Raw genomic sequence first — 72,089 nt, 5'->3', positions numbered from 1 at the left:
TACATAAAAATCAGACGAGTTTCAAGCTTTCCCTGAACGCGTATATACTGTTCCACATTTGCACTAACTACGTAAAAAGCAAACAAGTTTTAGGCTTTCCCTGAACGAGTACATACTGTTCAACATTTGCACCAACTATGTAAAAAGTGGGCGATGATAAAGCTTTTACCGAACACTTGTAGAACGCGTGTATATGGTAAAACACGTGTATACTGTAGAACGCGTAAAAACTGTAGAACGCGAGTATACTGTAAAACGCGTGAAAACTGTATAACGCGTGTATACTGTAGAATGTGTGTATACGGTAGAACGCGTGTATACTGTATAATGCGTATATACTGTAGAACGGGTATATACTGTAGAACGCATATATTCTGTAGAACGCATATATACTGTAGAACGTGTGTATACTGTATAACGCATATACACTGTATAACGCATATACACTGTAGAACGCGTGTATACTGTAGAACGCATATATACTGTAGAACGCATATATACTGTAGAACGCGTGTATACTGTAGGACGCGTATATACTTTAAAACGCATGCAATCTGTAAAACGCGTGTATACTGTAGAACGCGTATATAATGTAGAACACGTGTATACTCTAGAACGCATGCAAACTGTAGATCGCTTGGATATTGTAGAACGCGTATATACTATATAACGCGTGTATACTGTAGAAAGCATGTAAACTATAGAACGCGTGGATATTGCAGAACGCTTATATATTATATAACGTGTGTATACTGTAGAACGTCTGTATACTGTAGAATGTGTGTATACGGTAGAACACGTGCATACTGTAGAATGGGTATAAACTGTGGACGCATGTATACTGTAGAACGCGTATAAAGGTAGAACGCGTGTACACTGTTGAACGCCTGTATACTGTAGAACGCATATATACTTTAGAAAGCGTTGATACTGTATAACGCGTGTAAAATGTAGAACCCATATATACCACAGAACGCGTATAAATACTGTAGAACGCATGTATACTGTAGAACGCGTGTATACTGTAGAACGCGTAAAAACTGTAGAACGCGAGTATTCTGTAAAACGCGTGTATACTGTAGAACGCATGTATACTGTAGAACTCTTATATACTGTAGAAGGCATGTATACTGTAGAACGCATGTAAACTGTAGAACGCGTGGACATTGTATAACGCGTATATACTTTATAACGCATGTATACTGTAGAACGCGTTTATACTGTAGAACGCGTGTATACTGTAGAATCCATATATACCGTAGAACGCGTGTAAATTCTGTAGAACGCGTGTATACTGTAGAACGCGTGTATACTGTAGAATGCGTGTATACTGAAGAACGCGTGTATACTGTAGAACGCATATATACTGTTCAACGCGTGTTTACTGTAGAACGCGTGTATTCTGAAGAACGCGTGTATTCTGAAGAACGCGTGCATTCTGTAGAACGCGTATATACTGTAGAAGGCGTCTATTCTGTTGAACTCATATGTACTGTAGAACGCGCGTATACTGTAAAATTCGTTTATACTGTAGAACGCGTATATACTGTAGAAGGCGTATTTTCTGTAGAACGCGTATATACTGTAGCACGCGTATATACTGTAGAACGCGTGTATACTGTAGCACGCGTATATACTGTAGAACGCGTGTATGCCATAGAACGCATATATACTGTAGAACGCGTATATACTGTAGCACGCGTATATACTGTAGCACGCGTATATACTGTAGAACGCGTGTATGCCATAGAACGCATATATACTGTAGAACGCGTATATACTGTAAAACGCATGTAAACTGTAGAACGCGTGTCTACTGTAGAACGCGTGTATACTGTAGTACGCGTGTATTCTGTAGAACGCGCATATATTGCAGAACGCGTATATACTGTTGAATGCATGGATATTGTAGAACGCGTATACACTATAAAACGCTTGTATACTGTAGAACCCGCGTGCACTCTAGAACGCGTGTTTACAGTAGAACGCGTATATACTGTAGAATGCGTGTATACTGTAGTACGCGTGTATACTGTAGAATGCAGAAACATTGTAGAACGCCTATATACTGTAGAACGCGTGTATACTGTAGTTCGCGTGTATACTGTAGAACGCGCATATATTTTAGAACGCGTATATACTGTATAATGCATGGATATTGTAGAACGCGTATACACTATAGAACGCTTGTATACTGTAGATCCCGTGTGCACTCTAGAACGCGTGTTTACTGTAGAACGCGTATATACTGTAGAACGCGTATATACTGTAGAACGCGTATATACTGTAGAACGCGTGCATACTGTAGAACGCGTATATACTGTAGAACGCGTATATACTGTAGAACGCGTATATACAGTAGAACGCGTATATACTGTAGAACGCGTATATACAGTAGAACGCGTATATACTGTAGAACGCGTATATACTGTAGAACGCGTATATACTGTAGAACGCGTGCATACTGTAGAACGCGTATATACTGTAGAACGCGTGTAAACTGTAGAACGCGTATATTCTGTTCCACAGTAGAGCGGGTTTATACTGTACGCCCTGTGTACCAAGAACGTGAGAAGCAAATAGTTCTGAAACCTTAACGAACGTTTAATATTCGTGCAATGACACGTTTGCCACATTTTCTGTTATTAATTTCCCCATAATACTAACCTGAAAACTATTTTATAGCTTTTCTATATTGTAACTTAGGTAAATTAGAAACCTCTTACATTCCTTTATCCAAAGAAATAAAACAATAACACATAGTACTTTTTTATGACTTTGGCGTACTAAGCAATAATTTCTTCACGCGGATTGATCTGTTCTCGATGACTAGTACAGAAGTAAATAAAGTTACAACTCATTCAATTTATTCTACACCGTTTGTGACGGAAATTATATCAAATAATGCTTAGTAAATCACGTTGTTACAGTGTTAAGCGAGAATGTGGTCGCGTGTTCCGACAGTAGCCTTCGTATCCAGAGGATTTCAATTTTTCTGTTCTTGGTGTGCACAAACGAAACTCACACATGTCTAAGTTCAGACGTTAGGCTAGCTAATACAGGCCTTTATATTGCTAAAACTGTTCACGTTATATATTTTTCTAATTCAGAGGGGCACTTTTATGTTAAGAGGAGCCCCATTAATGGTATAACATACAAGAGACGTGCAATTCTAAATACACACGTACACATCTATTTATTTCATATAACTAAACCTTTTTATTTAAAGGAATCGCTCAAGTTTTGTTAAAATGCATTTGTTTTTGTATGACGCAATCATGTGTTACAAATAATTAGAATTGTTAAAACTAACAAATCAAAAGTTGGACAAAATATTGATATTTGCTTAACTATCGTACATGAAGACAACAATTTTCATTAGCGTTAATAACAGCTTTGTCGTTGCGTGATTAGTTGAATGACATTAAAACATGATGTTTATTGATAAAAGTCAAAACATCCATCGCTTTCGTTACGTTCTGTTGCCGCTATGGTTTAGGCGTCGTGTTTGTAATTATTTCTTGACTCTATTGGCGTGGCCTTGTACACAACTAAACCGAATATACTCTAAATAGTATACTTTTAAACTGTATTTTTGCTGCAGTTTCGAAATCATATAGGAAAATAATGATACAATACTGTTTTAAGATGCACTATCTGGAGAACTATTGTTAGTCCAAACACATGAGCGAGTACCTTTAAGAAATTGATGCCTATATATAGAAATACACCTTTATATTCATAAATGCAGCTTTATTTCGTATCTATTGTCGCTTTAATTGACTTTTGACGCACTCGGTACACCATATGTTTACAGGAGACGTGCTATTCTTTGACTGCAACTTACTTCACTGTAGCAGTGAAAACCTTAGTGCTGAACGGCGATGGGCGTTCCTGTGTGCGTACAGCAGTGTGACCAATGCACCACTGACCAATCATAAACCGTCATTGTACACCCCATTGGATACGGTATAAACAATGAATCAAATATCTGCACTGGCTAGTGATATATTTATAAATGTTAATTGAAACTATATACTGTTTTGTTTTAAGATAATATTTACAACCTGGAAGAATGCAAAATCAGTCAGCGTTAATGTTTAGATAGAAGGGTGTGTATCAGAAACTTTAAATACAGAAACCAAAATTGTGCGAATAGGGAATTTGTGTTCGTTATGAGTTTTTAAGTAAACAACCATTACAAGGCAATCGATATCAATGATAAAACATGCAAGCAAAATGCCCTACGACAAATCTGCGATTAGCTCAAGCCTTTTCCTCATAGCTCGGCATTGTTACAATATATAAGAATACAAGGAAGAGGTCCGGTATGTTATCCTTTCCGTAGCGTTTGTTATACACATTTGTACCATGTTATGTTTCAATATCATTGTTGGTATATGCGATACATAGACACATACAGGCCCATTTTATGTTTAGGTTCCTGATTCAGCGATTCTGGACTGCAAGCAGTTTCAACCGAACGATGAGGAGAAGCTATTTTACAATCCAGAAACAGATGTGTTAGACGATCTGCCATTCAAACAGAACACAGAAGGGGGGAAAGAATGACAATCTACTTCGATTGAATCTTGCTTGGTTCTATTACTTTTAGCAGTCCACAATCTGTCAATTTAGCATATGTCCCTGTATATTCATCACAGCAATTCGATGAATGTATGCGAGAAGATATGTAACAATAATACTTGGAAAATAAATGAAAACGTTATTTTTCAGCTTGGTATGTTTAGAATAATTCATTGCAAAAATAACACATCAGACCATTTTTAATTAACCGTTTTGCAAATAGCAGATTTAATTGTTATAAAATTCGAAAAAAGCTACATAAATTATTGACATAAATTGTTGTTGTTTTCTTATGTTTAAATGCATTTCTTAGTCTGGGTCTTAAGGATGCCCAAGATGGATTGGAATTTTCCAGACGACCTCACATCTACTCATCGATAATACTTCAATTAGGTAGCAAAAAGATACAACCTTAATTAAAACTATTAACACCATTTTCTATTCTGACCAAGTGTCATCATTTGAAAAACTTAGTATAGAAAAGATTGCTTAATGTGAAAAATGGTATTAAAAACAGTTTAAAGAATTATTGCATAACCAATGTTTTCGGAAAGGATTTACAGGTTGCTTGGTATAATTTCGCGTTAGGCTTGGGGAAACTGTTTAAAAGTTAATAAATTCACGTTATTAATAATAAAGATTATAACATCATTTCCTTAATCATATGTAAAACTACATGCGTTTAGGCTTGCTTTTTAAAAAGAGAATACTCCATCAGATGATATAAAATACCTCGTCAGATTGTTGTTAATGTACTACATTCTTCAAACTAATCACATTTAAGAACCTACTCGTAGTTTAAATAATTAATTTACCAGATCAATGTGTTAATTCATAAGATCATGCATTCTTCAGCCCAACTAACGTCCTATCAGAGTTGGATGATACATGTTGATGGATGTATTGTTTCCAATAATCAAAGTAAACCTTTGTTAAAATGTTGAATACATGTATCAAACAACCGTTCATCCCATAGTCTTATTGATTTTTTATGTTTTAATTAACATCAATTGGTCAAATGTTGTCCTTTATGCCAAGATTAAATATTACAATACTGATTCTGATAACGTAATTCCATATTACACATAGAGGTTCTCGGGTTTTAGCCCCTTAACGTTATTGGATATATCACCGTCATATGAGATAGTGTGCTATGGAATGTAGTACTTCATCATCTTGTAATTCTTAGGAATTATTAAAGCTCTTTTACCTGTTTTGACCTGTGATAATAATAAGTTTGCAATAACTTAATAAAGAAATCAATTGTGTTTGCCTGACATTAGGCAGAAGACTTCTCGAGAACGTTTCTAATTTATAATATGTCTGATAGCGAAAAGTGTCAATATAAACAATTACCATTATCTAAATGTCAAATGCAAAAAATATACCAAATCCATGGAGATTGTCGTGTTTTATGACAAAAAAAAATTACAATAATATACTGGGTAGAACCTGGAGGATAAACCTTTAAACGATAACCAAGCAGTATACAGACTGACCGACATATGTATGTAGTGTTGTAAACATGTAATACCAGTTTTACCAGTTAATTGACTAAAAATGATTTCTATCGGAACAGAAATATTATGATCGATGCTAAATGGCATTTATTAGACACCTATAGACACAAAAACATATACAAAATAAGAAAACTTGTTTTTGTATATAGAGGCTTTTATAATGGAACTCTTCATAAACAACATGATTAGTATGATATTCGACACATCAGAAATACATTTCAGGTTCCAAATACACCTGTAGGTAACATCACTGGCAAACAACGACCATTGGAAAACGCCTGCGTTGGTAAAATCTTCAGAAGTGAACCAACAGTTGCAGGCTCGAACACAAAAGGACGGTATGGCAAAGAACCCGAAGAAGCGGTATTCGAAAGCGCACGTCCGCGACGTACACAACGCTATAACGTTTGCGGGATATCAAGGAGCTCAAACAAAGCCGGTATCCTAAATTTCTTAAATGACAACGGAATTACACCCGATTCAGCAATACTGATTGACCCCCATCGCGGGGACTTAGCTGCAAAACTAACTAAATAGATTACGAAATGATTGAATATAGACGCTTTTTGCCACGTAAAATATATTGCCGGAAATGATATTCGCAGACGGCGTGGCAGATCGTATTCAATGGAGACAATACAATATATATAAAAATAAAGAAAATTGATTATAAAGGCATAGCGTCACTATGCGTTACAAACTTAGTAATGGATACACCGGCATCACCACATAGTAATATTCTCACCTGGAACGTCCGTGGCGCTATGTCTACAGCGAGATCCCTTAGCCATTTACTTGAATCATTCGACATTGACATTGCTTGGAGACGCGAATATAAACTGTAGCCGACCAGTGATGGATTTAGAAACACGTTGCATTCCTAAAAAAATATCATTATTATTAAATACATTGCTTAATATAATATATTTCACCCGCATAACTGGTATAAATTGTCAAATGTAAATAATACACTTGCAAGTACTTTCATATTTAGTGAATACTAACCGTTGGCGAATTATGATTATGACGCTTAAAAAGAGTGTGTCGATGAACTTCAAAGCTTATATGACATATATTGTCTTAAGGGTTCATAATGATTTTTGGTGTTATAAACGTGCAGGGAAATAGTTGTGACAAAATGATGCATTGTTTCCTTGACATTGTTAGTAAAAAACCGCTTAACAAACCGAAAAACCACTGGATAACCGTATACCTTTAAACCCACAAAACACTCTTGACTATGTCATTGTGTAAGCAAATCGCAAACAAATTTAGAACTTTATATATTGTTATATATAGATGATGATGTATCTGATCACTTGCCTATTGTTTCTCATTGTAGTATACCATTGTTTGTAAATGCATTACTCGAAAAGCCATTTATCGCATGGAAGAAATGCTCAGATACCAGTGTGACATATATAGGGGGAAACTAAAAATTCTCCATTTTGCAATAGATCTTAATAGCATATGTCATGATAAACGCATCATAGATAAATTATATGACCATTTAGCGAACAGCATTATAAGCGCTGATGAGATTTTTTTTTGCTAGAGTTAATACAATAAGAATATTAAACCATATTGGAACGAAGAAGTCAAACAAGCGCATAAGGAACAGCATATCTGCATCTTGAAGTGAATATCGCAGGGCAAACCAAGAGGTAATGGTAATGTTTCCTTCAAGCAGTACCAAACAGCAAAACGTTTATCAACGAAAAACATTTTGAAGAATTAAACTCGGCTGCCAACTGTGACATGAAACTGTTCTTGAAACTAACTCGCAAGCATAAAGGCAGTCGCTGATATCCAAGCAATGAAATACAATCGGAAACAAGAACTGAATGCAAACCTTACCATATAGCGCGTGAGTTCGGAAGGAACTTTAGAATTCATTTTTTTCCAAAGAGGAAACCACATTGTTACAATTAATTTTTTGGTTCCTTATGGGGTAGTGTTGGCGAGTTCATAGCATATGGAGATCGGAGCCGTGACCCTGGTCGAATGAAAGCAGAACAATTATCAGATGTAAAATTAGACCGTTCGGGTTCTGAAACTACGAGAAGCACCAGGTTATGAGGGTATCACATAATTATGAACATTTAAAACATGGTGGCAAAGTTTTTTACAGATACATAACTACTGGAATTTGTTTAAGGATTTCCTTCTTTGTGTATTGGAAATATAATTCCATCTTTAAAACTTTCAGACACATAATAACAGTTAATCATCATTGTAAATCGTATAGCTATGTTAAAGGCACATAACATTAATACAAGTTATATACAAACTATTTGAGCACCTGATACACAAACGATTGTCTCACTGGCGTTCTTTTCATACTGTACACTTCCCAAATAAACAACGAAACGCCTAATAGAAACACCTCGGCTCAATCGCTGCTGTCTTCGAATTCAACCTACAAGAATCGATCTACGAGAGATTCGAACTAGGGTCCAACGTCTGTGCTGCCCTACTTGACACAGCCTGAGCTTTTGAAAATGTACAACCCATTGAAATAATTATACAAAAAAAAATGGGATGAATGGAACGTTTTTAATCTTACATTGAAACGTGTTGGTATATGTGATAGTTTCGATCCCCTTAGATGTACAGCAAGGTATCCGGCAAGGGGTGTAATATCCACTTGTAGTTATAACAAACTAGAAACTACCGGCAACGATCTTACCCTTAACAACAGTATTCATTGCGGTTATCCTACATTTGCAGACGACTTAACACTGCTTTGTGGAACTAAAACAGCAGTAGAAAAGCAATTGAATGTTGTGAAAAATATGTTAATACGTTGGGATATGACTTCAATTTAAACAAACGCAATGCATTTTTTTTAGTTCTAACAAACACAATAATGCAAAAAATATTAAGTTCGGCATTGAACATATAAACAGCACAGGAACAGCACAGCACGTGTGTATCAAACTTGAAAGTACACTTAAATGCACCAAAGCAATAGACGAGCGAGTAATAAAAGGACGTGCGTTTATATTTTCAATCCTCGCAATGGAAAAGACCACTGGTGACGTTATCCCGCTAACAATAAGCGAATAAGTCAGAAACGTATGTATACCTACAGTATTGTACGGTGCTAAACTCTGGCATGACATATCAGGGCATGATATTCTGAAGTTTTAAAACACATCAGATTAGCTGCTAAATGTATACAGTATATACCAACGTGAACCTAAACTGATATGGCATTGAGACTGCTAGGATGCTTCCCGTTAGAGCAGGAGGTAGATAAGCACAAACTAACGTTAATACAAACAATGTTATGCACCCTTCCGAACTGAACACTAAATGCGAAAAATATTTAATTACATACTTAATCTGTGTGTATTTAGCATCAACGGGGATTTTACCAAGTATTGTTCGTTTGCTTATTCAGTATGATATATTCAACTACTTACTGGTTTATATCCGAACCTCGACATTCCCTAGTATATGTAGCTGGGAGAAAATCGTTCATTTAAACCTTAAACAGTTTAATACCAATGCATGAAAAGGTAGAACACAAAGTGATGAAGATATTTCGAGATTTCTTGCACCTTCAAACCGTTGGCGGTAGAGATGAAATAACATGCAATCAGTGCTGTGAATGTTTTAATCGCACAGTACTTCAAACTATATACGTGCAAAATATTTAAAGCTCGTGTCTCTGAATTGGCCAGACACCTTTTTGTAAATTGTAATGGCACAGCTTGGCTGAGAGAAAAACAATGTCCTGTGTTAAACTCTAGTTTTGTCAGCTTTCTTAAAAGAGCTGAAAATGAAATGTTTTTTTTCGCATACCATTTGAGCAGAGACTCTCACTGCGTTCCATTTTGACGGGTGAAATTAGGGATTTTGTTACTCGCATAGAAATTGCGGTTATATAAATTTGTTGTATGTTATGTATTGCTATTATGCTACATGTTATATTGCACATCAAACTATTTTTGTTTGTAAACTTATTTATATTTCATTATTATTTGCATTAAACATGTCAATAATTTTATACGTTAAGAGTATATATATATAAGCATTATTTTTTAATGATCTGGAAGATTAGTTTGGTTTCGCGTGAATATTCACATATTTTTTTCTGACACTCGACTGTAAAACACATTGAGTAAAATTCTTCCTATGTATGTCCGTAGCGTGTTCGGCACCCAGTGATATAAATACGTGCCGAGGATGGTCAGTAGATGTATAACTTAAGTTTACGGTGTAGATGTGTGCATGTGCTGCGCACTTCTTTTGTTATATGTGGGCCGATGTAACATTATTCTAACCTTACAACTCGTAACTGCCCTGGAAGAGTAATTGGTACACATATGATCTGCTGTATCTCTGACAAGCTATGACACAACTATTTCAGCTGAACATGTTTATATTTAAATATATCAGCACATCATCGAAAATGTCATGTTTCAAGCTTACAACAATGTCGTTAAAACCGATTATCTTTAACAAAGTTCTGAGCACTCGGCTCAGTGTATGGTATTATAGCATTACATAAATATCGCATATATCGATAGGACATTCACAGAAACGCATTTCTCATTTTAGCAAAATGGCCTCACCTCCTTGTTATCTGTCAAAAGTGCAACGTTCTTTTCCAGTATTATTGCAATGTTCAAGAGGCCATCTGTAAAGAGGAGATAACTCCAAGTGGAATGTTGCCACACATCCTCCTCTTTAGTTCATATGTGGTTGTATTGCAGATACTGCAAATGTGATATGTCTGTGTATGACTTATGTTCCTAGAATAGACACCAATGCATAAAGTCACGCGACTGCTGCATATCCCCATTGTAATAAAACCATAAAACGGTTTTAAGACTTGATGTGAAAACATTCGTGTGACATTAATTTAGATATTAAACTTTACTTGCAATATCACGATTTGTAAACACTCTAGCCATTATGACCATTTGTTAATCAATTTTAAAATCTTGCCACGTTGTGATGTATACAGCCTAGCTGACTAGACAAACATTCAAATATTATAAGGTTTTGAATTTCAACATTACTCTAATATCTCTTATTTCATAATTACTATTCAATGTATCCAACTTGACCGAGGATAGATGTAGCCAATGCAGGTTGAAAGTGTAAAGAAATTAAACAATTTACATTGAAAATATTAGCGAGTACAACTCTAAAATCTGCTTTTTGAAATGCAAAATATCCTTGAATAGCTATCACATATTCGTCACAAAGAGATATATGTTTAGCACTATCAACTTGGATATTTTAACATTCCTGCTTTTAGTGACTTATTTACTTTATATGCATATGTTACTGTTCAATTTTGGCGATTGACAGACATAAAACAGGCGTACCTTGGCTGCGATCGTCAAATTAAACTCTTACGTAAAATGAATGAACAAAAATGCCAACTTTATGCTTTTTACTTTTGACACGAGTTAAACAAGAGTTACTTTTTCGGGTTAGCGTATGAATTTATTAAATACTTAGTACTGCGCAAAGGACAAGTGTAGATATGCGTAGACATTTAAAATGGCATAAACTTACTCACAATTGACCCTTTCTGGTAGCAATATTTGTTAATATGATCATTAATACAGTCAAATTATGGATAGACACATACATACAACAATACTCTTACGATTCATATACTTGTAATTTATTTAGTATTCTAGAGACCGCCCTGTGCAAATAAATTGTCTTAAAAATGTTAAGTCCAGTCAGTTTAAAATAAGTGCCCACAAACTATCATCGATTAATAAACCATTTGCACAATTAGATGTGAAAGACATTAAATGCAGTGATACTGAAAGATCATATTCATGAACACATTTGTAATAAATTTCACAGAGATAACAGAGATAAAACAACACGGGATCCCATGCAATTCATTCATTCTAGCGGGTTGACATCATGGTATTGTTCAGGTCTATCTTGATAACATCTTGATGAAAACAGAAGTATTTGTTTAATATAAACTCAAACTAAGGATACCAATAAATAGTCAATAACTATAAAAACATAATTCATGTCCATGACGATAATATTTATGTGCATTGTTTTTTGTAAACAAAAAGTTATCAAAACATTATAAAAATCAATAGTGTTGTACATACGTATTTGTTTTAATCTACTTAAATGGACACCAATTGTTTATTACAAATTTAGTCAAGCAATGATGCGCGAAAGAGTGTTCAAATATAAAGAATGCAATGTTTATTTAAAAATAATATTGTATTGTATTTGTTCGCTGTAAAGCGCTTTTATTAACAAAGAAAGCATAAACTGTTATTAACTATGCTTTTAAGTTGCACGAACTATAAATCAAAGCAGAGATGGTTAAATGCAAATATCCCTATTGCTTCAAGGAATAAGGAACATGTGTTTTAATCATCACTTATACAGATATTTGTGGCCCTTAAACTTTATCAATGGATTGAGCTTATTGCCAATGGCTTTGAAACCAGTCAATCCACAAATAAATGTACTCAGATCCTTACAAAGTGTGCCGAATTATGGCCATAAGTCTAGTTTCTCAAAGCCTTAAATTTATGTTTACATTGCTTTCATTAGATAAAGAAGTATAACCAAAGGTTCCGATATCCCCCTTTATCTCGAGAGTGCAATACAAACTTGCTCGATCCCCCACAAGCTATATTTAGAGCCTTTGGGATTTCCGTATAGCTGGCTCTATTTCTAATATGTTTGGGATTTGTAATTTGATATCAATAGATCTTAGATCATCTTGTAACACTCGGAAAGTGAAGTTGGATTGTTAAGAAGTTAAGTCTGAAAGAGGAAAAACGTATTTTCCTGAGGTGCGTACTCGCTTTTCTGTTTTCAATAAATATATATCTCTTTTAATAGTTGTTTTAGGATAACATTTTTGTAGTTGAAGAAAATATATTACCAAGAACATTTCAGTTATGATCAAAAGTAACCTAGGTAAGAGAAACTTCCACTATGGAATATTTTGTTAACTTTTATAATGAAAACACAAATGAACAATGCATTTTGCCTCACACAAGTTGTAGTAATTTAAGTTTAACTGATTTGAATACAGGATGAAGCAAATTAAAAAAAAAAAAAATAAAAATAAAAAAAAATACTTTAACATAGTGAAACCAATACGTCTTTAGTATTAAGCTTCATGTTTTTCCGAGTTTACATCTGATGTAGAACGTTTATCTATCTGACAAATTGTAGTCAAAGATGTTGATTATGGAGACTTTTTGCGCATTAATTTTCTGGTGTTAAATAAGAAAAATAATTAACATATATAAATACATGGGTTACCTTCACAACATGGGCAGTTAAATCTCTAAAATTATTATTACAAGTAATCACTACTATTGAACCGGTTTACAAATATGGGCCATTTCCGAATCCTGTTTTCGGCTATAAAAATTCTGGAGCCTTTTGATATGGATTTTAAGATTGGCCAGGCCTATGAACATATGTTTTTTTGCAATGTTTGGCATAAGCCGTTTTCCAATTAGCAATTGGCAAATATCATTAAGACTCACAAAACCACAACAAGACAAAGCGTTTGCGGTCGTGAACTATTATATATTTAGCAAACGTACTACATATGACAGTTCATGCCATTCTTGTGTTGTTGTTATGTTATATTGTGTTGAAAGCTAAGCACATATGACGAAATCATATTTTAACGGAGTTATCTTCAATATAATTTGCAATCTTAAGTAGACGATCATGCTTGCATGTACATATCTGAACATTTATGATCTGGGTTCCCAATATTGCAATATTGATATTAATACTTCAGCTGATAAGATTATGCATGCTATACAACTGAGGTTATGTCATGTTTTATTTTCGTCCATTTGGAAATAATGTCGGCCCACTCAAGTTACAGATTGTGTTTATAATTTAAAGGGACCGTGCGGTTATTGACTTTAAACAAAAAATGACTGACAAAATGTTGGTATAATGATTGGGGAACCGACCATTTCCAAATAAATCAATCCTTAATGAAAGGTTAGGCGCTAACTCTACGATCACAGCTGAGTAACGATTAGAATAAACTAAATATGACCTTTTACGGGATGCCCTCAGATACTTGAACATAGCGTTTATTGAGGATATTATTTGTTTTTTATTGCAAGTTTGTCTTCAACTGTAAAACTGTTTCAAATTAACAGTAACAATCATTAATTGATGGTTGTCTTTTGGGACCACTGTGTTTGTATGTTTTTTTTTTATTAGCAAAATTGATTATTTTATCAACTTACTTCTTTATTACAAAGGATTTTACCAAGAAGACACCATGATATTAGTATCGTCGAAAGGGTTTTCATTTTGATTGCAAACGGATTTTAACCTTCTCTGAACCAATGATTACCTTCCTGAAAGTTTCTCTTGATTCCTTTATAGACCGAAGATGTACACTGATGTGCAGTTGACACTCACAGAACGGCTTTATTTTCAATAAGATTTTGTAGGTAGTTTATAAGAGGGGTAAATATGTTGTGTTTAAACCTGAAATGTTGAGTATCGCTATTGAAAAATTATGAAATAACCAAAAAAAAAAAAATTTGTAGAAAGCATGTTGGAAGCTTTATGGACCCCGATAGTTCTTTATTTACAGGCATACTCAGTATTAGTAGTACTTAAATACGAGTGCCTATGCTCTCCTATTTTTTGGTGTAAAAGACAAATTACTTTTAGTTCATTTAGAACGTTTTGTGTTTGGTTAAGCGAAGACGTTGCATGTTCGACATGCGATTACAAAATATGTAGTAAGCAAATAAGGGGATGAACTATTTAGTATATGTACGTGACAGTAGGTCCTATACAAAGCATGAACATACTAGTAACTGGCAATATACTGAACCCACATTTAAAGTGAACCATATTTTTCAAAGAACAAAGGGACACAAGCGTTAATTTAATTCAAAACTATCTGTAAAAGATGTCAGCTTTAGAGTATATATCGATAAGGCTGCATATATTATATGACGTTAACGTTACTGCCTTTTTATATAGTTTGTTTTTTTATCTACTGATGATGGCCTTAAGCCGAAACATTTAAGATAATAAACTTTACGTGTTTGTATGGTTTATTTTATTCATATTCATATAAAATCATTAACAGTCATTTAGATTTTAATTTATGTCTGTTCTTGCATCAACAAAACATTCTTAAATAAACGATTTAATGAGATATTAACATATAGGATAACTTGCAAAACTACAAGTAATGATTTAATACATATAAAACTAGTCTACGAATATGAAAGACCATTTTTTTATGATAATGATAAACACATTCATGTACTGCTCTACATATAAATATATTAGATATACCGAAGCTCTATGTGGAATATTTTAGCAAAGACTTTGATTCTATAGGAATGGATCGAATATATTGACTAAACCTTTTCTCCATAGTTTATTGTGAAACTCGATTATTGATTCACTAAAACCACAAAATACTTACCACGAATTAATCAATCAATCATAATATAGTTTTATTAATTAGTGTCACGATTTATAGCTTGAAAATATATAGCAAAATAACATTACCTTATAAAGGGTCCCGATGCCCACTTAGATAGTTTAGGTTATGGAATGATTGTGTCATAACGAACTGTTTTCTTTTTTCTTTTCAGTTCAACTACAGAGAATACGATTAGGAAACATTAAAGACAAACTCGGTAAGTATTTTCAAACATGTGAAAATAATCATGATTGTACATTCTTCAAAATATGCCTGATCAAAAAATGCTGATGCATTTTAATGCAAATAATCTATTAGTACTTCCAGATATATGATATTGATTTAGTTTTTTTGGGATTGTGACGGTCATATTCCTTATTTTTAAGTGTTCACGAACTTTATGGACACACCTCTTAAAGATATATTGCCCCGTTAACAACCTTCATTGTAAAAGGAACAGATATTTGTAAAGTGACACTATAATTATAATCAATACATAAACATGTCAAACAAACAAGATTTTTGAGAAATTAAGCCTTAAATACTTACAAAATAATGCAATAATGGTACATCTTGTAACTGTGCAGTCAATAGTTGAAAACGCACACATGTTAATTACTGATAGGTGTTTAAAGAATTACGATTATAAACTTTCGTGTCATAATGTAGACATACCGTATTTCCTGCACCTTTCTATCACATTAAACACAACATTAATTTTGCTACTTCTTATTTGCGAGTAAGAGTGCATCTTTAAGTCATAACGAAACCTCCAGGATATAGGAAATGTTATTATTCTTCTGAAAATGTTGATGTACATAGTAATCAGTGTTAACTTTAATCATGATATACTTGTATTGTAATGGTATGATTCTTTTATAAGTATTCGTAATTGTCATGCCTATAATAGCTTGTTATACTTATTATATTCTTTGCGTAATCCCTTAATGACAATTACAACAGACATAGTCAAAATGGCAGCTTGAAGGAGTGTTTACTATCTGCTTTTCAAGTGATTTGATTGCATATACAAACATAACGTGTTTGCACTATATTGCCTTGATGACATATTTATTCATCAGTCATAGTGATTTGATGAACAAAATGCCGTATACTTAAATACCTTGTTTTGAAAGGTATCTGTAGTAAAAGGGTTCTCACTATCAACATGAGTTTTTCCATCTACTGTGGCACCAAATCCACAAAGGTAATTGATGACTAAAAAACTAATAATATATTTTTACCTTCTTATGGAGTAATTTACCTAATAAAATAAGGCAAGAACAATTTTTATCATCCCCGGGGAAAAACGGGTTCAAACTTCCAAACAATAAAATAGTTCTAGATGCTGTAAAAGCAAACTCGATAAAAACGATTTATTGATGCAAATATTCATGGTATACTAAATGGAAACATTATTGACTAATATATTAGATAAAAAAGTAGGAACATTATAAAAGAATGGATGAAGGGCATATGTTGTCATAACGTATCTTTAATGGCGTCATTAAATCTTTACATACTTAAACAAAACCAAGAAAAAGATGATATAGAACAATTAATCATAAGGAACAACTCAGAAATCAAATGCAAAAATACAACTGTATATTCTAAGTAATGGCATAAATGATATTGTATATAGAACACATATTTGACTTCATAGAAAGGAAATTCGTCTTATTTGATATTAAGCATTTTTTATAAGAAGTTTCTTAAGGTGATTATTTCAATTACAACAACTAACTAACAGCCATACTATGAAATCTTAAGATTATTGTAACGTCATTCCGTATGGTGTCGCTCAGTGTGTACTACACAAATTACAACGTACCCAGAACATGTGTGCTAAACTTGTTCTCAACCGCTTTAGACGTGATAGTTCAAAACAGTCATTATATGATCTGCACTGGTTACCCATAAAGGCACGAATTAATTTTAAGATCCTAACTTATATGTGCAACTGTTTTGATGGAAATGCCCCTCAATACCTTAATGATTATTATCTAGTAAAGATTCTAAACGCACACTACGATCCTCAAAATCTTCAATAGGATGCTACGTTGTGGCTTTGAATAAGAAAAAGATCTTCTGTGACAGACGTTTTAGTACTATTGGCCCTAAGCTTTGGAATGAACTGACTCTGAGCCTTAAACAAAGTGAGTCAGTAAACACCTTAAAAAACATTTGAAAACTCACCTTTTTAAATATTAATTATGCATTGTTCTTAAACATATACCCATGAACTATTTACCAATATATTGATGTGCCGTTGTCTGTTTATACGTTGGTGAACACCCATTATGTTTATAAATGTTGTACAAAAATAACATCATTTACATACTATTCATTGAACTATGTATGTAATGAACTGTGTGCTAGTATTCATGATTTTTTCATTGATTACTGGTTATTGAATGATTAAGTTTGTATTGCTGAATTACTTATATTTTCTTCTAATTCATTACTGTACAACGCCATTGAATATGTATTTGTATGTAGAAATAGGGGTTTAAGCAAATAAACAAGTTTCAAGTTTCAACTTCAAACTGAACGTGACATAGCTATTATTAGAAAAACAACAGTAAACGACCATATACACAAATGGGCTTTAATATTATTATTTTATTTTATTTTTGTCCTTAAAACAACATGTTTTAACAAAAAGGGCATTACAATTTTATGTCGAACTTTATTGATTTTTGCATTAAAACTCCTCGTAATGTTTTGAAAATAGTTTAAAAAAAGTATATTTCTATGAAATATTCTTACCACTGCATGACATATGTTCACAATGTTCTGTCTTGAAATTGTTTGTTGATTATTTGATAAAAAATAATGTTATTTGAATATCTTTATCAATATATAATATATGTTATTATTTTTATGTTTCAGAAATGGCGATTAGTGATGCAGATGGTAAGTAAACAATAGGTTTACAATGGATTTTTAAAGTACACTTTATACGTTGATAACATTTAATTTAATGCAACGAAGTATAAAAACTTAAAATATATATGATAACTATTTATTATAGATAGTTAAGATTTTGTATTCGTCCCTAGTTATACCATAAGCATATGACCTACATAGACTTTTCTTTGAATGATTGGATAATAAATCCTAGTGCGTTTGTTTTAAACAATAGCAAATATGGAAGCGATAAGTTCAAAGAAAAACAATCAGTCCATGTTATCCATATATTTTAGTTCACCTGAGCACGAAGTGCTCAAGGTGAGCTATTGTGATCAACCTGTGTCCGTCGTCTGACGTCCGTCGTCAACAATTTGACTGTTATCACTCTAGAGGTCACAATTTAGGCACAATCCTAATGGAACTTGGTCAGAATGTTACTTTTAATAAAATCTTGGAATAGTTCGATATTGGGACATCTGGGGTTAAAAACTATGTCATCAGGTCAAATTAAATGAAAAGCTTGTTAACACTTAAGAGGTCACATTAATGACTGAAACTTGGTCAGAATGTTAATATTAATAATTCCTAGGTCAAGTTTAAATCTGGGTCATGTGCGGTCAAAAACTATGTCGCCTGGTCAAATTGAAGGAAAAGCTTGTTAATACTCTATGGGTCAAATTTATTACTGTATATTCATGAAAGTTGGTCAGAATGTTTATTTTGTTTATCTCTAGATTATGTTCGAATCTTGGTGCTCTCAAAAACTAGGTCACCAGGTCAAATTAAAGGAAAAGCTTGTTAACAATCTAGAGGTCACATTTATAAATGTTTCTTCATGAAAGTGAAATGTTTATATTTATAATCTCTAAGTCAAGTTTAAATCTGGGTCATGTGCAGTCAAAAACTAGGTCATTAGGTCAAATCATAGGAAAAGCATGTTAGCGCTCTAGAGGTCACATTTATGAATGTTTGTGCATGAAACTTAGTCAGAATATTTATAGTGATTAGTTCAAGGCCGAGTTTGAATCTAAGTCATGTGCGGTTAAAAACTAGATCACCAGGACACATTTAAGGAAAAGCATGTTAACATTCTAGAGGAAACATTTATAACCATATATTCATGGAACTTGATCAGAATGTTATTCTTGATGATCTTTAGGAAGAGTTTGAAACTGGGTAATCAGGTGTCAAAACCAGGCCACTAGGTCAACTCATATGCTGACATATTAAGCAACCAATAACCATCTTAGCAATCAGATGATTCTTCATATATCCTTAGTTTTCAATGTTATTCTTAGAAAACAATACCTTTCTTAGCAACCAAATACTTCCTAAGCAACCAATTACTTTTTAACAATTACCTTTATCCATATCTTTCATTGATCTTAGCAGATAATTGCTTTCTTAACAACCAATGATCAAGTAATGAATACCCTTCACACTATATTCACCTATAGCAACCAATGACTTCCTTTTAAAGCAATGACACCCTTAGCCTTAATTGACTCCATTAGCCACCAATGTTTTCCTTAGCTACATGTGACTTGCTTGGCAACCAATTACATTCTAAGTTACAAAGGACAACCTAGCAACGTCCTATATTCATCGCAACTAATAAGTTTTACGCAATTAATGGGGTTTTATGAGCAGTCAGATATACCCTAGCAATACCTTACTTTCTGAGAAACCATTTACTTACTTAACCATTACTTCAACCGATTTCATAGATTTATTTTCTTTATATATAGATATATGCGAATATACTATTTGAAACATACATGTCATTAAAGTACCCGAAAGGTAGCCTACAACGACATATAACTCAAAGCAGACGACAATTCGACTATTTTGAAACAAAAAATATAAACTTAACTTGATTGTATATCATTTATCTGACATATCCTATCCAGGAATCACTCATGTTATGCACTGGGAACGATAATTAGTTCTATACTGTATTACATTAAACGTAGATTAAAAAACGACAACAATTCAGTAGTTCTTTGCAACAGAGTAGTTACACAGTCATTTGGGTTAAAGGTAGAGACAAACCCGTGCCCTAAAATCGTTATCAAAGTCAACACGTTACTTTGTTTAAACAATATTTAATTCAGTGTAACATTTAAAAGAGACACCTAGTATAAGTAAGGGATTTCCTGTGGTAAAAATACATATGAAATAAACAAGTATGCACAAAACAAGATTATCAGGACATAATTTAGAAGAAAGGATTAGAGCCTATAACATGCCTCGATCCTGTAAATTGAATTTATTATAAAACAAGTATATGATTTTGAACGTTGATCCCTTTTATTGATAAGCAAAGTAATATACTGAGTACAGGATAACGTGGGATATGTTAGGAAAGACAATGACTTTATATGATTGGATAAAACATACTGACTAACCTATTTTATATTTGAAACATATGTAATCTTGTTGATTCCCTCACATCACTAAGAACGTATCTATAATTAATCTAAAATTCGAACAATATGTATGCTTTTAATAATTCTGTTTTAATATTAGTTTATAGATCAACCTTTGTACAGAACATTTCCTTTACAAAATATACGAGTCCTAAAACCTCACTCCGCTTACTTTTCCAATTCAGAAGTGGTTTCTTTATGGATTTATTCAGATGTAAATTACTCTTTTTCTTACTTTTCAGTTGATCTGCTAATGCCGAAAGTATATATAATTGAAAATTGTGAACACAATTTTTATAATAACATCTCAATTTTCCTATAACACACTTCCAATACTATAACTAATTGGAATTAAAGCTCGAACAAAAGTGGACAAAAACATTTTGTCTTTAAAGAAATTGACTCAACAACACTGATACATGTGTATGGGCATTCCACCTTATGCTAATCAACGGAATCACACCTACAGACGAATATTTGCTCAAATGCAAAATGTCCAACATTAGCTAATGCGACAAGTGTTCTTGCAATTTAAAATATATTTTCCACTTTTTCTTCGGGAATCATATAATACAAGACCTTTGACATAACGTAAGCAGTTAATATATCAGTTTTACCTGCAGAATACTACTCATTAGATATTTCATACGTTGTTTGAAATAACATAAATTTCACACTTTCCTAACGCACAAACGCATTCAAACTGTACGTGACATAGTTAGCATGAAAAACGAACCATATTTTTCCATAAAGATTCAAACAGAGAATACCAGTTCTTCTCTCTTTCTTTTTCTTTTTTCTGAATACCAACATTTTTTTAACAAAAACATTACATTTCAATGTCGAACATTCTATGAACGTTCTTATGTTATAAATGTTTACTAAGTTCTGCACTGAAATTGTTTTGTTTATAAATAAATAACAAATAAACCAAAATATCGGAATTCCTATATCAATGTAAAATTATTTCTATGTTTCAGAAATGATAAAGGTTTTACAATAGATTTTCCTCATTATACTTTTAACATTGATAAAATATAATTAAATACAGTGAAGTAAAAAAGGTTAAAAGATATATGATAACTATTTACAATGGATATTTTAGACTTTGCAACAGTTTATATATCATTTACATAAAACTTACAACGACTTTTCTTTGTATGATAGGATAAGAAATCCTGGTACGCTTGTTGTAAATACTAGCAATTATTGAAGCGATAAGTTCACCTAAAAACGATCATTTCATATTAACAACATTGTATTTTATTTTTCAATCGTACGGGACAAAACATGTAACCATCATGTAAGAAGAGAATGCATATTACGAAGAAACATTCAGCCTCATAGTATTAAGCATTGAGTTTGAAATTGGTCTTACATACCTTGAAATCACTTACCGAAAAAAAGTATCCAGATGTATTTTACATATGACATAACGCTATAACATAAACATACACTCAAAATGACCGCTTATGGACATGTCGGCGCCATGTGAGTCACAGATTTGTCTGTAAACACAGTCTTTTACCTTGCATTTTTTTTGTAAATGCGTACATAAAGGGAAATAATTGGCCATTCAGGACAAAATGAAAGAAACACTGTTTTAAGCACACCTGACCAAGAAGAGTTAAAAGTGACCTGATGTATCCGTATTCCGTTTAAACTCTACCTATTTCAATGTAACAGTTAAAAGAGACACCTAGTCTAAGCATGAGCAAAGGATTTTCGGTGGTAAAAAAACATGAAAAATAAACGTTGTGTGCATTGATTTCACAAAACAACAACTGCGGAACCCCCTAAGAAAACAATGCTTATTTTTGGTTGAAACAACTTTGTAAATAAGGTTTCAATCTTGAAAAAAAATACTTAATAACAACTGATACATTTATACGGGAATTTCAACTTAAGCTTATAAACAGAATCATACCTACAGAGGAATATTTACTAAAATGCAAAATGACCAACACCAGCTAATGCAGAGAGTTCTTGCAATTATTAATATATTTTCCACTTTTTCTTGGAGTAACATATAATGCAACACCTTTGTAATAACGCGAGCAGTTCTTATTACTGCAATATAAATGTTAACCAAGTTCTGTATTGAAATTATTATGTTTATAAATAAATTAAAAATAAATCAAAATATCGGAATTCCTCTATCATTATATATTTTTTTCTATGTTTCAGCAGTGAGAATATTTCGTCAAATTGGTAAGTAAACAATGGTTTTACAAGTGATGTTCCCAAGTAATGTATACTTTTAACATTGATAAAATATAATTAAATGCAATGAAGTGAAAAAGGTTAAAAGACATATGATATCTATTTACTATGCAATTTTAAGACTTTGTATAGGTCACTAGTTTATATATAATAACATATAACTCTCAACGACTTTTCTTTGTATTATAGGATAGGAAATCATAGAACGCTTGTTTAAACAATACCAAATATAGTAGCAATACGTTTACTCAAATACGATCAATTCATGCTATCAATATTGTATTTTGTTTCAATCATATGGGGAAAATATGCAACCATATAAGAAAAAAATGCATTTTACGAAAAACTATTCAAACTCAGAGTATTAAGATTGCTTATGATTAAAAGTAACTGTCTATAATTAAAGGCATTTACGCCAAAATGTAAGGAACACTGTTTTAAGCTCACCTGACCACGAAGTGTTAAAGGTAACCATTTTGTGCATGATTAAAATTAACTGTCCATAATGAAGGGCATTGAGGACAAATGAAAGGAACAATGTTTTAAACTCATCTGACAACGAAGTGTTAAAAGCGAGCTAATATGTCCGTCTGCCGTAGTCCATTGACCGTCGTGAACATTCTCTTACATTACAAATCTTCTAGTCTGAAGAGGTAAGGTACATGCCCTTGAGTTTTAGCCTCATGTAGTGGTCCTTTACAAAGTTTGTTCAATAATGTCCGTGTGACCAAAAGTAGCCAACCGCCCTCCCCCCCCCCCCCTTGAGGACTCAGGTTTTCAGGTACTGAAAATCTTCTCTGAAATCGCAAATTAAAGTTCTCTGCTACTCAGCATTTAAATCATGTAGTTGCATTATACCAAGTTTGTATTGTTCGAATTATGTCCCCTCGGGTGAAGCTGGCCCCGTCCCGGTCGTCGAAATGTTCTATAAAAAAACCTTGAAAATCTTCTTTTTATAAAAACCGAGAGGGCATGATTTTTGACACCTTGGATGTAGTCTCATGTTATGGCCGTTTACCCCAGAGGTTCGAAGATTTATATATTCTTTATTGTTGTTGTTTCTAAAAATGTTATTATCTAAAATCCCATGGCCCAGACCTTTGGTTTTTGGTATGACGCCTTATGTCGCGATTCTTCACCAAAATTAGTAAAATGTCTCTTGGACCAACACTGGTAACTTCCCGCGGTGTCATGTTTTCTATATACTTATTCAGTTAAATATTTGAAATGATTTTCCTCTGAAACCGCAAGACGCAGACCCTTGATGTATTTCCCTAGCCTTCTGAAGTGGTCCATTACCGTTTTTGTTCAAAATATGTCACTTGAGTCAAAGCTGGTCCCGCAGTGGGGTCCATTTGTTTCTTTAAACGTATACGTATATATATATATATATATATATATATATATATATATATATATATATATATATATATACATATGGTAAAATCTTTATACATTTTCTTCTCTGAAATCTCAAGGCCAATATTTGTGCTTATTGAAATGTAGCCTAACGTAATGGCCGTTAACCAAGATTGTTAAAATTATGTCAGTCGAGTGAAATTTGGTCAAGGTTTTGTGTATACTTATATAACTTAATTTTAAAATTCACTTAGCCTAGACCATTTATATGTTTGCTTAGCTTCAAAATTGCCATTTACTAAAATTCTTCAAACAATGACAATTTGATCGAAGCTGTCCAAATCCCGTTGGTCTTTTTTATATACGAAAATCTTCTCTAAAACCGCAAGGCCAAGACCAATGATATGTTGTATGTGATATCAGGAAGTGGTTATTACCACCTTCATCAACAACATCAAATGACTTGCAAATCAAACAATGACTTCCTCACATACCAATGACTTCCTCACCAACTACTAACTAAGCGAAGAATGATATCCTTAGCTAAAACTTACCTCCTTTGAAACCATTGACGTATTTAGCGCCCACATATTTCTTGAGCATCAAATGACTTCCTTAGCAACCTATAAATCATTTAGTAACCAATCACTTCCTGAGAATCCACATACCTACATTCATGGTAACCAACAACTTCCTTATTACTGCTGACATTCTTCACAACCAATGACTACCTTAGCAAGCAGATAAATCACCATTCTTTATTAGTTTCCAATGAATTTCTTAGCACCAACATACTTCATTAGTTTTCAATGACTTCCTCAGCAACAAATGACCTAATCAACCATTTATTAAGTGAAGAACAATTTCCTTCGCTACAATTACCTGCCTGGAAACCATTGAATTACTAAGCGAGCACCTATTGTTTAGCAACTTACGACTTCCTTTGCTTCTTTTGAATCTTTAAGCAGCCACTCACTTCTAAATCTACAAATAACAACCGTAGCAACCAATCACTCCCGATTATTCATATACCTACATTGATAGTGACCTATAACAACTGCTGACATATTTAGCAACCAATTACTATCTTAGCAAACTGATAATTCATCATACTTCATTAGTTTCTAATGAGTTCCTTATCAAACAATGATTTTCGTCACAAACAATAACTTCCTAAGCAACCATTTACTTTTTATCAACAACCTTCATCCAAACCAACGAATGATTTTCTTAGGAACTTATGGCTTTCTTAACAACCAGTGATCACGTAATGATAACCCTTCAAACAATTTTCATCCATAGCAACCAATTACTCCTTTTTCAAGCAATTACTTCGTTATCAATAATTGACTATATTAGCCACACTTTATTTACCTAGTTACATATAACTTTCTTGGCAACCAATGACTTCTTAAGTTGCAAATGACAACCTAAGTAACTTCCTATATTCTAACTTATAATTTCTTAAGCAAACAAGTGCTACTTCTGCTGTCAGATATACATTTGCATTTACTTTCTTTCTGAGTAACCATTAACATACTTAGCAGTCACTTCCTTGACGTCAACAGACATTCATAGAAACCAATAATTTCCTTTAAAACATATGACTTTCTTATCAAACAATGATGTCCTTAGCAACCACTGACTTCCTCAGTAATCATTTACCTCTTAGCAGGTAAATATATATAATAATAAAGTTCTTAGCGACCAATGATAACCTAAATCTTTATACAACAAATGCTTTCCGTTTTAAAGACTTCCTTCTTAGCAAACATTTACTACCTTGGCGATTGATTAATTCCTTACCATAATACAAACTCCCTTAGCAAAAATGACTTTCTTAGCAACAAAGAAATCTTAAGCAACGAATGTTGTTTAGGAATTTCCTACATCCATAGTAATTATTGACTTCAATAACAACAGCCGGATGACATCATATTCATAGTATCTGTGGACAACCAGCTGACAACGTCTTAGCTTCCAAAGACATTTTATACAGTGACCAAACTTATCTATCAAACATAAAATTACTCAGCAAACACTTACTACCTTAGCAACCATCTTTGACCACTGATTCGTAGTACGTTTTTGATAGTTACAGTGTGTATACAGATTTACTGGTTCAATACAGTAAATCCAAAATGGAGATATATTATTTCTAATATGTAAGAGTATTTATTCCTACTTAAAACGCTTAATTTATTTAACATAATTGATCAACGCTTAAACTTGTGTACAATAATGCATATTTACGATACACAGATTCAAAGATATATCGTCCGAGCTCCTTTCAAACAATTATGTTAAAAAACCCATGCAGTTAACAAAGTCAGTTAAAATTGTTAGCAATCACTGGGGTTGACAATGCGTCTATTTTCGTATCCTTTTATTAAGGAGTTTCAGTTTGAACATCGAACAATAATATTATCAAAGCATCCGTTAGATTGTAATTTTATAGTGGTTTATCAGTAAGTAAAATAAGATATTTCACTAGTAAAAAGAGTTGAAATAATCAAGTTGAAAGTTTTATTGTTTTGAAATATCAGCCCGCTCTCAGATCCACATTTAACGTTAGCGCGCACAGGGCTGGGACATACATTCAACGAAGTCATTTCTGAAACAAACTTTGCATTAAACTTTTTTTTGTATAACAATGCATTGTCATTTAATATCCTTTCTAGAAAAAATATATAAAATGATATTTTTTTACACAAAAAATGATAGTTCACTGTTTCGTAAACACCAAAATTAAGTATATCACTCGGGCTATCTCCAACTATTACTATTGGTGCTCACTTAGTAATGATATTGCGATCTTACACTGAAACACGACCAAGTAAATGAATGGTTTTCGCCTAAACATTTAGTTCTGATAGATGGATAGTACTGACATTTGGTGTGTAGGCAGCTTGTGAAGAGCTAAATTTGATTTGCTTTTGCCGGAGGATGAATGCAGATCAAGTTCAAGGTTGCTTAAATAGAAACACTGTTTCTGTCCAATATTCCTATATTTTATATATTTACTTATAATTTTATTGTTTTTTTTTATGTTTTTATTTATTTTTTTTTTGGTTTGGGGGAGGGGTCAATAAAACTGATACTGGAAAAAAAACGATTTGTGCAAAATAAATTAAGTTACGATTGATGGAAAATGAATGATTTAACTTGTACGTGTAGGTAGCGTATGTTAAAACATAGGTTCGGTTTGCTTCTGACGTAGGTGGAATCAAGGTTAATGTCACAGTTACGAAGATACAAAATTGTTTTCGCTCAATAATCTTAAATAACAAGATGAACAATTTTCACGTATATTGTTATGCGAGGAATTGCGATCCGAACATATCCGAAGATGTTGCGTTTATCGGATGATAACCGCAATTGCCGAAAGGATCTTCATTTAAGGAATGGAAGTTGAGGTGTAGATGTTTAGGATTGTTGGGATAAGAGGTTTGTGCACGTAAACTGGGTTAAACCCCCAGAAAATTTACATTTTACTGACCTTTCCAAGGCGGTACCTTACAATCCTTGATAAGCATACCTCGTTTCTTAAGTATAATATGTATGCACTGTGATTTTTGCGGATTTTGTGTTGTTTTTCCATGGATCTTGTTTTTGTGTTCTATGTCTATGGCGTTTACTCAGTGCCATTAAACCGGGTTGATGTTTAAACTTTTTGCTACTGAGCTCGTTTCTGAAGTATTTAGTATTTATACGAACTAAATCGTTTCATTTAGGTGTTAAGTAACTTGAGATTTTTACTGGGGCGTAGCTAGTCCTCTATTCAAGAGGCTTAACTCAACCATTAAAAGCTAGCTTATGGGTTTTGCTAGATATGTGCGTATTGTCTCTTGCAGAAGTATAACGTGTTTAACATGACTATCTTGAACAATTTCTGGCCAAGATTATAAATACACACACACACACACACACACACAAGCACACACGCACGCACGTACGCACACACGCACACATAAACACACACACTCACACATACAAACACACACTTGAATACAACGACGCCGCCAACGTGTTTTCTTCGATAAACATAAGAGCTAATTAAGCATTTTAAATAATTCATTGCGATTTAAAACAGTATTGTTAATGTTTGTCGTCAGACAGAAAGAAAACATTCGTTTTACCTTCCTCAACCTTTGGTCAAAACTGATAATGTGTAAGTCATTTCTTGCTTTTTTTTTTTGTTTATTCTCTCAATATTCGTGTATGTGTTTTTGTCAAATCAGCGAATTCATCCAATAGCGCGCACTCGATTTTCCCATGTAATCAATTTCATGAGCTGAACATAATTACATTACACAAACGAAATGAAAAGCTCTATTTTATGAGCAAAATATAAATAAACACATCCCATAGTGAGCCTGCTAAGGGAAAACATCTGTCCACGGAATGTCCGTAGTTTACTTACCTTACCTTTTGATAAACAAGATACGAACAAAAACGTTTCATTTTAGTTGAAGGATTATCCGTAAAACACTCAAATTAAAAAGAAACTAGTCGCCGGCGACGTTACTTTTTTAACAATTGAAGTGAATTGTCATATTAAAAAAAACTAATATATCGTCATGGTAGTGCAACAACTCAATAATTACAAATAACAATAGACGCAGATATTGAGTTCTTGCACTAATTCGACGATATTCAATCGATTGTGGTGTTAATCATTTACTCGAAAACTGAAGTTAGTTCCCAAAGTAGGCAGCTTAATTTATCCTAGACAGTAACAGCACAGACATTTAACATTGTTTGGATAAGTCTCTGTAGTTATTACGTTAGCACTTCAAAAAACTAGTTTTCCCATTCACTATGTTACCAAATTCCCTAGCTTAAATGATAGACGAAATAATAAAATGTTATTATTAACCTTTATATGGGATAGCAGATCTTATGCTATATCATCCTCGGGAAACGATCAATTGAAACTTGCAAATTAAAATAGTTCACATGCTATTTAAGCAAGCTGGATCAAACGATTTATTAAAGAAAACAATCGTGGTAAATATATTTTTTTACCAATATATTAGATAAAAAGGTGGGAACATTATATTACAATGTAGACGAGATGAATGATATAAAGGTTATTTTCGGTCATAACGTATTTATTCATGACATCTTAAACATCTTGGAACATACATTAACAACAAGAATAAGTTGATATCAGAAGATTCATGATATGCAAAAATTAAATGCAATAATAGACCTTTTATATTATAAAGAATGGCATGAAAAGGGATAAATGTACAAATAACTCATATTTGACTTAAGAGAAAAAACTCTACTTTATGGATTAATTTTTTTTTTTTGAAATATAAAGAACAAATCAATAGAATGCCACAATATATAAAATCCAATATTCATATATCACGATTCCAGCTTAATATTCATCGATGCATGACAAATAAAATCAAGGAAGAAAAAATCTAAAATTCTTTATAACACACTTCCAAAAATTGCTCAATAAAATCAAAACACAAAGAGAGGTGGGAAAGCTCGAACCAAAAGGGATATCTATCGAACTAAAACTGATAAGCGTTTTATTTGAAATAAACTAAATTAGTAGGTATAGCACTATTACCTTTATAATATCACTCACAAATTATTTCATATGTTGTTAAAAATACCGTCATGTGATTCCACGTTTTCTTTATTTAGAAAAATACTAGCACGATAGCATTCAAATTGAACGTGAAGTAGCCAATTTGAAAATGAAAACTAACTAAGTGTCCATAAACAGAAATTGGCTTTAATCCCAAAGATAACTAAGAAATAATACCATTCTGTATCTCATAAACACTTTTTTCTGCATGTATACCCACATTTGTTAGCAAAAAGCATTACAATTTATTCTGGAACATAATTGATTTTTACATTTTAAACATTCATAAGTATGAAAATATGATTATTATATGCACGAATCTTATCGATGCACGATATATGTTTACTTTGTTTTGGTATTGAAATTGTTTTTGCTTAAAATTGATTTCTTTCACTGTGTGAAAGGATACGATTATCCTAGTGAGCGTTAATTTGACCTCGAAACGACCAATTCATGTTATCATATTGTATAGTTTTATAAGCAAATGGGTATAAAATAGTTCTATACTATAGGCAAAAAAGTGCATTTTACGAAGATACATTCAAACTCATAATATAAAGCATTGTTTTTGTTTATTTATTTTGAAAGCACTTTCCAAACAATAGTATCAGGATGCATTTTATCTTAGAAATAACGCAATTACATGAAGATACACTCAAAATTACCGCTTATGGCAATGTCGACGCCATATGAGTCGTTTATCTGTATGTTTCATTTTTTGTTTTTGAAAATGTGTACACCCAGGGGTGTCAGGTTCGATGCATGTGAATATTTGTTCTCTCAAACCGCAAATGCAAGACATTTTTGACATCTATGACTTCCTTAACAATTAATGAATACCAATGAGTACATTAACAACAACTGACTTTCTTAGCAACCACTAACTTCTTAGCAGCTTACATCATCGAAATAAATAATTTCTAAAGCAAACCATGACTTACTTACCAACAACCATCATACATGACCAAAAATAATTACCTTAGAATTCGAAAAATTAATTTTCTTTGCCACCAATGACTTTCTTCGCAACCAATGATTTCCTAGCAACTATCTTAAACCATAGCAACGAATAATTTCCATTTCAACCACCGACTTCCTAAGAAACCATTGACTACCTGAGCATTCGATTACTTCCTAAGCAGTTAATAACTACCATGGCCACTTATGTATTTCATCGTCCTTGGCAACCAATGAATTCAATGACAAACAAAGTTTTTCTAAACAACAGTTTGCATTCATAGTAATCATTGAATACCATAGCAACAGTCGGGTTCTATTGCCAGTTTATGCACTGTCCCTTCAAACAACCAGCTGATAATGTCTTAACTTCCCTAGACATATTATTCAATGACAAACGTCCTTATCAACCATCAAATTACTCGGCAAGCACTTACTTTCTTAGCAAGCATCCTTAATATCCGCTGACTCGTTTGTCATTTTAACCAGATGAGCGATTAGTGCCTTTTTGGTCCTTTTGCTGTAATACAACAGTCGCAGTACGTGTCTATTGTTAACAATGCAAATCGATGGCACCATTTAAAAAAAGCCGAACATACATTTTTGCTATTTCGGGGTTTTCATCTTTTTATTAACATATTTTAGTTTGCCTCCTTTTCTGAAAACACCGGACTTAACAGCCAATAGAAATTGAGTCTACTGGTCAGAAGAAGTTGCAGAAAAACCCGAACCTACATGTCATTGTATATGACATTTTATATTGTTTTTTTTTTTTGTATCTGCTGAAAAAGTACAAAAATGTAAGTTCAGCATTTTTAAATGGTGCCATCGATATACAGATTTACTGGTTTAGTAACGTAAACAAATAACAAAGATTATTTATAATAATTAAGAGTTTTTAATCTCATTTAAAACGATTAGTTTACTAAACAAAGTTGATCAAAGCTGAAAGTCGTAAACGTTCATGCATTTTTACGATAGGCGTATTCAAATAGATAACAACCGAGATCCTTTTAATCTATTGAGTAAATAGATGTTGCGTTACCATCGTAACAAAGCCTGTTAAAATGTATAAGAAATTACTGGGGTTGTCAAAGAGTCTAATTATCCAAATATGCTGTCTCTTTATATCAGTCAAAATTTCTTATACTTTTAGTTTGGAATTCTAGTTTTTGGACATCACAAAGTAATATATCATTGTATCCGTAAGATTATAATATGAAGTCAATATCGTTTTAACAAGATGAGTTGCTTTAATAAATATTTAAAGAAATCGCCATTTGGGATCGCGATTGGCAAATATCATAAAGGCATTCACGAATTGCGACCGTCAAAGTTACAAAAACAAAACAATATCAAAAATAGTTGCTAACCGACATATCCTAAGATCAAAGGCAATACATGTTGAAAACAATGAAAACAATATAAGATTTAACCCAACTTAAAGAAAAATATCTCAGAAAAAAAATAATATACAAACCTAAAATAAATAATGATATCGTGTCAGGAACGAAAAAAAAACACACTAAGGGAAGAAGTTAACTTTTATAAAAAGCTTTATAGTAAAGATAACAACTTAAACAAAGAGGTAAGAGAAACATTTCTGGATTCAACTAAAAGAGAACTCTCCAAAAGCGAAAGCGTTGTTTGCGAAGGTAATATGTCTATATGTGAATGCGGAAACGCCCTTAAAGACATGAAGTCCCGGTTTAGATGGGCTTTCGACATAATTTTCTAAAATATTTTAGAACGACTTTAAAATCACTTTAATAAACTCACTGAACTACCTTTTCCAAAATGGATATTTAACACCACTACAAAAACAAGATATAACCACTTTAATACCAAAACCTGAAAAAGATTTAGAAAACCTCTCAAACTGGAGACCTATAAGCTTACTTAATTTTGATTATAATGCAGCAACGAAAGCAATCGGAGAAGGTACTACCACAAGTTATTGATTTCGAACAAAAATGATTTATAGGTAGGCACTTTGGGGAAAATGTTCGATTGTTTATAGAAGTTTTGCAATATCTAGGAAAATAACTGACCAGGTGTTTTATTCTTTGGCGACTTCCAAAAAGCGTTCGATAGCATTGATCACTCATTCACAATAAATAGTTTAAAAACGTTTGACATCAGCTCATATATCATGCAATGGACTACGCTCTTTGATACTGATATACATAGTTCAATAATAAACAATGGACATTTATCAGAGGCATTTGCCATCGAAAACGAAGTACGACAGGGTTGTCCACTATCTTCGAAATGAAATATAATTTGTCTACAAATAATATCAGGCCATGTAAATCAAAACTCATATATAAAAGGGATGATTGTTGGCAACACAGAAAGCAAACAATCACTGTTTGCTGATGACGCGACCTACCTAAATTAGGCTTTAGAAAAAAAATATTTTAATATTTGATTAACACATTAGACTAACTTTCAAAATATTCTGGTCTAAACCTCAACACGAACAAGTCAATGATTATAGAAGAGTGGGTACATTAAAAAAACATAACATTGAAATAGTGCAAAACATATATTTTATTTGGACTTCAGAATGTTCCACACCTTTAGGTATTTTTTTATTATACTAGAAAAAATAACAATAGACGAGAATATTTATTAAAAAGATCGAAGAATTCCATAAAACAATTAGCGACCGTTTGCTTGTTTTGCACCTATCGACTCCCTTACCAGTTTATTACTCTCCTAGCAACCAATCCCTTCCTTAGCTACAAGTGATAATCTTAGCAACCTAATAATTCCTGAGCATCTATCTACCTACTTTCATAGTAATCCATAACTTCCTTTGTAACCACTGTAAATAAATGACTACCTTAGCAAACAGAAAATGTTCAGAGCACTTTCATTCATCATTAGTTTTTAATGACTCCCTTAGCAAAAAATTACTTTCTAAGCAACCAATAATTTCCAAAGCATCCAATGACTTCTTAACAACTACCTGCATTCAAAGCAACCAATGACTTTCTTAGAAACTAAAGGCTTCCTTAGCAACAATTGATTTTCAGATACGTTTAGGTACAGATGACTTTCTTCATAACCACTGCCTTTCTTAAATGCAAATGACAACCTTAGCCACTTCCTGTAATCATAGCATATTTTTTAGCCATCATTGTCAGCACTTTAGCAGTCAGATAATTCCCAAGCATGTTCTTATTTTCTTAGTAGCCACTGAATTCCTTAGCAAACACTTCATTCTAAGTGGCAACCGAAATTCATAGAAACCAATGATTTCCTTAGCAATCTTTGACTTCCTTATCAACAAATGACTTCCGTAGCAACCACTAGCTTTCTCAGCAGCTATTTACATCGTAGCAACTACCTAATTCCAAAGCAAGAACGCCCTAAGGAAAAACTGACCTTTTACCAACAACCTCAATCAATGGCAGCACATGACTTCTTTAGGAAGTAATGTCTTCCTTAACCACCAATGATTTTCTTAAAAAAAACTTTCGCAACTCATACATAGCAACCAGTGATTACCGTTTCAACCACTAACATAAGAAGCAGACATTGACTACCTTAGCAACTGATTTAATCCTAAGCAACCAAATTTCACTCAGCATCTAACTACATACATAGCAACCTGCGACTTCCAAAGCAACATTCTGATTTCATTTTCATCATATACATTTTATCTTGGAACAACAAGCTGACAACTATATAACTTGCCTAGAAATGCTATACAATGACCAGCCTTCTTATCCATCGAATACATACTTTCTTAGCAAACACCCTTTAAATAACCACATTTTAAACAAGTGAGCGATATACGGCCATAGTTGCCATTTTGTTGTAATACACCAGCCGCAGTATTTAGCTTTTTATCCTGTCACATGCATACAAATCGGTTCAATAACAAAGTATGAATTTTAGTTTATTAAGATAGTAGACCACGTGATGTTTATCTACACTCGGTTGAATATGTGACCGCGAAAACCGACATTTGTCTACACTAAAATGTCGGAACAGCACAAATAATGTTTCATTATCGTATCTATAGTCCGCCAACAATCCACCTTAACAATCACACGCCAATAAAGTCCCATCAATCTGCATAATAATGACACTGGCAAAAATATCGGCCAGAAAATCTATATGTTCTTTTACCCGCAAATGCGGAAAACTGTGCAGCATTCAACTATAGCTAATTCCATTTCTGAGGTGAATGACAAAATCGCACTGACGACAGAAAAAAATGAATTATCTCTTTACCGGTACAGTTCTGAACACCCAACACTATCAACATGAATTAAATCTATTTGAATTGTGGCGATTGTTTGTAAACACTCGGGATCTTGAACCATGACCTGTGAACTGTAGTCTGTGACTTTCGGAATAAGTGTTACATCGTCAGATAATGTTTGGTAATTGATCCATGTGTATGCACTTTTAAAAGCTATTTTATGTTTTGAATTGATATTGACGTATTAAAATGTAATTATTTTTTATTATAAGCGTATTGAAAAAAGCTGAACAGTTTTAATAACTATTTTGGGGCGAATGGACATAGATACCGAGTGTGCCGACGTCACCCCCCCCCCCCCCTTAATTTTAAAGATACGTAATGATTTTAAGGTTATTAGTAGTGTTTAAAGTAACAGAATAAATAGCCTTTGGCTCACTCGGATTTTTTTCCGCCTTGCCATATATATATAACCGATACAGTATAATTAAGCACACACTTTCAACGTTCTAGACGTATGGTTCTGATTTGTAATGATAAATTCGTCAAAGGTGAATGAACTTTAGTTACCCTGAGCTCGTCATGCAGAGCGTGTACTTAAAATATGGCATTATTCGGATTGTATTTGAATAACTTCTGCAAGATCAGGAATTAAGAATCATGTGCATACTATTTGACAATATTAATAATTTGTTGTAGCTTACTTGTAATTAGACCAAGAGTCTTCTTTCAGACAATACGTTTTCAAAATACTGCTTATTTATAAAGATATCAAGTAGAACTCACGAAATATTAGTAATTTGATAGTCATGACAAACATAATTGTAATCAAATTGTCGAAACGGTCTCTTCTATAGAAAGAAAATCGATTTTCTAGATACCAATGCAAACATATATACTTCCGTTGAATACGAACTCGACTTCCTAGTACCACAAAGCATGTTGCAGTATGTTAAGTATAGAACTAGTGATTTTTAATAGGCATTCCAATAAGGAACTCTATAAGAGATGTTAAATTTTTTGCATTGTGTAAATATTAAAACCTTGGAATGGTAGGTATTGCTTTGGATAAACATTGGCAAATAGCATATGCCGGCCTTTATTTGATAGTTTATAGGTTATGGGTTTTGTAAGACATGTACGTATTGTGTCTTGCAGCAGTGTAATAATTTTGACAATAATATCTCGAACAATTTCTGAGTTTTAGTCAAGGTGTAAGAAACAAACACACACGCACACACACACACGCCCGCACACACGCATGCACATACGCACACACACACACGCACACGCACACGCACACGCACACACACACACACACACACACACACACACACACACACACACTTGATTACGACGACGACGATACTGTGTAAGGCATTTCTTTTTTGGTTTTTGATTCACGCAATTGTATGTTTCTTTTGTGAAATCTGCATTTTTTTAGTGAACAAAGTTACACTGCAAAAATTAAATGAATTGCAGTAATTTATGAGGAAGCAACAATTAAACACAGTCCAATAGTGCAGTCAGGCAAAACATCTGTCCGCGTGTTTTCCACAGTAAACCTATCAAACCTTTTGATAAACAAGATACGAACAAAAACGTTTAATTTACGTTGTTTCATGTTTTCAGAGAATCTTATCTAAAACAACTCTTTTCAACAACAAAATTATTAATGTATTTATACGGAATAATGATAAAGACATGCCCACTTTAATAATAGTTTTGGAAAGTTGACTGTTAGTAAACTAAGAAAGATTCCCAAAAAATTAGTATGCCGTTATATATTTATTTTTTATTTAGAATCGCTTAATTTACTAGATTTAAATTAATTAATGGTAGACTATATATATATATCAATATGTCATAAATACATATGCTTATTTGGGTTCATGTTTAAATTATTTAAAAAAAAAACATTTCGAAAAAGCGTTTTCACTAAGATAAAAGTATTAAATAACATACTTGTATTCGCCACATGCAAAATGATAAAATAAACAACGATAAACAAGGTATGAATGTTCCCCTTTTTTCAATAGTCAATAATAAGTGTTAAGCAATTGAAAGCATAATTATGCTTTTCTTTTAAAGTTACCTTATAAAATACATTAGCCTATGCTTAGAACATGTCTGTTTTGTTGTTGTTTTCCTTGAAAAACATCCTAAATGTTTAATTACTTATATTGCAATGTTTAAAAGGTTTATGTACTGAGTTGTTCGAACCGCTTCTAAAAATAAGTAAATGACCACATAACAAACATTTATATATCTCAATTTGTATAAAAAGTTAATCGTTACATTTGATTGTATTAAGCTCCTACAATGTATATGAAATCAATTGGAATAAAGTAAACAATAACATTTAGCCAATCGACCAGCCTGATGTTAAACGACGAATCCAAATCAAATGATTAACTCCATGTTGGTGAGGTTAAAATAAATGTGTATCTTGGAGGGATACCATCAAAAACCTAAGCAAATGATATTCACATGTAAATACGACCGTTGTATCAATTCACCCATTTATTCCAAACAGGAAGTTATATATCCGAGTTTAAATGTTTATTAGCTAGAAAGACACCCAATTCTTAACAATGTAATTGCTGGCCGTTTTGTGTAAAAAATAGCACGTATTGGGGCCAGATTTTTTAAATTATATTTCAAGCAAATATGCTACTTTCACATCAGCTGGAAGCTTCATATTTGCTTTTAAATGTTGAATAAGGAAAAATAACCCAATTCTCAACAAAGTTATTGCATGTTCTGTGGGTGTACATGAGTGAAGAGTTTGGCGCCAAAATGTGTTTGCGAGATTTATAAAAAAAACATATAAGCTCAGGACAACAAAATGTATACGTCTGTCACCTTTAAAGACTAATACAGGTTGTGTAATAATACATATAATACATTTCACAAACAGAAAATGGCATTTCAATGAAAGTAATCGCCAAGCAAACTACCTTTTTCTCTGACGTTTTGCAGTCCACACTGAATCCTTTGTTGAAACCCCTTCCGAGTTAATCACATTTAAAATGAATCAAATCGTATAGCTCATGTATGATTTTTGTTTTTAACTGCCTATTTTTTCAATATTCTGATTATTTTCTGTTCCAATATCTCGCACACTTTCCGGCATATTTCAATAAGAGTGACACAACCACGCTTCCCACTACATAATATACCACTGCACGAACACCCCGAACATTCCAGCCAATGTTCTTACGCCAAACGACAAATAACTCAAGCAGGCGGGAATTCGGCTGTTTTGAAACGGTAAAAAATATGCTTAACTTGGCTGCTTGTATAAACATTAACTAACATGTCGTATTCGGGATTTTCTGAATTTATAACACATGGGTTTCCTAAGTATTAATTTGCATTTAATGTAGATACAATTTACCCGTTCAGTAGGTTTAGGCCACTGAGTATTTATATACATAACCATGAACAGTCATTTTAATTTAAAGGAGTGTCTGCCCTTCCATAAAAATAACATGATAAAAGTCAACAAGTTACTTTGTAAACAATACTTATTTCATGTTTTTTAAAGGTACACCAAATCTTAGCATAATCAAAGAATAAACTGTTGTATAAAAATACACTTTAAAAGTATGTTGTCTTTAATATTGAGTTGAATTTACTGTCATAGATGTTCACTTAATGTGTATTCTTCTCTCTATGCATAGCTATTTCCATACCGTTATCACTGAAAAAGATGTCAAAAGTATGTTATCTGTTATACTGTCGGCTTCATAGTTTATATCAGCGTTGTTGTTGGGCACTCTCTGCTTCTCCATGAACTGTAATTTATGCGTTTTAAGGTATTATCTAATACCACCGTCAAATTACATTTGCATAAAACCCTTAAGATAATCGGTTTAGTGCATCACAATAATGCGTTGTAGTAAAATAAAGAAGCAAACCTTCGACTATAAAATCATCACTTTGTGTTGTTATTGTTTGTTTTTGTTTTATTTGTTCTTTGGGGGGGGGGGGAGAGAACTTTCTACAGTTGAATGAAACAATACTTGTTTGAAGTACAACATTGAAACCAAAAATAAACAGTTACTATAACAGAGTGCAACACATATTCCAGAAGTATAAAGGTTATTATAATAATTATTATGACGAATAATTTTGAACCTGGTATTTCATTTAAAAAGGCTTAGTTTATTAGCAGAATCAATAAATTTGTTTCCATATCAATGATGCAGGAAGAGCAATTTTAGCAACATGACACACGTTGTTAATGAATACATGCCATTATTCACCTTCCAACGATTTTAGCTTATTAGTAAGAACTATATCCAAAAATTGGCCTTTACTTTATAAAACTATCAGTGACCTTATTTGAACAATTCCACTCTTAAAGTTGTTTTGCTTGCGTGTTAGATCAATAATCCTTTACATTGATTAATAATGAATTTGTGTCTTCTATTATGCAATCGGATGTAACTCAATTATATAACATAATCCACAGGAAGCCATGCTGATAAAGTGAGTCTCGTATAACTAATGTATATTACTGTCACTTCTCAATTGTTTTAAACGTCGATATTCATGTTGTAGACTAAGTTTAATATTTAATTCACCTCTTTTTTAAACACTTCTTACGCTACTATATTTTGAATAAGTATTCACTTCTGAATCAACAGTAACATTTTATAAAATCATGTCACAATAACGCGGGAAAAGATCAACCACTTGAAATCACTTTAAAACATTATTTTGAAACACTTATGACAACAATACATTAATAAATTAACTCTTTCTAAAATGTTGATTTACTGTTTACGGGACTTGCCGACACAATACGAACTATAACAAGATCAACAATTTTCATGTATGTTTTTATGCGATGACCTGCGATTCGAACATATCCGAAGATGTTAAGGTCATCGGATGATAACCGCAATTGCCGAAAGGCACTTCAGTAAATGAATGGAATGGAAGTTGAGTTGTAAATATACATATAAACAGATGTACGGATGCATGTACTTCGTTTTATGCACTAAGCCATCCAAGTGCACAACCATAATAAAATAGTATTAACGATTACTAAAACGATTTTAAAAGATACACAATGAAGCATCTTATATATTCGTTCTCTTAACAAAAACGATGACTATAGAGGTTAAAGTTAGGAATCTGATAGATTATTAATAAGCCCTTATATACTTGAGTTAGTAGTGACAATATCGTTTCGCTTATTTAAACAGTTTTTATCCTATTTCACCGATTTTAAGCGATTTCATCAATGAATAAAAAATGAGATCTTTGTTGATTTTTCAGTGTAAATATTTATGCTTAAAGCTACAAAAAAACACAGTAGCATAAAGTTTAAACATTAACCAGGTTAAATGGCACTGGGTAAACGCCAAAGACATAGAACATGAATCACAAACAAGAAACATGGAAGAACAGCACAAACAGCACAGTGCATACATACTATGTATAAAAAACGAGGTATGTTTATCAAGGATTGCTAGGTACGCCTTGGAACGGTCAGTAAAATTTAAATTACTGTGGGGTTAAACCTGTTTAAGTGCACAAACCAAACTCTTATCCCAACAATCCTAAATAAAGATAAAACGTAAAAGGGTAAATCTTATCAAAGTAAGTGCGCATTTTATTTTACGAGTGTCATAGATTTCTTTATAATCACGAGTGAAATAAACTACAATCTTACACTGAAATGTTTTTTTCTGTTTCTGTTATGCCTGTTTTAGGAGTTTAATTAGTATTTTAATGTAAAAAATAGCCCCTTCTGAAAAGAGTGTTATTTACGCCTCTGCTTGTAGGACACCCCTCACATAAAGTTCTGCGCTGTCATTTTCTATTTCCGGTTGGTGGAAAAAATGGTTATCCAAGTTTTTTTTTGTACTTTATCATTTACTTGTATTTCAGGACAAACAATTAATGAACATTCATTGACAAACTTTCATTATTGCATCTATATTCTAAATAATTTTAGTTAATGCATGAAAGCACTTTTAGATTGAGCAGGGAACGAATACATGACACAATTGCTTCACTGATCGTAAATTACTAAATTTGAACTTAAGGTCGAACGTGATAAAAGCAATAGCAGATTAGCATTTTCAAACTTTTCGAGTTTGTTTCGTGAACCAGGAGTATCAATCATTCATCAAAGACCATGCTAGGTTGTTGACAAATATTTAGGCTTTGGGTATATGAAATAATGAATTATTCTAATGTATGTTTTGTGTACTTTCTTGAAAGGTTGTATTTCAAAGTTTTAAAAGACATTTGACATATGATGTAACATCGAGTAAATGTTCGACGTTTTAAGATTGGTCAAAGGGAAATAACTTCAATGGATTTAAAAAGTTGTAGTTAAGGTTGATATTCATTTCATAGTTTGCAGTTAAAATATCAAATTGATATTTTCATTTTCACTGTTGTTATTTCATCTTATAAAACTTTATTTTTCACAGAAAACATGAACAAATCGATCAATTTTCATTAAAAGGTCTTAATGATTGTTTCTATTATCTCGCCGGCCGCTTTAAACACGTTTAGCGCTTTGATTCAGTTCCTTTCTTATCTGTCCCTTTATTTATTATTGGATTTCCTTTATTCATACACTTTTACTTATATGTTATAATTGATGATACTTATAGTAGCAATAATCAGTTGATATCAGTCACATTAAAAAGTATTTTTTATAATACTGATATCATAAATATTATTGAAATGCTAACAAACAGTAATAGATACTATATTGATAACCACTCAATATGGATTAGTATGATGTAAGTATTTGTAAGACATAAGTATGCATTAGTAACTACTGATTAACTCATTTATATTTAATTGAACATCCCTACTCTCGACATTATAGACTAAAGTGCACACGTTGAGTACATACGTGTTCAAATCATAAGATCAAAGTGTGATTGTTCAGGAACAAGGAGGCAAAGAAAATTAGATATTATTAGACATATTTAATGCCTTCCTCCAGAAGTAATAGTGATAATTTGTGCGCTGTGGATCAAACGCCAAATCTCGTCAGTTATATTCCTAAAAGTCGAAAACCTCAACAATTAAGACTGCGTGATTGGAAAGTGAAAACTTTAAACCTCCAGTGACTTTACATTTTACTGACCGTTCCAAGGCGGTACCTAGCAACTCTTGATAATCATACCTAGTTGTTTATATATAAAGTATGCATGCACTGTGCTGTTTGTGGAGTTTTGTGCTGTTCTACCATGTTTCTTGTTTGTGATTTTATGTTCTATGACTTCGGCGTCTAGTCATTGCCATTAAAACCTGGTTTATGTTTAAACTCTTTGCTACTGAGCTTGTTTCTGTAGCGTTTCACATACATATTATACAGATGAGATTGTTTTGTTTTGATTTTGCATAACGTTATGAGTAGTGTAGGTTATTAAAAAATAAAGCTTTATTGAGTTGCGTGTCTTTTTACAAAACTGTTTTGGAATTCCTTTTCAATGCACTATATGTTCTATGTTTCAGCTATGAGCCCGTTTGGTAATATATGTAAGTAAAACAAAACAAGTGATGTTACTCACATTTCTTACATATACTTTTTAATACTGATGTAATAAAGGCAAACGAATGATAATAGTTTGTATATTGGTAACCATTAAATATTGATTGGAATGGTTTGTGTACTTATTATTCCGTAATTCCGTCCCCGTTACTTATGTTCATATCATTTTCATTAATTTTCACATATGCAAACTTATCATTATAGAATGAAGTGGACACGCTGAGTTCACACAATTTAAAAACAACAACATTACCCAAACGTTGAATATTTAGGAAAGACGGGCAAAATGGTCAGAAATTACTGAAATAAGTAGCATAGCTCTAAATACAACTCACGGGGTGGGTGGCAACTATTGATGCCTATTATTCAATCGAACAACAAATCCTTAAGCATCGTTTAAGTATTTTGTTTTCAAACAATGTTAATGGCAAGTCTGTCTAACGTGAGTATAAATAACGGAAATACAGATGAATGAATTGTACTCATTATAGACATGTCTCAACAACAAGTAAAGCCTGTGCTGAAGGCTAGTCAAAACTTTCATAATGCTGAAGGTATCTTTAAACGTTTGTTTTTTGTTGAAACGTTGCATTTTGCTATGAGTATGAGAAGTATATCCAATGGTTTTAAGTTATTAAAAAATAAAGTTTCATAGAGTTGTGTATATTTTCACCATACACTTATTGGAATTCATTCGAACATCGATTCACTGATATTTCTTTCATTCAGTTCGGGCGCTGTTTCAAAAAGAAGGTAAGTTAAACATTAACATGTGATTTAAGTCACATTCTTCAAGTTAACTTTATAATTCTGATTTAATTAAAATATCAAATAAATGCAAACAAGTAGTAAAATAAAGCATAATAATACCAATCCATTGACCAACATATGATAGGTGGACACAGTTGATGTCTTCGTTTGAAAGGTTCATAAATTATATTAGTTCCTATATGATTAAATGAACCGCCCAAACTTGATACCAATTTTGTTTAATTAGCTTGAACCACTATCGATGATGTTCTCGGTAGGAAATAAAGAAATACATGTATTCTTGAGAAATGTAAAAAGGACACGGAAGTTATCCTCAAAATCTGCTTTTACAAGCACATGTGATGTACATGTCGTCACCTTTATGCAATCACTTAATAATATGCCTTTATTTTTCTATGCCGTTATTAAGCAATTTAACTATGGAAAACAGGTATATGTAATCCATACTTGTGAAAGAGCCTCTTAAATGACCAACTGTGTAGGTCATAATAAATTGTAAAGATATATGCCTGTTTTTTTTTTCATTGTTAGTACAAACTTAACCATCAGGTGATAGTCATCGTTTATAAAATTGTTGTTTTAAAACAATGTTGATAACCTTACTATCCAGTGTTAGTGTCAATAGTGATACAAATAAATCAAGAATTGCAACTATCATTACTAGAGCCCCGTGAAGCGAAACGCCAAACGAATTCGTCAGGTAAAATGAAGCTTTTTTTTCAAGTATTTATGGCAGAGCTATGGGAAAGTGTTAACTTTCATATTGATATACGAGTTTTATACGGGGGATCTTATTTGAATTTGCATATCGATATGCGAATTATACACGTTTGTTTTAGGTTATCCGAAAATACAATTAGGTACAATTGTGTTTTATCGTAAAGTAGTGGCTTTTTGTACAGTGCGATATTTAAATTATTTTATCGATACTTACGTTTTTTCTATATTTCAGTTAACGATGTGTTTCATTTGGGAGAACGTAAGTTACACAGTGGAGATGATATAGGTCACTTTCCTTAAGTAAACTTCATATATACCAATTAAATTCAAATTTTAAAAGAATGTACATTTATAAACATTCAATATGGTGTGTTTTAATGTTTTTTTGTTTTTTTTATGTCATTTAGTATTTGTCACTAATCCTTATCTCATCATCATAAAATTAAACATCTCCGCGCTAGACATTATAGAATGAAGAGGACATGCTGAATAAACAAATATCTAAAACTTATGTCAAAGTGTGAAATTTAGAAACAAGGGCAATAATGATAGACATTATCAACTGAGTTCCATAACTCTATCAATATCTGACAGGCTTTCTTTTCAAGGTTTTTATTCTGTTTATTTTTAAATGTGTTCCTTGTTTGTTCCAAGTTTTAGTACAATACTGTGTTTTATTATGAAACTATATTATCACACAGTTTTTAACATTGTATTTGCTAAGGCAGACTGTGTGTGATGCTCATAGTTTCAAACAATAACTGCACCGTATCTTTGAATAAAAAATGTATGAAGTACTCTGAATTGTATTCCGTCGTCTGCAGAAATAATTGGGATCCCTAATCATTGAAGTACTTGGGGTATACCTATAAGTATATTATTATTTGTTTTATTATTGCGTTTCCTCCAGTAAATGCATACTTTGATATGATTTACCTTTTACGTTTTTACTTTATTCAGGATTGTTGGGATAAGAGTGAGGTTGTGCACGCAAACTGGTTTAAACCCACAGTAAATTTACATTTTACTGACCGTTCCAAGGCGGTACCCTAACAATCCTTGATAAACACAACTAGTTTTTATATAGTATATGAAGTATATAAGGTATTTGTAGGTTATTAACAATAATGTTTCATCGAGTTGTGTCTCTTTAAACTACACTGTTTTGTAATTATTGTATTGATACACTATTGTTTTCTATGTTTCAGTCATTCAGTTGACTTCCGAAGAAGAAAGTAAGTAAAATAATGATATATAAGTCACATGACAAAAATATACTTTAAACAACAATATAATTGTTCATCGGAATTGAACGCAAACCTATATTAGTAGAGAGTATAAACAATAACAAGTCAATGTGTGGATTGAAGAGATAAATATATTTAATAGTATGACGCTAGACGTTATAGACTGAAACGGACAAAATGAGTACACGATTATTTAAAACATAAATAAAAGAGTGATTATTCAGAAAAAAGGGCAGTGGTGATCAGACGTTTTTGAACAGACTTCGACCCTGTGAATGTTGTTGTCCCAAATAGTCCAAACTATACAAACTTATGGCTTACTGGTGAAATTTGAAAAAAAGGAACTTTGTTTATTGGAAATAATTGTAAACAAATAGAAAACAGAAACAATTACAACTAAGCCATGAAGACGCAAAAATGCTGAATGGAAAGTAAAGAGGATGGGAAACGTGTATGGTTACTAGTACTTTGTTCTATGCACTACGCCATCCGGTATGTGTATATCGTAAAATTTAAAAATAACATGATTCATACAAGAAAAGCGATTCGACTGTTTCTAGTTTAATGAGAAATATCGCAAACGACATTTAAACTCAACTGAGAATATCACCTGTACGTGAGGCTATCTTTTGGCAATCATTGTGTGATAAATAATCTATTTTTATCAATCTTGTGTATTTGCATTAAAAGTTAGCACAAAACTGAGAACGTCTCGACGCCAGAATCCTTATCTTATCAGGTTCAGAAAGTAGGCTTAAAAGGTGGTACGAAATTGTTTTATAACAAAAAGTCAAATATTATAAACATATATATCAACCTGGTCTGCTTAAATGGTTTAGAACTAATAAATTTCAGAGCTTCATAATAAACCTATAATAAGAACAAAACTTCTTATTCCGTGTTGGTTATTTTTAAATTATATGCAATTGTATGCATTTCAACACAGGTTGACAATGTGCTGTGAATGTTAAGGTGTTGAGCAAAAATCAAAATATGATCGTCTAGAACTTGCATAACTTGCTAGTGCTTAATTTTGAAAGCGTGATTTTTATGAAAAGTTTCGACGTTCCGTAAGTTTTAGTATTTTCCTCACATATATGTAGAATTTTGATAAAAGGCTGGCCCTTTTTAAATTTTAGAATAAAAGAAACTTAAAAAAGACTGAATACAATAACTCATTGGTGTTTTGCTGATATTTAACAATAAATTGCAGAGACAGAACACAAGGTATTGATATTGAGTTGTTTATAACGCTCACAAACCATGTGACAGGATGTAAAAATATAAACAAATCTGAACCAAACATTCGGAAAATGAGGCTTTCATAATCAAAGTAAATGTAGAAAATGGATGACGTCAAACTGTTTACGGAAAATGAGTGTTAGTACATTTAATAAAAACTCATTTCTGCAAAGATTTCTGTTTATTTGTTTGTTTGTTTGTTTGTTTTTTTTAATTTTATTTAGCTGCAACCTCACCAATTATATTCGTGTTTTAGGTCTTAAAGATATCAAATCCTGCTTTTTGACATAGGCAAACGAAACTAGCAGTTGTGTGATTTCTTTTCTTTTTTTGTATCCTACGAAGGCTGTCCCACTGAATCGTAGACTTTGTTTTTTTTTAAAAATCATACGACGCCACATATGCAAAATACTTTGCATATTATTTATTGTTTAGTTAAGTGTTTGTACATTGTTTTTGATGTACAAGCATACCTAACCAACGCAGTCTGATAAACAAACGTTAGAAAATTCATTAGTTCTGATTAAAGAATTCTGAGAAGATATTTGCGTCAATTTCCCCGGGAAAACGTCATATCGTATGACGACACTCGTATGTCTTTCGCGTTTACCCTGTGCTATTAAACGGGGTTTATGTTTAAACGTTTGGCTATTGAGCTTGTTTCTGTAGTTTTTCATAAAAATAAGGTTATTATGCACACGGGGTAAAAACAAAAACAGCATGACTTTGTAAAGAAAACTTATTTAAACATAAATAAAATATATTTATTAGATTCCGTCAACATTTAACGTCATTAAATTGCACCGTCTTGCTTAAGCTAGAATATTTCAATTAAATAATTTTCATATCCCTGTCCAATACTGCCGGATATGGTCTGTGTAAAACATCATAAGCAGCATTCGACCATTGCGCTTTTAGTTAGCTGATGATATTTTGTTTAAATTATAACAACTACAAAAGTCACGTTTATTGCGATACTTCTGATGTAGGACCTCAATAAATCTACTACTTGAATTGTAATATGTGCTATTTCCATTAAGAGACACATTTTATTACAAGCGATATTTAATAGTCAATACGACCCTTCGTAATCCAAAACTTTATAAACAGTCCTGAAAAGCAGATGTTTGTTTTGCTCAAGAGACATACAGACAGACTGACGACCATACAAACGACATTTTAATTACTAAATATAAACATAATATAAATAAATGATTATAACATTCATTTAATACATGCGTGGTTCTTTTCACTGCTTATTATTTTACTATTCACGCGATCAATTATGAAGATGATATTCTCCGTCAAAACGTTGATTATATTTTGGCAAATAAACCCGCGTGTGTAACAATTTGTGATGTTATTCTGTACGTTATGATAATTATTTTTCGAAATTAAAGTTAACGTCAGTCAGCAACCCGTTTTAGGCGTTATTAATGCATAAATATACAGTTGTTTTACGTAATATTGTTTCTTATTGTTATAATTAAATCATAAAGCACTTATAATTACTCGTTTATATATTCCTATTAAAGGGATCGCCGCAGAAGCACGTGCAGACGCAATTGAATTGATTGAATTTAAGGAAAGGTTGAAAGTGCTGTTGGAGCTGTGTTTGTATCTTAGTCTGATACTTGAAACTTTAACATCAAAGCAAACAAGAAGAAGCAAAGAAGATAAATGTATTGTGCATATACTGCTTCTCCGATCGGGAGTTGAGTCGAATCCCGGCCCAAGGACATGGATTGGTAAGTATCCTATATTACTTACACTATGCACATGATGCGCGGGTTTATGTATCTATCTCCGTTTTTTCACTTATATCTCTTGATTTCTTGTCATTATATATACAAAATCACATTGTTTAAGACAAATATTATTACTTGCTCAAATATTTAAGGGTTACTCTCGGTGTTAGCGAGTACGAAAAGTTTCATATAGAGGTGAACAAAAAATCAGCAAAAATATTGAATAGTGCATCTCAAACACTTCTTACATTCCATTAAGGTTATAACGCAAACGGTCGACACAACTAATGTAAACTTATTATTTGGATGCATATCCAAATGGTTGCTCTTTACCCGTTTGATGTGTATAACGCCCAGATTGACACAGAATTGCAATAACAAAATGCAACAAAACCTAAATTGTACTCTAATTGTAGTATTACTTTAGCGTGCATAACGTTACATACGAATGTTGCATGTCACGTGAATTTCCGAATACCTAAAATTGTATTTTGCTTTATAAACTAATGAAATGCGTTTTGTAACGAAGAGGTTTTGTTTATTTGTTTGGAAAGCGAACCAACACCGCTAAAATCAAGACAAAACGTAACGCCACCAGATCTAATACACCATGAGGACTTGGATACATCTTGTCGATATTTCAGCATCTTGACAATACGTTAATATTATTATCATAAAGTTAATCAGTGGACCAGTTTGTAATTTCGTTAGTATTTCCCATACATTTCTTTTGAATAAAGAATCGTGTGGACCTACGGAGTTCATCAGGCGTAATATTAGACTCTATTATAGTTATACATTGACTTTGGTCACTTATTAGTGGATGCTTAGTGGCACTGGGGCATTTAATAGACACTGACAATGTAGCTTCTTAACATTACATCTCACGGGTCGTCAGTGATCATGCGTAGTTTTTAAAATCCAAACTTGTGTTATACCGTACGCTGACCGACATTCGTTTTACAGGAAAACCTTAGATTTAAATGGGGGTGTTTGCTTATATACACTTAAAAAGAAAGTTAATAATTCTGTCTTCAGTGTGCTTTCACAACTAGTTGGATTATGAGAAGACGCCCAATTCAACCTAATATTGTTTGCTTATAACCTGAATTTGAAAAATGAACGAAAACAAAAGCCAATAAAGTAATTTTGAAGAAGGTTTTTTAAACCGCAAAATAGGGATGATATTGTCCGTAGTCATTGTCGTCTGCGTCATACTTCCATTTCATCTCTCGAATTAAAGCATTTGTTATCCAGACTTTAAAAAACGTTGTGACAAGTTGTATTGGTATTACATCTTGACTGAGATCAATCATCTTCCAACCCTCACTTTAACACAGTGTTAGGGCCCTTTAATTGTAAAAATATGGCAGCCTCTTAAACGAAAGTTTGAAACAATTCACGTTGCATTATATATAGCTTTTGAAATATTCAAACAAACTATGCAATACCTTACGGATCTAGTATCATATCATTCCACAGTAAGCAATTACTTTTTCTCGTACTGTTTAACTACTTAATACTTTGATTCTTTACTAAGACATAGGCCTTTGACAGCAGTTCTAATATAACCTGTTATTTTACATTGCTCTTTAACGATAAAAAGCGCACCATCGTCTAGCTCTGGATTTGATAAAGTAATGTATTTTACATTTTTGTTGTAATCAACGTGAATTTTAGTAACCTGTTGATTGCTTTTATTCCTAAAGAACAATACCAAATCAGAGAAAGTCATTAAGATATTTTAAACTTATGAAATATATGCAGACTAGTACAATTGACAAAGGTTCTACAATTATGAACAGACAAAAGGCAATTTTTTAGGCAGTATGATATTTGACGTTTTGAAGGCACACCGCAGTGAGACCATGTTAGAGAAACTAAATAACGTCAATGTTGTTTTCGTCCCACCGTCATGTACAGATCAACTGCAGCCTCTCGATGCCATTTCAAACAAAATCTTCAAGGATGAACTGAAATCAATATTTCAGACTTACTATACTGACTGCGTTGCCGATAAAGTCAAACACAACCAGTCTGTGAACGACATTGACGTACGTGCAAGTGCAATAAAGCATATTCATGCGTAGTGGCGCATTAAAGCACATAATTTATTACATTACATGCAAAACCAGAAATGTTTAAATCATCTTTGAAAAGTGCGGAATTCAAAATGTTTATCAATATTTTGCCTTTTTCATTTACTCAACAATTAAACATGTGTGTATACATAATTTAAGTACTTATTGAAAACAATTAAACAGCATATTGAATAATGCACATTAAAGCTGCAATCTCACAGATTGACCATTTTAACAACTTTTTTTTATTTTTTGTCTTGGAAAGATCAATTTTTCGGGTAAATATCTGCAAACCAATTATATAACATTGCTGACAAAAATCAGATAGTAGAGTTTTATATTTCCGTTCGAAAATTAATGTTTTATGGTTACTAACGGTTTAAGAAAAATGCATAAAACATCAATTTTTGAACTTAAATATAAACATCAGCGATCTGATTTTTTGTCAGCAGTTTTATATATTAACTGATTTCCATGGATTTTCGCAAAAAATGGCTAGTTCTAAGATAAAAAATAAAAAAGTTGTCAAAACGTTCAATCTGTGAGAGTGAAGCTTTAAACACTTCTGATAACGAAAACTGTTGGCAAAACTGATAGCTTTGTTGGAGACAAATGCTTTTTAATCTTAAAAAATGAAAATAAAAATGCCATCAGTTAATAAGATGTGAATGAAACCCTGCGTGCTAGTCGAATCACTAAATACCAGTTTTTCCCCCGAGGAAAATGTTTGAAATTTTATAACCAATAATACCATATCAAAACTGAACGCACTGCGATATTTAACCTTATCAATTCCGATATAAATACATATATTTTCCCAGTTCATGTGCTACTGAAAGCAAAATATGTCTTAGTTGATACTTTTTAATGTTCATGTGATATTCTGATTTTGGTCCTTTTTAAGAAATTTGAAAACCCTCGATACATAGGTATAAGAAGTGATAAATATATGTCGTTTGATATTAAACATATTAAATGAATTTCAAATTCATGATTTATGTAGATCCAGGGAAACTGAGAGTTCATAATATGTATTTGTAAATGTACATTTCCGTTAAATAGTTATGTCAGTCCTAATCTCGTAAACAAATCGTTCAATTTACGTCAGCGTAAGTTTTACGACCGAGACATCTTATTCGAACGAGACCTGGTATTTTGGAATGCGTGATATGGTTGATGGCCCTCCATATGTGCCATCACTGCGGGGCAAATAATGTTACATTGGTTCATCGTTTATGACATGCGAGAGGAATGTACGTTTTATTATTACATTTATTGTTTGGACCTACTTTAAGGATATTCATAAGATAATATGCTTGGTTGTTTATAATTTGGCGATTATCACGTAATTTACTTTTCATATCAAGTATGAATTTCAAGAATGGGAATTTTATTGCGTATCTTAAGTGCTGAAATATATTATTGATAATATTAAGTCACTGTATCAGAATCATCATACTTCCCTCCACAGCTCAACCCGAAGAGCACTCGCAAAATATTGCCCCATACCTCCCCCAATATAGTCCCGAAAATTTATTTATATTGACCTTAAATCTACGTGCGTTATAACAATGTGCATCTTAATCTTATAGTTATTGTATAACACATGTTTCGTAGCTTTATTTTAATATTTGATGATTGACCTATTCATATTATTAAGATTTGTATTGTAATCAAAGGTAAATTTGCTTAAAATTTATATATATATATAGGTAGAATGGCTAGAAAATGTACAACAATGAACAGTAAAAGGCCATTTTTTAAGGCATTATGATATAAACACAGTACCTCAGGGTCTGTAGACAAATGAAAAAAACACGGATTTTAAAGGCGTTAGTTTAACTGTTCACACTCCCTTTACTTTAGATGTGTTTTTTTTTTACTTAACGAATGAACTGCGGATTTGATGTCATTATCGGGGTATGAACGCAATTGGGCTGGTCAAAGTGTGTGGAGTCCGAAGGACTCCACGCGTACTTTGACCAGCCACTGACGATTCGTGAGGTTTAATGCTAAGGAGGTATACTGTCATTGTCTATTTGATGCCTCAGTGCATCCAATCTCAAAGTTGGTGCCAGTATTTTTCGTTCAATAATTTTAACATTTTACTAAAACAAATATTTTAAAATCACAGAATTTTAACTTGCTGAGTACAGTTACATCTTAACAAACAATTCGACATGAATAAAACATGCGGTAAAAATGTATTTTGCGTAGCTTTTTTCTGCATTGAAAGTTAGTAAATGCATAGGTTTTTTTTTTTAAAGGTGACATAGATGGATGTCAAAAGCCTTCAAACGACGATTTAAATCATCTGTCGAGTTGCATTGGTAATGGAAGAAGATACTTGGGGGAAAGTCTGTGCTTGAGTCAAGCACAACTTGACCATATTGAACATGACCACAAAGGCATGCAAAATCAAATATATCACATGCTGCGAAAAGGTACGATGCCGCCATTGGAAGCCAGTTTGAAAGATATTTTGATGATAATAGACGATGCTTCCACTAAATATGGTGACATGATTACAGTCGACTGGAAAGGCATTGCTCTTAGATTTGGTAAATATGATGATCTATTTCTATTCCACTACTATTATCTTAAAAATGCAAATTCTTCCCAAGTAAAATTTACCACTATTAATACAATATAAAATACATATAATAATATACTAAAATGAATTAATAAATGTCGAAAACAATTGTTCTTATGAAGGTTAACGAGTTTAATTTGGAAGAAATTTGTACAAAACAAGGTATTTCTACCTTATAAGACGATTAATATTTTTGCGTTTTTAGCTATTAAATACACAATTACAATTTTGTTATCAGCAATTAATATTTTCCACAAATGCATGATTTAGTTATTAGTTAAAAGTTCATTACATTATGTTTGATATACATGTACATGTGCATCTAATTATTTTGAATAAGAAAGTAATCCGACCCGTAAATATGTGAAGTTACAATGCCTGCTGATCCCATGTTACATATTATGTTGGTATCATTTAGAAGGGTTTTGTGTTTATATAACAACTGTGAAAACAACAGAACAAAATTTTACAAACAGTTTTGAGAGTTTTGAAGAAAGCAAAATAGTTAAGTTCATGTCCGGTTTCAGTTGAAATATAGAGCACGTAAACAAACTGTTATTAAATCTACTTGAAGTATAATGTCATCTTGTTGATTTATTTAACATATGAGTAACCAGCAAGCAAAACCCTTTCAACCGATACCAAAATAAAATGTGGTTACCAAGCATCAACATTTACCATAAAGGGTACATAAGCAATATGAGAATTAATTGTATTTGTGGGTCGGTTTTGCTATTGAAAACATTGACGAGCTGGAATGAAGTGTTTTCTCTTACCCAAATACATTTTTCATGTTTTGAATGTTTTAAGACATCTCTCTGTAGCATGTTTATATCTTACGCTAACGCATGCATATAGTTACTGTTTGGCAATTATCAAACCTTCTTGTTAAACAAAATCGCAATTTGTCGCGAATAACTATTAAGTTTAGCATTTGTATTTACTGGCATGTTTGTGTCTGCATCGTTATGTACTAAACAATACAATTTGATTGACACTGCACACATTAAGATGAAATGAACATTTTTATGATGATGCAACGAATACATAAAATGGTTTAAACTCATTTTAAGTTGGAGCTAGTGGTACTACAATAGACATCACAGGAACGAGCTCTGAAGACAAAACCTTCACGAAATAAATTGTTTTTCAGCAAACATTGGTCAAGAACAACCCACAATACAAAGGGAGGCGGAAGACGCTGTTTTGGCAAGAGTTGCTGATGTCGAGAACAAAATTGCCGCTTTGCAAAATGAAGTCATCAGTTTACGTGCAGAAAATGAAGAACTAAAACGAGCACAGAAGAGAAACGCTGAAGAAGGGGAAACATCGAGTGAAGTCAAAAGGTTAAAACAAGAATAAACGTTGCAAACTTAAACATGCTTGTTGCAAGATGAAAAACTGAAACAATACGATAATTGTATTATGTAACTTACATACATGTAATTATTTATGATGTGTAGCTATCTTATTTTGCTATTGTTTTGACAACGACAGCTTTGTTGACATAACAGAAACCATTATTGATAATTGTGTTTTTTTTAATTTTATTTTGGTCATTGTTTATTTGGTCATCTTATCAACAAGGGTTTTCTACAATCTATTTAGCATCACCTTTGATGTTTGGAGTGATTTTTTTGAAAAAAAGAAAGGTCGAACTAGGTATATCTGAATTGTGAAATGCAAAACTAATTGAATATCTGACACACGTTAAGTATTCATTTATTTAAATCTAACAACATTTTTCTCATGCCCGTCGGTAGTATTGTCCCAATCTGAACATGCATGTTAATTTGTATTCCTTAGAAGAATATAATATCGTTTTAAATTTTCCAAACCTCTCATTACAGTTTGACTATTGTGATTTATGTAAATATATCGGTTGTCCTAAAATTCTCATAGCATTTTGACCTTTATGGTGTATGTATGTGCTATTATACTATATATATAGTATTGAGCTAACGAAGACAGTGTTAAGAAACATGTACCGATATTGTGAATATAAAAACAATATATTGTAAACAATATCGTTGACTGATTATAACGTTAGCAGTAGAGACAAAGGACTTGTGTAAATAAATGTAAATAATTATTCAGTTCTAAAAATATAAATATATTTCCTATGCTTAATTTTTAAATATACAGGTGTTGTTTTTTTTATTTGCTAGAACTGAACTTTATAATATTCCACGGGGAATCGGATTCAATAAATGTTATAAATTGTATATTCATCATTTTGTTCACAATCGCACACTTAACTTTATATTGACATATGTACAAAGTGAAATCATTTTCTGATTCAACCATCTAAAACGTAAGTAAATTCGTTTGCTATCAAACTAAAATTTATAATATATTATACAAGGTTGCTCGTTAAAATTCTAATAACACATATATGAGTTCATGTCTGACGTGCAAATTGGCATCTACTTCTATTCTGCAAATGCTTAGAACTAGTTAAACCCGTATATTCAAGTGTTTAGAAATAGTTTGCACTATATTAGTGTGTATTATAGTGTATAAATCCTCTTAGAGTGCACTCATTAACACGTTCAAAAACTAACCATCAACCCATATATATGATCAAAACAAGTTGAATTTATGTTTTATCACCACACATGTTTCATTTTGTAGCTTGAATTAAATAGGTCAATGCAGTGAACTAGACCTGGAACTAAGCAAGGTTCGGTTTTCGGAATCCGGTAATAACTACCAATAATAGTTGACATACGTAATCGATATGTTACTGGAATATATAGTTTGATTTGTTATGTTTTAATGCAATTATATATAATTTGGTATGAATTGTATAACGATTTCAACTAAAATTGTCCAAAAATAATGTTGTAAATAATATTTGACACTCTTTAGTAATTTGAACACTCAATATTATTCAACGCTATTTAATTATCTATAAAGACAATATTTTTTACTTGACACGTAAACATTTTCTATTTGTATATTAAATATATAGCGGTGAAAGATATTGTTTGAAATTCCAATTTGTTTATTATTTTGACACGTAAACATCATTTATATTTATTTAATTTACAATTCAAAGAAGTCATAAAGCTGTAATATTGAATTTGATTTCATAATAAACTATGTTTATTTTTCACAACTTTGTAATATGCTATGTAAGTTGGAATACAGTGTTCTGTCTAAATGGCCTTGAACGTATGCAATATTGTTTTGCTCTTTGAATAAATGCTTTCAAAACTATTTTATTTAAACCTTTAAAATGGCGATTTCAAATATCAATCTAAGCAAAAAAATGCCGGTCGAAATGTTACTTTGCAACGGGATAAAGTACTTTCCGATCAAACAGCTTCTTTATACCATATTTAAATTATATCTACTGGACGCACTCTTCTTGAGCAAACGACGCCTCCGTTTAATAAAGACTTGCGTTTTCCGGGAGTAGATCTTTTCGTGTATTTTTACAAGTTGAAAGAAGGTTAATCAATACATTGATCAGCATACATTATGAACAGTTGCACTTGATGTGGCATTAACTTAGTGTCATGTGATGTTAGTGCGGCGACAAGCTTAATGCAATCTGGAATAGAGGTTAATCGGAAGCAACATTAAAAAGGAAACATCACCCTCTTTATGAGTTAGACTTTTTAATGACATCAATGGCAAGCGTAACGCTGTCAACGTCTGTTCTTGTCTTCTAATTGCTTAGATATACGTTCGGGCACTTACAATTTCCAAACCTCTCGAGTGTATTATGAAGGCAGCAAAAGTTATGTTATTCAACAAATATTTCTTTGTTTTGAATATGCAAGGAATTTAAACACTGGTGTCATTGATTTAACCACTAAAATGATGAGCCGGTCTTAAGTTACAAGTATGTTCAAGAACAACCGTCTGGATTAGGTTGTGAAATGCCGAACAACTATCCGTTAATGGGGTAATGCATACCCAAGCCATATGTTGCATTATAACATAACATACGGCGCAGGAGTGATATAACCCCATGCAATAATTGTCATACATCACTAATTTAATAACTATGCAAATTAGGTAACCGTATCACAGAAAAATGTATTCATACGGACTGTCAAACATTAGAAACGATGTTTCAAAAGAAATCATGTCGGTGTCAAAAATTCAGCTCCACGATGAAACAAATGCTGAAGAAGGCTGGGCTTAATCCAAACAAACACCTCCCTGATCACAGCGCCAGAAAATACCTTGTCCAGAAATTGAATGACAACAATGTTCCTGCGAACCAGATTATGCAAACATCGGTACACACGAACATTGTATCTATAAACAACGATAGCCACATAAATCCAAATCAACACGAGGAAATGTTCAGCATCCTGTACTCCAGTAAAAAAACAACCTGTCTACTACCTTGCAAAATGCTCAGGCTGTTCGCCATTAATGCTCAAGTTCACACACTGTCACTAATTCCACATGGAATCATACTTTTTCTGGTGGATTTTACAACATTTACGTAGTTCGAATTCACTGAAGTATTGTCTTTGTGCACATCCATTAAAATGACATAAATCCATGCTGTAATCGACCAGCTACAAAGCGAGTTCGCACTATTGAAAGCGACTGTGACGCTGACTTATGTTTTTTTTTTAAACTTCAACCGCCAAATGACATGTTCACACTTGCGTGATTACTTATGACGCCACGCACTTATGACATTGCTATTTTTATTGATTTGATTAAAATATGTATTTTTGTTGTTTTTAAGTGAAACCATTGAAAATCGGTTGATAATTGAATCATGATTTATGTTTTGTATTGTTAGTAAAATTGTTATATGTCGGGCTATTTTCTTTCCTGCGGATGAAGCATCCTAATAATATACAATGTAAATTCTTCGCACTATGACAAGAGAAGTGTATTGAAGAAACATTGACCTAGATTTGTACCGTAAATGAGTTATATTATAAATAGAATCTTAAATTCGTGCTTTTTTGTATCAAATTTATTAAACTCGTCATTTAAAAACGATAAAAACTCGTTTTTATCGTTTTAAAATGAACTCGTTTAATAAATTCGATACAAAATAAACACTCATTTGAGATCCTCTATGTACACCACATCGCACATCAGTTCATAATCCCTAATAATCCATAAACATTTTACAGTTGGTGCAAACTTGCGAATACACTTTGATATTCAAAAGAACTTTATTTAAGCGTTTAAAAAGTTGTCTATATTGTCCAGCTATTAGGTCATACCAAATCATTTTATGTTTAGCGTCTATGAACGGATAGGTTTTGGGCTTCTGATATTTGTTTTGTATATGATCAACGTTCATGTCGAATATTTTTAATTTCTTCTACTATACTTTCGATTTTTACAGAAAACAAGTGTAAAAACATGTTTTAGTATTATTATCATTTGATTCATAAAATATATTCTGTGTGATTCCCATGATCGTCACACTTAAATACATTTTTTAACTCAATTTGCAGTGGAAAGATTAATAATGGTACAGAATGGTCTAAGGAGACCCTTGTACCTACATTTTGCAAAGTCATGTAGTATTCGTTTGTTTGTTGTTTGTATGTTTGTTGTTGTTCTTAGTTGTTTTGTTTTTGAGTTTCGGGGGGGGGGGGGTATGTGGGCGTTTCTTGTTGTCGTTATCAGAATACCTAAATAGGTTTTCAACTATGTGTTGACGTCAATGGGGATCGAATTGTATGATACTGAAGTTATGCGTGTGAGAGTGGTTTATTATTTATATTTAGCATTTTTTTTTCTGGTTTTAATTTCATATATATCATAGTATCGTTTTATAAATGTTTGTAGTGTATGATAGTTCATTATATCACCTTAAAGGTGGGAGTTTCGTAATTTACTTATTTTTTAGTTTTGTGTACCGATGTTTATGTTTATATTTGTGTCTACTTAAAGTTCAGATACCTTTAGTTTTCTAGTTGTCCGTTACATTCGCTTTAAAGTGAATTAACGAGTACAGTTCGAAATTAGATTTTTAGAAAACTTAGCTTGTGTTTATTTAAGAATTGCATCATTTGTGGAATTATTGTATGCAACTAAAAAGTTGAATAAGGAATGACCAACAAAGTATCTATTTTTCTACTTACACTGAAAACCAGAGTATCACCATAGAGGTTTTGGCTACCCTTTCGCTGTTTAGCATTGCCACATTTACTACCCAGTTGTTGTTCTGCTTTGTCCAGTAGAAAAATGGGTTACCCTCGTTGTTTTACATTGACACATAGAGGCTTGGGATACCCTGTCGGTGTTTTGCATTACCCAATATAGGTTCGGGCAACCCCGTATCTGTTTTGCATTGTCAAATATAGGTTCGGATTACCCCGTCGCTGTTTTGCATTGTCATACAGAAGTTCGGGCTATCCCGTCGCTGTTTTGCAATGCCACATAGAGATTTGGACTACTCCGTCGCTGTTTTGCATAGTCCCATAGAGGTTTGGGCTACTTCGTTGCTGTTTTGCATAGTCCCATAGAGGTTCGGGCTACCCCATCACTGTTTTGCATTGCCAAATAGAGGTTCGGGCTACCCCGCCGCTGTTTCGCATTTCCTGAAATCCATGGCCCTGAATATCTCAACTATACTATTTAAGCATACGAACGAATTGTAAGCAAGCGTTTCTCCTCAATATGCCAATACTATTTTGTTTTATGTTTATTAAAGTGCATTAAAATAATTTGTGCGAGTTAAGGGCGAATAGGTCTTGTATCGTTTGTTAAACGGTTAGTTAAAATCACTGGGACCTAAAAAATTCTGAAACTGTAAGTAAAATGGAGAAAACTAGTAACTGCATTCGTATCCCAACGGTTCGAACTAACCGATAAGTCCTCGATAATAAAAATAACGGACGTACTCATGCAAATATAAACGCAATTACAGTACACGACCTATTCACCAATCTTAACGACAAGAGCAATAACACCAATTAACCAGACATTTATTAATTCACGTTTTCCTTACAAATACTGATTTATTACTAGACATGCATATCGATAGACACTTTCCATTAATAAAATCTTAATGTATATAATACTGGAATTGCACATTCTATTTCGAACACGTTGCATTTCCATTGCACATACAATATTAAACCGAGACAAAGGTAAATTGCATAATTATTATTATGAGGAGATATTTGATCACAATGTTACTCTGCTAGGTTATGCCGTAGTCAGCAAATCGGAGGAAATACCCCAAACGGTATACCACCGACCTGTGTTAACCATATAAAAACTAATGCCCAATGCTGTGATTACGATTATGTTTTGCGTAATTTTATACTTTTTCCATAACCTTCACAATATCCACAAGCTTCATAATTACTCAAGTTCCTAGAATTAAAAAAATAAGGGATACATTAGGGAAATCTAGTGTTAAACTACTCTTCCTTCGCCCTGGCCCCTAATTATCAGCCTTCATATCAAGAAGAGGGCGTAGGGGACGATTATTCGACCAATATCTGCCTTCATATCAAAATGAGTGCGTAAGGGACGATTAATCGACCAATATCCTTCTTCATTTCAAGAATTGTGCTTAGGGGACAATTATTCGACCAATATCCGCATTCATGTCAAAATGAGTTCGTAGGAGACGATAACCCGACCAATATGCCTCCTTTATATCAAAAAGAGTGCATATGAGACGAGTACCCGGCCAATATGCCGCCTTCAAATCAAGAAGTGTGCGTAGGGGACGATTATCCGACCAATATCCGCTTTCACGTATAGAAGTGTGTGTAAGGAATGATTATCCGACTGGCATGTTCAGAAAAGCACCATTTACAAAGCCGGTATGGAACACTGATGTTGAAAAAGAATCTTTGCTTAGATTTAAATACTCAGTCCTAATCAATCGTTATGTAAGCCCTAATTGAACATAACCCCGTTTTGTAAGGATATATTCATAGTATATATATATATGCGTATTTGGTTGCCCGGTTAGCGAAGTGGATAGCGCACCCGCACTGGGTTGTCGGGTTTTGCATTGAACAAGTGCACTGTCTTCCCAAATATCGCACTGGGTTGTCTGCCGGTTATTGCAGTGAAACGCACACTAGTTTCTCAATAACACGCCTCGGTTTTTAGGTTTTTGCCGCAAAAAAACGCACTCATTTCTTAAAAAGACATCCCGACTTGTCCGGTAAGCGACGTGGTAAGTGCATTTGCATCTCACCAAGGCGTTCCTGGCTGTCCGGATAGTGTTTTGATAAGCGAACTCATTTCTTTCCAATGCGTCCTCGGACGCCCGGTCAGCGCAGAGGTAAACGCAATGTCTTCGAAGGGCGACCCAGGTTGTCCGGTTAGTTCTATACTTCGTGCACTCATTTCTAACAACTGTCTGGTTAGCGCAGTGGTTAACGCAATGGCTTCGAATGATCATCAAAGCGTCAAAGATTGTTCAGTTAGCGATGTGGTTCGCGTACTCGCTTCTCACCAAAGCGGCAGTCTGTTCGTTTAGCGCGTTAGTTTGCGCACTCGAATCTCGCCAAGGCGTCCCAGATGGCCGGTTAACGCAGTTGTTAGCGCATTGGTATCACTCTTGTTTCTCAAGGTGTTCCGGGCTGTCCGTCAGCGCACTGATTAGCACTCTACCTTCTCTCTCAGGTGTCCGTGGTTGTCCGGTCAGCACATTGGGTAGCACAATTGTTTCTCATCAAGGTGTCCTGGGCTGTCCGGCCAGCGCATTGGTTAGCACACTTGCTTCTTATCAAAGTGTCCCGGGCTGCCCGGTCGGCACATTGGGTAATACACTTGTTTCTCATCAAGGTGTTCCGCGCTGCCAGGTCAGCGCATTGGTTAGCACACTTGTTTCTCATCAAGGTGTCCCGGGCTGCCCAGTCAGCGCATTTGGTAACATATTTGCTTCTCATCAATGTGAATCGGGTTTTCCGGTTAGCGCATTGGTAAGCGCATCGGTTAGCACACTAACTTCTCATCAAGGTGACCCGGGCTGTCCGGTCAGCGCATTTGTTAGCACACTCGCTTCTCATTATGGTGACCCGGATGATCCACATTACTATTCAAATGTCATGTACATTTATATCTATTGCTCAGCTATTGGGATTTGCTGTAGTGCCAAGTGTCACCATCCCGATACAAAATTCATGTTCGATCACGTGTCATAGCGCACTTGTGATTGGCTGCGTGAATGAACAATGCCAATGTATTCATGTTATTACATAGGTAATACATTAAGTTTTAAGAAGTGGATAGAAAGTTACTGTTTTTATGAATACAACATGAAACGGAATTTATCGTAAATAATGAATGAAGTAACAATTATTACGCACCAGAATCTTACCATTTTCAATCAGTGGTGTTTTTAGAATATTGCTTAAATTTGCATACGATGTCGTTATTATAAAAAGGAACAATGTAAGGAACGTGTTTGATATTTCAGTATGATATTCATATGCAATTACATGAATATGAAAAAAAAAAATATTTGTGTTTTGTAAATGCGAGTCAGGATAATTTAAATTCAAAGATCTGGATGAGTTTCGTGTCATTTTAACCACCTTTTTGTGAGAAATATTGTACAGTTTTCAGCCGGATAATAACTACACGCATTCCTCTTAAATAAAGAAAATAAATGAATTATTGTGTTGTACAATGCTAGATTTGCCATGTTAACACATTTTAAAGTATTCACCCCTGAACTAAAAACTTTCTGTAAATAAAAAATATAAGAGCTCCCTCTCCGTTTTAAAACATAAAAGTGCCTTAAAGGTTAACAATTAGTTCAACCTTGAATACAGTTGAATTATAGCGTAACCTGAGCTGATTAATCATGTCAGATTCACCCAGCCTACATGGACATTTGAAAGGACCTCACTGTTTAGTTTTCATGTAATCTTATAGGATCCTCTTTGCAACATTTTGTTTTTTAATCACAACATATTCAGTCTATTAAATGTTTGTTTATCTGGAGTTCCATCGCACTTATTAAGTGAATTATAATATTATTTTAAGAATTTTCCCTAACCGTACCATTTCCGTAACTAAATCCTGTTACCTTTTTTTCGACATTGATGTTTTTGTACAAATGTTTATCAATGATGACAGTGTGTGTATACTCCGTGATAAATTTCGTCATAAATGCTTGGTCGGAAGGCAAAATTTTGATTCGAATGATGACTTAGAGCATAGATTACTGTTCTATTTGTTCACCATTGTAAATGAAACAAACATCGGTCTATGCCACTTTATTTTACAACCGGAGTTTGATAATGTGATTAGCTTCCTCAAACACTTTGATGAACCTGTTTGTAAATTAATGTGTCGACAGTGATCCGCAATACGTAGAGTTTTATCGGAGTAATTTAAGAAACCAAATTCTCAATCAAACTTAAGTGAAATGCCTATGGCGGGGCTAGATTAGCGGCGTAGACTTCGCTATGTTTTAATTAGAATTGTGGACATAAATGTTGAAGTTATCTTTGTTTAAAGTCTTCACTTGAAGCAAATAATAGCCTTTCGACGTAGCACTTATGAAGAAATTTATCACGTGCCATACACACAGTGAAGTATATGTATATGAGCTCCTAATTCACTATCAATACACTGTCTGTGGTAATACCTTATTGATATCAACTATGGTTTGTTGACCTTATCATGTATGATGAACTGGTGTTGTGTTGATGTGGAGATTGAAATAAAGTGCTCAACAATAAGGCCTTTTATTCAGCACGAGTGGTGCTAACGGCAATATAATTAAAAAATACCATTAGAAATATGTTATATTATAATTTCAAGTTCAGAGTATACATACTTTCGCCATATTCATTTATTTTCAAACCGCCGATTCAAATGTATTTTATCTCTACTTATGCTATACTTATTGAATAAATAAAATAAATGCTATTTAAATATAGTTGGTTTCGTTGTTTCCAAGTTTTAGGAAGTGGTTCTGTATGAACAGAACAGAACAGACATGTTAGCAAGACTTGTACAATGCGCATCGTCTATATATAGATACATGTTTTACATATCATGTCAACGTGAATGTACAACGTGTAAATAGCCAACCTAGTCCACTCTGCTCAAAATTATCTAACAGTCTACTTTTCAATTTATAACAACAATGCTACAATTTTGTCAATATTATCAAAGATGTTATAGAAGCCATGGTTATCTTTTATTTTTCAACATTTGACACGCAGTTTTATTTACCGCTATAACAGAGGATAATTGTTTGTTTTTGTGTAAGAGTGTAATATGTTTCACCGAGTGAGCTACACAAGATATATTAACGAGATATATTCAAACAATTTTTACCTTTTTATTATTTGCCTATCCTTTGAGTTAAGATTTATTTAATTACACTTATGGAAGTATGCGCCAATTTATATGCGAACGAAACGCCATTTTGGAATTGACAAAGATGAAATTGTGCCCTAGCCCTGTGCAAGCTGGCGTTTAATTTAGAACAGAGAGCGAGCTTAATATTCAAAAGAGTGATATTTGATATTGTTTTGTTTGAAACAGTGAAATATCAATTTTATTTCACTGATAAAGAGGACAGTTATTGATTTCAGTGTAAGATCGTAATTTATTTCACGAGGAGTCAGAGAGTGGTAGCCATGAGTAAAGATATGATGTACGTACTTACTGAACACATATTAATTCTTACAATTGAACAGCCTAATTGTCAATCAAATAATCAGTTGACGTTTATGAGGATAATATTCGGTAAATAAATAGTAGCATATTGTTGTTTTATCCATCTGATTAACTGATAAGCTTAGCAAAACTTGAGTTTGAGGAAATGTCACAGTCCCGAATCTCAGTTTACAGTAAGGCTAGTAGCTCACTTGGAATCAATAACTAAATAATCAATCACGAAATAAAGGTATGAAAAGCAGTAATTTAAACTTTGTGTTCAATACCAAGGTTGCTGATGGTGATGGAGGTGAGGCTCATATGATATATTGGCAACATCCCGGCAGTGAGTGACGTCACTGGTATGGTCGGAAGATGTGAAAAAGTTGCTGGTACTTGTGACAAGGTATATATACTCTAAAATAAAGATACTTTGAAGTATAAAAGTACATTTAAGGTATGACACAAGAGTTACGATATGAACAGGAGTGTTATGTGCTTCGTAAATTATACGATTTTACTGATCGGGACTGTGTCACGTGATGAACCACATACAGTTCTATACATGGCAACAAGCGATTTTGTTGAAAGCAAAGCCACGTGTGTAGTAGCACATTACGTCGATTCAGTAGCATGATATGATACAAATAAGACATTGAAAAAATAACTTTTTGACATAATAATAACATTTTAAAGTATAATGCTTTTAGTTGAAACAAGTGAAATTGAGTGACGAGTTTTTTCAGGATAATTATTTTCAAGATCATTTAACCAAAAACTTTTAAACTAATGATTTAGGTGAATATATCATTGGATGGTCCACGACCACGGTGTAAACTCCTCCTCAATAACCAATGACGGTATCTTACTTATTTACGTGTACGCGGGTGACGCAATACTTGGACAAACCGAGTTTAATTAATTTACACCTGACGACAATTTATACCAAAACCCGCCAAATAAAAACCCAAGTAGGCCAGTAGGAGTTTCCGTCGTTTTGAGTTAAACTCGCAAAATACGGCGTTACAGGAATGAACATTTTCAGGATAGTTATACTAAGAGCATATAGCACCGACTTACAAATAATTTTATAAGTGCAAAGATTTCTGTGCATGGACCATAATAACGGTGTATACACAAAACAAATAATTAAATCAAGTATTGATTGAAGCAATAACCTTGTAACCTTGGATACTGACAACTACGGGTTCGACGCTCCAACACCTATTGCGAAATTTTGACTCGAATTACACTATCATTATCTTTTATATATTTATGTAAATTACCTCAAACATGAATTAAGCAAAATCTGTGAATATAAAAATGCATCCATAGCTCATTGCATAAATCGGACTATAGGGAACCCATATAGAATAATTTCAAATTCACAAATCATTTCCAGCTCATGAAAAAGCTAGCTAAGATTGGAGGCAAGCATATCTGGCATCAAGATTACGGGTAAATATACAGATGGTCGTACTACGTCTAGGTCCACACTTGTCAATACCTCATTTCCATGATTTTGTTCAACTTCCTAATCGTGAAGCGTGTGTGTAATACATCCTCCAAAGTGCAGTAACATGCTTTTCCCATTTTAGACGCAACCACATAACTGGCGATTTCGGACAATCACTTTACATTTCACAATTCATTTGACTGACTGAACGTCTATCTACCTTATTTATAACGGAAAAATATATATTAATACCGTTAATAATAATCTTTGATTAAATCGACTCAATATATAATCAGATAGTGGACGTTGTGCAACCTATGTCATGTTCATCTAGCCACAATTTGTTTAACGTCATAATGTACTTATGCCATTAGCAAAATCTTAAATATAACGATAGCCCATAGTTGACCCGACGCCGAGCATGTTTGTATATGTTAGTTTGGTATGTTTTGTTGTTCTTTATCCATGTCCCCGTCAACTGTCTGTTTTAGTTTTAGTCATCCCCTTTATTTTCGCCTTGTAAAAATCAGTTGTATCAACTTCATCTGTTTTGCATTGTGGATAGAAACCTGCCAATCAAAGACAACGTTATCTTCAATAATAGTTGTATGTGCACATATTGAGGACATTATATAATACATTCTGACCTCTGACCTCATAGCCTTGAAAACAATAGCCCTGCAGTTATTTACAACTTTGTCATCATTGTCCGTCGACATGCCGACTTGTTTTCTTTGCCCACCTATAATATATTGCCACGGTTTGTCAAAAGTTATTCAAGTCCAATGCAACTCAACCAACGCCAACACAGCCAACCAAGCAACAAAAAAGCTGCATTTGCCAAACCAAATATCACTCAGCCGCCGCATACACACCAACCGACGACGAAAAAACAATTTGGACAAACAAGATTTAAGTTTGCAAAAGCTTCTAAGCCACAACTAACGAAAGATCTACGTTGGCCCAAACAAATGTTACTCAGCAAAAGCCTTCACTCATCCACCCAATGGACGAAACATCATGTTAGCCAAACCATATGTCACTAAGCCGAAGCCACCACTGAGCCAACCAAACGACGAAATACCAACGTTAGACGAACATAATGACTAGCAGGGAATGCCTTCATACAGGCTCACCCGACGAATAAACCTGGGTCTACCCAACTAAATGTCATTTAGTTAGGCAAACAAACAGCCATCCAACCACCGAAAAACCTACTTTGGACCAACCCAATGTTACTTAGTCAATAATACACACGACCAGAAAACCGACGAAAAACCAACGTTGGACCAAACAAATGTTACTCAACGAACGCATACACACAGCCAATAATGCAACGAAAAACTACATTAATCTAACTTATACCACGCAGTCATAGCCAACACAGAAACATCAAACCGACAAAAATCCAACATGAGGCCAACCCAATAGCACCAAGCCAAGGTCAGCACAAAGCCAAACAACGTACAAAAACCGATGTTGCCAAACAGATAGCATGCTATCAGGTTATTATATAAATCGTTTAATCATAGCTGCTAGAGAATGCAGTGTTTAAGTAATTATATATTGCAAATTGCGTTAGAATTGATTGTAATTTGCTATTAATTCAATTTATAGACACACTCTGTGTATAGGTAAATTTTAATCGAAATCACTTTTTCCAATACATTCAGATATTGGTATAACTACGGCAAGGAAAACAGCTGCCTGCAGGTATATTACATTATTAAAACACCACTTTTTGTATATATATCCGATTTAGACAAATATTCAATACAAAAAAAAAATAAAACTACAATATTGACTTGTCGCTCATAACACACGTTTCAGACATACTCAGTACATTCCTATTTCATAGTTTGTTTTTTTAAGACGCAGTATGTCCTTCGTTGTCTTAATGTTTGTTTGTCTGTTTGAAAAAAAAATACTGTACTTTATTTATTTTAATGTATGAGTAGAGCATCAATTATTTTACGTTTATAAGTTAACAACGCTGTCATTTATCACGAAATTCACATGCGGTGGAACAATCGGCAAATGGTGTTGTTCAAAATATTTATATACAATGCAGAAAGGTAATCGACCAACTAACACGCTTGATACTAGACCGCCCGATCAGCAAAAATGTTGAATTGTGATGACTAGTAACAATATATAAATTTGTTAAATAAATGTGCGTTCAATAATTGCAGGTTTCATTTTTGTTGACGACAGGGATGAAATTGACAACCCTTCTGTTTTAATGGTCAAAAGCTTTGTTTGTAATATTGTGTTTGGTACATTATATTTACATAGTATTTCCCTACGCATAGTTGAATTTCATAGTATACCAAATTGTTCTCTAGAAATTATACTTCACATGAATTACAACGAAAATCACATGAATAACAACGAAAATCACATGAATAACAACGAAAATACCTTTCTAAGTATCGTATTTTAGGTGTTACCAGGATCACACAAGAGCGGCCGTATTGAGAACCTGAAAATTGCCGCGCAACTGGGAGCAGATATAAACAGGGTTGAGGAAAAACGAAAACATTTTCCGCTGAAGTATATCGAAATGAAACCAGGTTTAATACTGCTAGAATCAAACAATACTAAGTAACGGTATATATCCCTTTTTAAAAACTTGATTTTCAATTTTGTTATGCTCAAAGCTAGAACGTGTTATTGTTTGGCAGCAAAAATCACAACGAGCGATAATTGTAATTATCAGTATGTGTCATGGAAATGTCACTAGTCTTGTCGGGATACGTGGAATTTCATTTGTGTAACAGTGGAAGTATTGTACATTACATTACGTTAATTTTATGACCCAAATCACGTTACATTCAAAAACTTAAAATGTTCCTGATTTTTTTCAACACTAAAAACAAACGTATAACCAACTTAATTTTATTAAAACATTCATAAAAGTTTGTTTTGAGTTTTGCATTTTTTTTCAAAAATAATATTTTGCTAAATTAAGGCTATAATAAAAAAGAGAGGTCACTGAGTAGGAATTTCGTTAATGGTGAAAAAATAACTCTACCTATTCCGCTTATATGTTTTCATAAGGAACTCTTTTCTTTAATGAAAATATGCTTTACAGTATATGTAAAATGGACTTTTTTTCTGCACAAATATAAAAAATATGCAGCGCCAACACAAGTGACCAAAAGAGATGGGTATTTCTATGCACTTAAAGTGTGCTGTTACAACAAAGTCAAACATTTGTATTGTTTAATTTATTTCAGGAGATGAAGTGTTATTTCATTGAGAAATTTGCCAACATAATTTTGGAAAAGGAAATGGGCTTTCCTGGGCACTTTAATATGTGTGTTTTATAATGACAAAGTCAAGCTTTAGAGTGTGTATTTATATTTCAGGCGACGCACTTTTCTTTCATTGCAACCTCCTTCACTGCAGTAGCGCCAACACAAGTGGGAAAAGAAGATGGGCTTTACTGTGTGCCTACAATAGAGCTGTCAATGACCCGATATGGGATCACGATAATCCTCATTACACCAAACTTGAAAAGGTAGGGAAATTTCAGACAATGTAAGGTAGTTACTGTGAATTATAACAAATTTGACAAGCAAAAGACAGCAAAAGACAAGCGGGGACATGGGGTGATTACATGATGTTCATTGTAATCATTCAACAAGAAAAGAGAAATTTTTGGTGCAGACTCTTTCATTTTGTAATATCTTGACATTTTCTACGAACAATGGTATAATTGAAATCCCAGTTTCTGTATTATGCTTGCATTTATCTTATCTTGGCCCACTGATATACTGGCGTAATATACTTACACTTTTCATAAGCATGATATTTAGCTGACTATTAACTCAAAACAAATAGTGTTGAATTGGATTTCTTCTTTTTTTCAATTTTACATCATCTATAAATAAACCGTCACTGATTAAATTTCGACCAAATTTAGAAGACAGGTTAATACGACATACTTACCTGTTTATCTATTAACCGGAAACAGTTTTTCAAGTGATTTCGTTAAATATCATGTGAATCCATGTTATGAAATAGTTATTTACATATTAGCTGTGAGCTATGTAGTTCATACTGACTGCACAATAGTTATTGACCTTGTATTCCGCCACGGTCACTATGTGTTTTTGGTTAAATATGACAGCATCTTTTTAGCTAAAAGTAAATAAGTGTTTATTATATGCTGTTTTGATAAGTTGGAAATATATCTTTTTAAAGTGTCAAATTATTGCCAACCTGACATGACAGGCATGCAGTTTTACACTCAAACCTGCTCGTCGTACGGTCTCTTGTTTTGAATGACCATTTTGTCATCCGGCCACTCTTACAAATCCTCCTGTACGATTTAAAATTTAAATAACTTTACCTAAGGTGGTGCCCAATTATTTCGTCCTTGAATTTACAAACTTCACACATATGACCGGCAATCAAAAGTCAAAACAACTCGTACGGTCAATTGTTTAATTGACCATCTCTATCATCCGGCCACTTCAAATTACACCCAAACAGTTTTAAATTTAAATTCCTATATTTAAGGTGTCAAATTGTTCCATCATGGAATAAATGCACATCACAGACATCACAGAAGTTATACGGTAAAACCTGCTCGTACGATAACTTGTTTAATGGACCATCTCTATCATCCGGCCACTTCAAATACCCCCCATACAGTTTTCAATTTAAATTCCTATTTTCAAGGTGTCAAATTATTCCATCATGGAATAAATGCACATCACTGACATCACAGCAGTTATACGGTAAAATCTGCTCGTATAGTACCTTGTTTTAAATAGACACCTGTTTTATCCGGTCACTCCAAATGCTCCCATAAGGTTTTAATATTAATTGTATATATTAAAGGTGACAAGTTCTGCCGTCCGGGTTTCACAAACTTACCAGACATCACCTGCAAGCAATCTTACAATCAAACCTGCTCGCACAGTCACATGTTTTAAATGGCTACCTGTATCATCCGGCCATTTTTTTAATTTAAATTTATATCATACAGGTGCCAAATTCTGCCGTCCTGGATTGCACGAACTTCACAGACATGACAGGAAATACGATTTATGGCGAAAATCTGGAAAACATTCCCGGAAGACGGAAAATTTCACGAGATGAACAATAAATAACGAATATTTTATGACGTTTGGTGTCAGATCGAACAATATTTCACCGCATGATAAGAGAAATTGATACGTTCCATTTTCTTAACGTAAATTGATAAATTATCGAAAAGCATAAAAAAATGGCTTCTGACTTTAACTTCACTAACTTATGGGTGAGCGTGAAAGTGATATTACCTAAACAATGATTTTGTACTCTCCAATGTTATTTATACATACCAGGTGAAACTACAATATACACATGTTTTAAGGCATATATAATAAAAGTAGCATATTTCCTAACACTAAGCTTAAGCCGAGACGTCGTTCAATAGTGATCGTTTAAGATTATCTTCTACAAGATTTGTATGCTTACATTTGTATGATAATAATGTTTTTATTTTACAATCAATATTGGCAACGTTATCAAAGATATTATAGAAAGCATAGTTACATTTTTAACATTTGACACGAAGTTTGTTAACCGCTATAACATGGAGGGTAAATGTTTGTTTTTGTGTAAGAGTTTGATATATTTCACCGAGTGATCATCAAAAGATATAATCACGAGCTATATTCAAACAGTTTGTATTATTTGCCTTATATTTGAGTGACAATTATTTAATTACTCTCATTGAAAAAAACGCGCCAATTTATATGGGAACGAAACGTCATTTCGTAATTGACGAAGAGGAAATTGTGTCCTAGCCCTGTGCGCGCTGCCTTTTGATTTG

At 33.0% G+C, this 72,089-nt stretch overlaps 3 protein-coding genes across 5 annotated transcripts in view; all 3 read left to right on the top strand.

Moving 5' to 3' along the window:
- Positions 1-4,809, top strand: part of LOC128223020 (ectoine dioxygenase-like) — a 9,518-nt gene extending 4,709 nt beyond the window's left edge. For both annotated transcript variants that reach the window (XM_052932252.1, XM_052932253.1), the window contains exons 8-9: positions 3,818-3,969; positions 4,441-4,809. In XM_052932252.1, the coding sequence (XP_052788212.1) occupies positions 3,818-3,969; positions 4,441-4,572 (284 nt within the window). In that variant the 3' untranslated portion in view covers positions 4,573-4,809. The remainder of the gene's footprint in view (positions 1-3,817; positions 3,970-4,440) is intronic.
- An 8,036-nt stretch (positions 4,810-12,845) lies between these two features.
- Positions 12,846-56,353, top strand: LOC128223019 (uncharacterized). 2 transcript variants are annotated; one of them, XM_052932250.1, is made up of 11 exons: positions 12,846-12,916; positions 15,734-15,778; positions 18,454-18,477; positions 23,091-23,114; positions 42,773-42,796; positions 43,539-43,562; positions 44,533-44,559; positions 45,509-45,535; positions 48,325-48,537; positions 52,886-53,179; positions 54,365-56,353. In XM_052932250.1, exons 3-11 carry the CDS (start codon positions 18,456-18,458, stop codon positions 54,571-54,573), a joined length of 864 nt encoding a protein of 287 aa, XP_052788210.1. In that variant the 5' UTR covers positions 12,846-12,916; positions 15,734-15,778; positions 18,454-18,455; the 3' UTR covers positions 54,574-56,353. The 2 variants fall into 2 exon arrangements, with proteins under 2 accessions (XP_052788210.1, XP_052788211.1); XM_052932251.1 differs by lacking the exon at positions 23,091-23,114.
- A 985-nt stretch (positions 56,354-57,338) lies between these two features.
- LOC128223264 (probable phytanoyl-CoA dioxygenase) lies at positions 57,339-71,378 on the top strand. The gene is made up of 6 exons (XM_052932555.1): positions 57,339-57,467; positions 66,206-66,261; positions 67,933-67,972; positions 68,703-68,832; positions 69,631-69,782; positions 71,259-71,378. The coding sequence occupies exons 1-6, from the start codon at positions 57,339-57,341 to the stop codon at positions 71,376-71,378; spliced, it is 627 nt and encodes a 208-aa protein (XP_052788515.1).
- The last annotated feature ends 711 nt before the right edge of the window (positions 71,379-72,089 follow it).

Source organism: Mya arenaria, chromosome 17 (assembly GCF_026914265.1).
Source record: "Mya arenaria isolate MELC-2E11 chromosome 17, ASM2691426v1".
NCBI classification, from domain to species: Eukaryota; Metazoa; Mollusca; class Bivalvia; order Myida; family Myidae; genus Mya; species Mya arenaria.
Note: the sequence above shows the minus strand (reverse complement) of the source record. Positions and strands in the feature narration are given on the sequence as shown.

Excerpts from the sequence above, each read along its gene's own strand:
- LOC128223264 (XM_052932555.1), top strand. The coding sequence starts at position 57,339 with ATGAAACAAATGCTGAAGAAGGCTGGGCTTAATCCAAACAAACACCTC. Across the intron at positions 57,468-66,205 it reads ACCAGATTATGCAAACATCG|CTCATGAAAAAGCTAGCTAA; the intron begins GTACACACGAAC and ends AATCATTTCCAG. Across the intron at positions 66,262-67,932 it reads ATCTGGCATCAAGATTACGG|ATATTGGTATAACTACGGCA; the intron begins GTAAATATACAG and ends CAATACATTCAG.
- LOC128223019 (XM_052932250.1), top strand. The coding sequence starts at position 18,456 with ATGGCGATTAGTGATGCAGATG. Across the intron at positions 18,478-23,090 it reads GGCGATTAGTGATGCAGATG|CAGTGAGAATATTTCGTCAA; the intron begins GTAAGTAAACAA and ends TCTATGTTTCAG. Across the intron at positions 43,563-44,532 it reads GGCGCTGTTTCAAAAAGAAG|TTAACGATGTGTTTCATTTG; the intron begins GTAAGTTAAACA and ends TCTATATTTCAG.